General features: G+C 40.8%; 2 protein-coding genes across 2 annotated transcripts; one reads left to right on the top strand and one right to left on the bottom strand.

Annotated features, from left to right (window-relative positions):
- The first annotated feature begins 26,266 nt into the window (after positions 1-26,266).
- On the top strand, positions 26,267-45,798 carry LOC128492870 (disintegrin and metalloproteinase domain-containing protein 10-like). Its single transcript, XM_053465597.1, has 16 exons — positions 26,267-26,401; positions 27,508-27,658; positions 29,624-29,742; positions 30,849-30,998; positions 32,160-32,245; positions 32,895-33,017; positions 33,586-33,678; positions 34,860-35,028; positions 35,349-35,518; positions 36,024-36,198; positions 36,563-36,707; positions 37,028-37,211; positions 37,583-37,682; positions 38,304-38,524; positions 39,852-39,948; positions 45,407-45,798. The coding sequence occupies exons 1-16, from the start codon at positions 26,332-26,334 to the stop codon at positions 45,520-45,522; spliced, it is 2,169 nt and encodes a 722-aa protein (XP_053321572.1). The 5' UTR covers positions 26,267-26,331; the 3' UTR covers positions 45,523-45,798.
- An 8,325-nt stretch (positions 45,799-54,123) lies between these two features.
- Positions 54,124-60,346, bottom strand: LOC128499641 (olfactory receptor 11A1-like). Its single transcript, XM_053468577.1, has 3 exons — positions 60,238-60,346; positions 59,478-59,563; positions 54,124-55,062 (listed from the first exon to the last, which is right to left on the bottom strand). The coding sequence occupies exons 1-3, from the start codon at positions 60,344-60,346 to the stop codon at positions 54,124-54,126; spliced, it is 1,134 nt and encodes a 377-aa protein (XP_053324552.1).
- Between the last annotated feature and the right edge of the window lie 11,743 nt (positions 60,347-72,089).

Raw genomic sequence — 72,089 nt, 5'->3', positions numbered from 1 at the left:
GCTTCTGAGTCCCCGGTGCTTATAGAAGGAAATAAAACCAAAATATTTTTCTCAAGCATAGCTTTTATTGAAAAAAGTGTTTAAATGAATTAACATTTACTGGTAAAACTTTTTTCCTATAGGGTTGTCTTATATTCAGGCTTTTTCTTTTTTTCCTAAATTAATATTAAGATTTGGGGGGTCGTCTTATAATCAGGGTCGTCTTATAATCGAGCAAATACGGTACTTATTATCTACATAACTTTGTAAGTATATACCAGCTAAAAAACATTTGAATGCATATACTTCTAAGTGTTAATGTCTTTGACTTGGTATAAACATCAATTTGGGACATAATATATTTTTGTCATAATTAAAATCACCATATCTCTTGAGACACAATCTCAGTGTATCTAGATATATTCCTATGGGAAAATCTCTGAAGAGGTTTTGTCTAATAATATTGTAAGCAATGTTTGGGAACTTCTTTTTTTAATGAGTCTCAGGCGACTAATAAAACTACATGATGTCATGGATCCATCGGGATGGATGCAAAAAATAAACATCCACTGTAATTATGTCTACTGGGAACTGTCCATCATCTCTTTGTATAATCATTCTGAAAACATTAAATTGAATCCATTACCAGAACTGTTGTAAATGTAAGCCATAAATTAAGTTGCTAAAAAATAAATCTCACTTGTGGAAATGCTCATCCTGTGCTTGATTTTAGTACAGTTTACCAGTGAAGCAATGATATGATGAGAGATCCATTTAGATAATAAAGACCGCAGGACTCTTTACTGAGGACTGCGACATGTTGTATTAGTAAACCAAACATCATAAATCTCATAATATAATAATAATCAGGGGGATCAAAGCTTTAGCTTCATTCAATAGGTGCCTAATCATGCATTGGGGAGAAGTCTCCCCGCCTTCCTTTAGGGAATGGGTAACAAGGGTAGAAGATGCGCAAGCTCTGGAGGAGTTGGTAGGCAATTCTGATCATCTTGGTGAACGGCACCGATGGACTTGGTTCTATTGGTCCCGTCTTTTGTCAGATCTTCCCACTCACCCGCTATCGGTCTAATTGGTATTGATAGGTGATTATTGGTGCTAGACCTCTTCATTGGGGGGTGTTTGACACTGCTATATTGTGGATTCCCCTGCTGCGTCAGGGTCTTGCAATGTACCTTTATGTCCATTTGCTGTCCTCTTTTTTGTTCTTCCTCCCCCTCCCCACTGTTTTCCGTGTTTCTATGTCATTATAAAAACCAATAAAAACTTTGATTTACAAAATTGCCTCAGACCCAGGTGGGCTAACCTGCTCCCTGTTTACCTTCCCAAAGACAGGGGCCAAGGGCAGTGGGTTTGACCCCCCTTGAGCCCACAACCCCCTCTCCCATTTGGCCATAGCTCTCTCTAGCCTGTCCCTTTCTCCTAAACACCATATGTCTGGGCCCATGTCATTCAAATGTGCCCCATTCTTTTTTTTATCTGTTTATTAGCATTCGTTCAAAGATAATGAACAGATACAGAGGAGTACAATGCATGCGTACAAAAGGTGACTGTTAAACAAGCTCTTGACCAGGGTAGTTTGATCGATATAATGTGCTAGGGTCATTAGTGATTTAGTATTTAACATTTTAGAGCCCGAAATCTGGGAGAAATCATGGCACGTGTGGTATAGGTTCGGGAGGGATATCAAGGGTCTGGTCAGCCTAAGCAGGAGATCGTCAGCAAAGAGTCCCAGTTTATATTGCTGATCACCCACGTTGATCCCCATAATATCCGAGTGTGTTCTGATGGCTGCGGCTAGTGGTTCAAGGCATAATGCGAACAAGAGAGGCGATAGCGGGCATCCCTGCTTCATTCCTTTTCGAATTTGGATCAGTTGCGACTCGCACCTCTTCAATGCAATTGAGGCCAACAGATTGCTCTAGAGAGTCCGAACCCCCTGTAGGAAGTTCCCCTTGAAGCCAAGTGTCTCCAGTACTTTCCACATATATTTCCAATCTATTCTATCGAATGCTGTTTCAGCATCTAAGGCCAATAATATACCTTGCTGGTCTGTTAGCTTAGCCATCTCATTTAAGCTGACTGTTCGTCTGACATTGTCAGGGGCTTCTTTTTGGGGAATGAATCCCACTTGATCAGGATTTGTTAGGGAGGAGACATCTCCCAGACGCATTGCCAGGAGTTTAGAGTACAATTTAATGTTCACATTAATTAGGGATATGGAGCTTCCACATTGGGTATAGTATTTTTCCTCCTTATGGATGACTATAATTTTGGCTCTCAACATTTCAGCCTGGGCATCTGTTTAATTTTTATGTAGTATGACCCCGATAGACCATCTGGGCCAGAGGCTTTGGCGTTTTTGAGTGTTTTGATCGTCGCCACAAGTTCTTTCTCAGTAAACGGTTGATTCAGTCTAATTGACCATTTGAAAGTTTCAACATCGACACAGAGGCAAGGAATTGTTGGACATGTTCCAAACCCAGTTAATTTCTAGGGGCTTTGTTGCCATCATAATGGTTTTGATACTATGTAACAAATTGCTCTGCTATGTCAACGGGCTTTACCCAGGACCGTTTGTCATTATCTATAGTTTTGGCTACGTTCTGAGATTTTCTCTGAGCTTGTCTTAGTCATCTTGCCAATAATGTGTCGGTATGTTAGCCTTTTTCGAAGAATTTCTGTCTGGTGAGGTTGAGAGCGTGTAGTATCTCCTTAATGAATAGTAAATTGAGTTCCCCTCTCACTTGAATTATATCATGAAGGGTGTTTATCCAAGGACATCTTATGTTGCGCCTCCAATTTAACTAGCTTGTCAGTGAGTGATGCTTGCGTGCATTAATTTCTGGCTGCAATCCTAAAAATTGAGCCCCTAATGAAGGCTTTATGGGTCGGCCACAACAGATGAGGGTGGGTGTTCTGTTAAATTGGTCTCTGTTGGTTTCTTCCATCACTGCTGGATCTGTCAGTAAGAGTTCATACAGTCGCCACTGCCTTGAGAGAAAGCCTTGTACAAAGAGCTTTATTATGCACTCCACTGTGCCGTGATCTGACCAGGATATGGGACGTATTGTTGCTGAGAGGGCCATGGTGACCATCATTTGACTGAGTAAGATGTAATCAATCCTGGAGTAGGATTAATGTGGATGTGAGAAGAAAGAGCAATCTAGTGGTTTAGGTTGAAGAAGCCTCAAAATATCAGTCAAAGCTGCTGTGTACATCATTTAAAAACAAATGTTTGAATGCCCTTCTAACTCATCATGATGGACCACTGTATCCTTATTTAACCCAAGACTAAGCCCCCCACAAGTACACCCACATGTGGATTTTTTTTATGCCAAATGAGATTGCATATAACTACAAAAGAACATCTGATTCCCACCACCCTATCTGCCTAATAGTTGACTCATTCATATCCCATCGGGCTACTTGTGTGACAGCCCTTTTTATGACTTACCAGTGCTTTCTTATACTTGTCCCCCGTGCTTCAGATTCCTTGGTGTCTAGTGGGGCAACTGGTGGAGGCCTGTATGATGTACGTAGACAACCTCCGCTGCTGCTGCTGTCGCCGGAGCTTATATGAATGAGCACAGGAAGGTCATGTGATACCTGCACTCCGTCATAGAAGCCCCCAGAGGAAGTGCCGGTAGCAGCAGAGCCTACCAGATGGGAGGATCCAGGTCCCCTGCAGCGCTATGGGGAGCTGGATCTTAGTCTTAATGTCAGACCTCTATTTGAGGTCTGATTAGAAGATGACCTTGAATATAAGATGAGGGGTATTTTTCAGAGCATTTGCTCTGGGGAAAAAAAACTTGTCTTATAATCGAGCAAATACGGTATCTCAATTATTTCAGCCAATTGCAGATTTAACTTTGTCCACCTGTTCGACCTGACCAGTTCCCCTATGTGAAATGCCCCAAAAATGCTTCCTTAAATCCTGAAGAGCAAACATTTTATAAAACCCCACATCATTTGGCTAATAGACTAAAAGTAACTTGACCCCTATAGTCCATTGACTTAAACCCTTGCAAAAACCCGCCACAACCTGCCTAAAAACAAACTGATGAGGCTGACACGTTCTGTGAACTTAAAATAAAAGCCTAAGGCTGCCAACTTTCTCTTTATGGATGGAACTGATGTGCCATTTACAAACCATAACAACATGGCTACCTTAGCTTCCACACCAGAAGGATTTCCAGCATAAAACTGAAAAGCCGTAATAGGTCGAGCTGCTGTGAGCTGCAATATTATTAGAATGCCCTGAGACATGAACATGTATGAATGCATACATTTAAAAGCAATAACTGATGCAGTAAGCCCACAACCATAGAGGAAGAAGCAGTAATATTGCCTGCAACACATTCATGTTATTGCACGTTATTGCAAAGATGACCAATAACTGAGCACTGACTGAGTCTCAGTGCTCCGTTTTTGAAAAGCCAGCTAGTAGACACCACGCCCAGGGGCGTGACGCTACATGAGTGTGTTCCCCGCCCACAGTGTCAGGGAACACATAAAGTTGTCTAGTAGACAGGGGATGAACAGTGGAGGCTGAGGAGGAGGGAACGGAGGACATGGCACGGGACCTGGTGTTCGGACCGAGTGGGTATTCAGGTGAGTTACTCCGCTCCGTCACGGGACCCTGACAATACCAGATACTTCCCTTACCACCCAATCCAGAAATAAACTAAACTGCTCAAAAAAGGAACAGGCGGTTGAGCAGCGCATCGGAAGGTGACAATTGACATACAACTTCCCTTCCCAGTAGCACTTGTTCAAAATAGTGATTAGCCAATTTCTACATTATAAACAGTTACTTAAGGTTTATGTGTGAATGTTTATTTATCCATCTGGCTTTACACTGAAAGGTCATTTGCTTTATATAACATATAATGCAAAACAGAAGAAGCTTCACATCAAAGCCTTCAGTTACTATGGGCTTCCTTAGTTTAGTATGCATGAGTAGAAACATGCAAATTGATTTCAAAGCTTTCTCTGTACTTCCCTGAGAGTATAAGGTAATAACTGTTTCCCCCTACCCATCATTATCCTGGAAATGAATTTTGTTTCATATGATGAGGCATTCTGTTTTGAATGTTATTTTTTTTTATCTAAGTATCCACATAGGACAAGAATCCAAGGTCAGAAACGGTAAATCTATCAGCAGGAGGTGTCACGAACCGGGTCCATACAGAAGACCCAGAGCGCACAAAGATTGTGTGCAGGAGTTACGGTGCAGTAGCGGAGTTGGACAGGGCCTGGTGCAGGGCGACAGCACTCTCCCAGTGGGCATCTAGGGTTGTGCAGCCACATACCAGCGCCCTGATATAGCAGCGGATGACGTAAAAAAGAAAAAATGGTTCTGCACTCAACTCCCAGGAAGCTTGACAAAGGCCCTGTTTGGCCGAAACGTTGCTTTTGTTTGCTCTCGCTTACTAAAGTGTCCTAGAGACTGGAAGCTGTTTGGAGTGCTGGGATTCCTTTTCTTTGTTTGTATAGCAGCGGATGACAACAGAACAGAACAGAACTTGGAGGTATCCTGCAGGCACCCTGGAGCAGGCATGAGACATAGCACCAGAATCATGTGCAGGATGCTGCAGGCTGAGAGTATGGAAGCTAAGCAGAGTACAGGAGAAACATAGCAAGCAAGGGTGACAGAGCAAGGAGTATAACCAGACAAGATACGCATAATACAGGGCACAACAGAGAACAAGACAAGGAATACTCAAAATCCCGCTACCGGGGATTCAAGACAGGGCACCCCTCTACGGGGATTCAAGACAGGACACCCCTCTACCGGGGATACAGGACAGGACACCCCACAGGTTACATCACAGACTGACACACATAAATACAGGAACTAGCCTAGGACTATATGATAACTATTGGAGATTCCGTCACATCTTATGGCCATAGTATGCTTAGCCCACCACTACACCAAAGTACTCCAATGACGGTGGGTCCTAACGCTAAAGCCTGTCTATGGAAGTACTAATAAACTGAACATTGAATCTATACACATATCAGAGAGACATACCTGTAGACTGCAGACTGAGACAAACAGAACACACGGGTGGGGAACACCTTATAAAGGAAACAGAGCTAACGCAAAGAGCAAAACTGGAATCAAGGAATCAGAGGTTCAGGATAGAACATACAGAAATCCAGAAATGGACCACAGCAAGACAGGGTAACAAAAGACATGCAGCTCCGCAGCCTGGGTAGAGCATGACAGGAGGATGAATTGGGAAATGGGGTACTCGTGTATGACAATGGATAACACAGGAAAGGCTAGGCGCAGGAACAAACGACCGCTGAGTTGCAGTGGATACACTAGACAACTGAGCATGGAGTGGGTATAAATTAGGCTCTTGCTAAGCTTCAAAAAGTTCCTTCCTAAAAATATGTTACATCCTCTTTAAGAACATGAACCCATCATGCCAGCTGGGCTGCTGAAAGAAGGGACACTCACGGGCTATAGCGGCCAATGCCCTCCTTCACACAACATGGGGGTGGTGAGGGTAATGAAAGTACTTGAGGTATACAGCCGCTTTCTCATGCCCTGGTGAGAGGGGGCTCCAAAATAGTGTTGTGTGTGGGAGAGGCTGCCAGTACTATGCGTGGGTGTAGGAAGCATCAAAAACATAAAGAAAAAAGAATGAATGAGAAGTAAACAAGAGAAACAGAGAGAGGAGATGGGATAAAGAAAGAGAGAGAGAAAGAATGAGAAAGAGATAAACTTGGTGAGAGAGTGAAGAAAGAAAAAAGAAGGGGAAAGAAAGAAGGGGAGAGAGAGACACATAGAGAGAGAGAGAGGAAGAATAAAGAGAGAGGGCAGAGTTGGAGAGGAGAGAGAATTAAAAGAAAGAGAGACAAATAAAAAGAAAGATAGAGTGAAGAAAGAGAAAAAAGAAAGATGGAGGGAATAAGAAAGACAGAGAGAAGAAAGAGTGGAGGAGAAAGAGAAAAGAAAGGGAGAGTATGTGCATAATACATACCATAGTAGTTTAAGATGGTATAGTATTAGTTTGTTTCATATGTGGTGTTTCATATGAAGACACAATGCATCATCTTTCTTCTTAGATATTATGAATAAATAAAGATGCATCTTTTACTGATTATTCTGAAGAGTGTTTCTATATCACCTACATATCCATTTATTCTATCCACTGGATTACACTGTTGTATTTTAGGTAAATGAAAGTTTTTTTTTTTATCATGGAGTACAATAAACATTGAAACAATGGGAAAGAACATAGAATAAAAGGAGCATTATCAAAGAAGACAATAACCCTTAATCAAAAAGGGATTTGAAGGACAAGAGGTGTATGTGCAGAGGTACCTTGCAATGACTGCACCACTCTTCGGAACCAATAAACAGATAATATGAAGCAAAGCGGAGTGGTGAGTCGATATCAACTAACCTCTAAATTGAAGTTGCTGCACGCCCCTGGAGGTTGCGAGAAAACAAAAAGGGACAGACAAACATGAAACACGCATAAGGGAAGGGAGGAGAACATATATGGAAGAAGGAAAAAAAAGGGGGGGAGCAGAGGGAGAGGAGAAGGGAGGAGGCAAGGGAAGGACAGGTAGGAGGGGGTCAGGGAAGAGGAGGAAGGGAGCAAGGAAAGAAAACCGCGCTCAGTGAAATGGTGCGAGATAATAGGAAAGACAGCAAGAGAGGAGTGGGGGAGTGTCAAGGTGTGGGCAAATAGGGAACTGTAAGCTGCCGGCCGAGAATTTACTGCCGCAGCAATGAAGCCAATATAGGGGAAGATTGGAATGACAGCCAGCATGCCCATATCCCAGTGTATGTCTCCATCCTGTCGGAGGCTAGATGGACCAATTCTTCCAAGCCCCGTATATCCACCACTCGGGAAACCCACTGATGCAGAGTAGGAACCTCGGCGCGCCGCCAGTAAAGCGGAATAAGTCTACGAGCTGCGTTGAGAAGAGCAGAAACCTCGGCGCGCCGCCAGTAAAGTGGAATAAGACTACGAGCCGCGTTGAGAAGATGGCGGAGGACCGAGCGTTTCATTTGTCCCAAAGATTTCTCTGAATGAAAAAAGAGACCCATTTCCAGGGGAAGTCGGACCGGCTCCCTGAAACCTCTTCCAAGCAACGGAATACTCCAGCCCAATAGGATTGTAGACGACCACAACCACACCAGATATGCAGGTCGGTACCTCTCTCCACTCCACACCTACAGCAGGTTGGATCACTCCCCGGCTATATTCTGCTGATTGCTACCGGAGTTCTATACCACATCGTCATTAACTTATAAGCGGTCTCCTGGTATCGCGAGGCAATAGAATATTTGTGTGCTAAGATGCAGACCATCTCCCACCGTCGGTCTGAGAGAGTTTCTCCGAGCTTGGATTCCCACCTTCCCATAAACACTGGAGGTATCAAAGAGTCCTTCTCGAGGAGCAGACGGTAGATGATAGAGATTCCCTCCTTAGGGAGGCAGTCTCGTCGAGCAAGCTGTTCGAAAGGAGTTAGGGCTCTAGAAAGATGGTGTTCGGCCCGGGAGCATTACAACATACAGCACCACCTGGGTGTACCGGAAGCGTTGCAGCAAAGTACCTCGAGCCGTGGGTATCGCCCGTTCAAAAGGCAAGAGGGCCGAACCATCCCACATCTGTTAAATGGTGGCATCAGGAGGTAACTCCAAGGAAGCAAGGTAACCCCTCTCCACAGAGCCGGCCCGACAATGGAGCCGAGTGGGGCAACCTCTCCAGGCGGCACTTTTGAAGGGGCCCCAAGCCCATTTTTTTTTTTAAAGCGAAAGGGGCGCCGGGTGGTTTTCGTTTACCAAGCTGTCGGTACCCGCTCTGCGCCTCTCTCTCTCTCCTCTACGGTGAGTCTCCCTGTTCGGTCTCGGTGCCGGCTTGTAATGCTGAGTGCCGGCGCTCATTTCCGGCGCTCAGCATTACAAGCCGGCACCGAGACCGAACAGGGAGACTCGCCGCAGGACTGCTGAAAGGTAAGTACAAGGGGGGGGTGAGGGTAGATAAGAGGGAGGGAGAGGAAAGGTAGATAATGGAGGGGGGTGGCAGGGACGGAGGGAGAGGAAGGGTAGATAAGGGGGGGGCGGCATTTTAAAATTCACCCTAGGCGGCATTTTGCCTTGGGCCGGCCCTGCCTCTCCAGGCCCGGGTCCGGGTTGCCAGCTATAGGGGTTGGCGGCGACGGAAAAGAGAAGAGAGCGCCGCCAATTTGTCTCCTTTGCCAAACCTCCCAGGAGGCCCTCACAAAGGGATTGGAGCTAAGGGTGGACTGGAGAACTTCGGGCCTAAGCCCTAAGCAGCCAGCAAGGGGGAACCAACTATCGGACAGCTCCATTTCAGCCCAGATCTTAGAAGCAGGGCTAAACCTCCACTCAAGTAAGCGCAACAAATGAGTTGCACAGTAATAGCCGAAGAGGTCAGGTAGGGAGAGGCCTCCCCTATCCCGTCGCACCCCTCCCTCCCCACTATGAACCCCGACTGGTCGGGCTGTATCAATGAACCCAACACCCCCTGTAGCTTCAGATCAGCGTTTAAAAGAGATATGGGCCGGTAACTTTGACACAACAGCAGATCTTTGTCGTCCTTCGGCAAGACTGTGATCGTCGCCATCAGGGAATGTGGGTGCAAGAGCTCACCCGTCCGGATAGTATTGAGGAGTGTCGTAAAAAGGGTCTTTAACTGCTCCCAAAAGGTACGATAGTACGGAGCCTTCCCTGCTGCCATTGACTTCACCGCTGCCCACACTTCATCAACCCGACCTCACCCTCCAGTGCTTCCGTCTGTTCAGCAGTCAGTTTACAACTGACATGTTTGTCCAAGTAGGCCTGAATGAGGGTGTTCCGGCTAGTTCCCATGGAAGAACCGGGAAGATTGCAGAGGCGTACCTAGAGTATTTGCCACCTGGGGCGGATCCTGTATGTGGCACCCTCCCAACACTTTAAAAGTGCATAGCTTCTATCTTTATATACTGGCGCAGACATTTGTTATCATTATATACTGAGGCAGACATTGACGGTGGTACAGCATAACACCTGCCACTATATACTGAGGCAGACATTGACGGTGGTACAGCATTACACCTATCACTCTATACTGAGGCAGACATTGATGGGGGTACAGCATAACACCTATCACTATATACTGAGGCAGACATTGACGGTGGTACAGCGTAATCCCTATCACTATACATTGAGCCAGACATTGATAATAGTGCAGCATAACTCCTATCACTATATACTAACCCAAACATTGATGTGGTGTAGGCCTACCACTTCATTGTCTGGCTTAGGGATGCACCGAAACGAAAATTCTGGACTGAAACTAAAAATCCAGTATTTACCTGTCCGAAACCAAATATGATCCCCACCATAAAAAAAATCTCACACTTTTATTTAAAGTAAGTAACACAGCAAAATAGGACAAACAATTCAATAACAATATTAATATATTATATATATATATATATATATATATATATATATATATATATATATATATATATATATATATATATGATTGTTAACAGCAATCACACTCCTATCATGCCCAGGCATACCCAGATTCCAGCATGTACTAGCTGACTTGGCATGATAGGCGTGTGATTGCTGTTAGCAATATATATATATATATATATATATATATATATATATATATATATATATACATATATATATTGTTATTATTATTGTTCACATGTGAACTCAGCACTGGAGGCATAGAATCAGACATACAAATCCCGTATTTGCAGGTACACAATAATAATGTATGTAAACATAGCAAGAGATAAAACTACAGGCATAGATCACAGGTTGCACAACGCAAAGCCAGCTCTGGCGTCCACACTGCCCACATAGAACCTGACCAGCACCCAGATTACACACATATGATTTACCATCTTTGTCCAGCCCAGCATGAGTCAACTTTGTCCCCAAACAGACCGGCCTGTGCCATCTTTGTCCCATAAACACCCTGCCTGTGTCATCTTGGTCCCCAAGGCTCAAAGATCCTACTTGTGCCAACTTTGCCTTTCCACAAATCAATTTTACATCTATCATACACACAAACACTTTAACAGTCACTCACTAATTCACACTTTCATTCACATAAATCACACAATCACTTATTCTCTCTCATTCACACAAATTTACACATTCATTAATGCATTCTCACCACCTCATTAATTATCTCCCTCATTCAGACAATTCATCCACACATTCATTCATTCTCTCACTCATTCTCACTATCTACCTTCCCCCTTTTCTACCCTTTCTCACTATCTACCCCCTCTCCCCCACCTCCTCACTATCTACCCCCTCACTATCGACCCCCTCCCCCACTATCTACCCCCTCCCCACTATCTACCCCTCTCCCTCCCTACTATCTACCCCCTCCCTACTATCTACCCCCTCCCTACTATCTACCCCCTTCTCCCTCCCCACTATCTACCCCCACCCTACTATCTGCCTGTGTCATCTTGGTCCCCAAGGCTCAAAGATCCTCCTTGTGCCATCTTTGCCTTTCCACAACTCAATTTTACATCTATCATACACACAAACACTTTAACAGTCACTCACTAATTCACACTTTCATTCACATAATTCACACAATCACTTATTCTCTCTCATTCACACAAATTTATACAATCATTAATGCATTCTCACCACCTCATTAATTATCTCCCTCATTCAGACAATTCATCCACACATTCATTCATTCTCTCACTCATTCTCACTATCTACCTTTCCCCCTTTTCTACCCCTTCTCACTATCTACCCCCTCACTATCTACCCCCTCCCCCACTATCTACCCCCCCTCCCTCCCATCTACCCCCTCCCTACTATCTACCCCCCTCCCCACTATCTACCCCCTCCCCACTATCTACCCCCTCCCTACTATCTACGGTGATCTGGTGCCACATTGAAATCACCCCCCACTACCAAGTGCCCTCCTTAAAGTCCATTAGCACACGGAGAATAGGAGTCAAAGCAGAACATTGACCCTGGTTGGGGAGGTACACAGACGCAAAGGTAAACATTTGATCCCGCATAGTGCCTTTGGCAAACATGAATCTACCATTACCGGTCAGGTGAAAGGGGGTATGGCGTGAGAACAGGATAGCCGTCCCACGTGATTTAGAGCCTGTGAAATTGCTGGTATAAACCTGCGGGAAAAATCGGTGGCGGAGCCGAGGTGCACCAGCACCACGTAAATGTGTCTCCTGCAGGAGAACAACCGAGGGAGTGGATCTGCAGAGGGTCTGAAAGACCCTCGACCGTTTCTCTGGCAAGTTAAGTCCTCTAAGATTAAGGCTCAAGACCACAAAGTTCGATACGTGGAGGGCAGGGGCTGGGCAGGGCATAATGTGTGATGGAGAGAATGCGTGTAGAGCAGAAGAAATAAGGAGAGAGGGGAACGAGAGAAGAGGAGAGAAAAAAATAAGGAGGGAGGGGAGGGAAGACAACCATGGGAGGGAGGTGGAAAGGGATGTAAGGATAAGGGAAGGAAAAGGCGAAAAACACCACAGGGAGACGAAACACACACCACGCAAACATGTGGAAGTGCGATGAGCGCGTGTCAGCAGAGATTGCTTTGAGGCCAAGCACTCTAACAAGTGGAGACCGATCTGTTAAGGGTGAATGTAAGCACCGCTTTGAGTGGCAGTGAGACAAGATGGAATAAAAATGAAGAAAATGAGTATACTCTGTGTTACTCCACAGCCATAGCTCACATTTTAATATAAAAACCAAAACCATCCTTGAACAAAACATAGTTCACAGTAGCAGTCCAAGAACTCCCCCCCTTAGCCGGGTACAAATAGAAAGTCCGCCTGGACATTGAAACAACTGCTACCCAATAGAATAACCACAGGCATGCTGGAGGCAAAAAGAACATGGGCGTAAAATGGAGGGAAAAAAAAATTCAATAATATTGACAGTACCCCTCCCACAACTATAAATCGGTAGCCCTCTAGGTAGTTTGGCGTAATAAGCCAAACTGGTACACTAATCACCAGGCAGAGGTACAGAATCTCAATCCAAAGAGTAGTCAGGCAGACAAAGGGTCAAAAATAACGAAGATCAGGAGTACAGCAATAAACGAGGTAAAGGACCACAACAGGGTGCAGGAGAAACGGATTTCCGGCTTTTTAAAGCCGGCTCCAATCAGAAACCCCGCCTCCAAGATGACGTCACGGCCGAGCCCTCAGCCGTCCATCACCACCCCGATGCCAGCCACGCGGCTTAGCCGTGCCCCCAGAGTTCCTGCAGTCGATACTTTGACCGCCGGCAACGGGGTTCCGGGGAGGGATCTCGAGCTCCCGGCTACCGCGGACGGCAGTCAGTGTTCCGGTACTGGGAACCGAGGAGTCGAGAACCCGACGTCTGCGAGCGGTGATCCGCCCGCTGGAACCGGGTGCCGGGGTATCGAGCACCCGACATCTGTGAGTGGCAGTCCGCCCGCCAACGCCGGGAGTCGGATCAGTGACACAGTATATCAGTATTGCAGCGTGCACCAGGCGTAGCTTATACCAATTCATGAGATGCAATAACAGGGAGAAAAAAAAAACCCCAATGCACAATGCATCAACCAGGAATATGTACAATTCAAACATGTTATACCATCAGTATGATATGTAAGTCGTAAACCCGAGAGTGTGTTGTAGCGTGCACCAAGGGGGGAAGTGAACAACAATATTGTCACCCCACCTTTACAGCTGAGCAATAACCTGTGGTGGTAGAGCCCGAGCAAAGAGGCCACCCTTCATGGTATGTCAACACATAGTTTCAAACGAAATTAGCTTAAGGGCACTTTGGCAGCATAAAATGTAGTCATTAATTCAAAAGACGCAACAAGGCGAGTCCCAGAAGAGTCAAACCAAGGCAACATGTGCCCGGAAAGGAAAAAATATATATATATATAAACAAAAACCCTCCAGATATATGAGTAAGCTTAACGAAAGAGATCGGAAAACATTTCACTCTTCACGTGTAAGTGGGTGACGTCGTCCTTCATCCATGTCACCTCCGCGTCTTGATCTGGGCCACCTGGGCGTTGGAGCAGGAGCAGAGGCAATCCCCAAGAGGGACCAATCTTCCATCAGCCAAACAGCACAACAATATGAGTACAGTGAAACCATCCATGATTAGGTTTCTTGGGTTGTTTGGGGGCTAATAGGCCACATTTGGGATGTTGACATCTGGCCATCATGCCACTTTGTGTCATTTGGGACATATTTGAAGCTGACCAATTCAATTTACCCAAAATCATATATTTTTGAAAACTAGACAACCCAAGGTATTTCAAATGCTGGTAGCTCTTTCCGTGCACATATTTTACCACTATCCAAAGTTTGCAGTTTTTGTGTGTTTTTTTCATACACATTGTACAGGTTCTTGGCGTTAAATGGCCACATTTGGGACATGAACAAAAAAAATATATATCTGGGTAGATATCCAGAAAATGTAGAAAATGTGGCCTTTTAGCCCCAAATAAACTTGACAAACCTGGGTGGTATCACATCAGGAGATGTTGCTTAACACATATTGTGGTGTTGTTTTGAAGTGACACACACTAGGAGTTGTAAATTCACATCTATTCCATTCCAATGTGTGTGGGGAAAAAACACAAAACAATTAGTACCACAAAGGCTAGTAGTGGAATAGAGTATAGAAAGAGTTACATCTGTAATACCCTGGGAAGTCTAGTCTCCAAAAATATATGGGTTGATGGGATAATTTGATAATTTGATCTTCCCATGTAGGACATAAGCACAGGATGAACAGATTTGAAAAAAATAGCAATAATCCTTTTCTATTTTCACTACCTCTTTCATCTCTTAACCATCCTTCTCTTTCTTTCTTTTTTGCTTTCTTTCTTTCTACTACCAACCATACCTCAATCCAATCACACACCCTACCTATGACACCCAGCCATCACATCTAACACCCATTACACCTAGCCACGACACATCACACTTCGCTCCAATTACACCCCACACCCATCACACCCAGCCATCACACACATGTTAAAGATTGCCATGTGTACAGTTCTCTGGACCTCATCTCCAGAAGGATATTAGTATTTGAGGGAGAGTCCAGAAGAGGGCTACCAAAATGGTTATTGTTTCGTAGGATCAAAATAAACATGAGAGACTAAAGGAGCTCAATATGTATAGCTTGGAGAATAGAAGAAAAAAAGGAGATGTGATAGAAACATTTAAAAATTTGAAGAAATTTAAAGAAAGCACAATAGGGAAGAAATTTTAAAACAAGAGGTGATAGTCCAAAGCTAGTGGGTAGGAAGTTTAGAAAGGCAAGCAAGGAAGTTTTACTTTACTGAGGGGGGTAGAACCTCCTATAAAAAGCTAATACAGTGTGGGAATTTCAACATGCATCTAAGACAAGATCAAGGTTGATTAAAACCTGAGCCTTAGATCAGATAAATGTTTCTGTTGAATAAGGAAGGAAATTTCTAAGATGTATACAATGAATTATACCACCACCATACCAATGCCCACAGTAATTAACAACTGCACAGTCCTTATCAAACACACTGTTGTCTGTTCAGGAGCTATGCCTGGTTTTGCTGGTACCAACAGAAAGACTGTTAAAATAGTGTGAAAATAATCACAACTGTGATAACCCCAGATTACCATTTAATTTCTTGGGAAAGGCCTAGAGTCATTAAGCCATGCTTAAACATTCTCAGGGTATGGAGAGGAACAGTAGTTTTCTTTCTTTCAGGCATTTCAGCCAGTTGTATGTGTGGGCGGAACACAACAAAGGCAAACCCTAGCCTCCATCTTTATTTTATTAGGAAGCAATTTCTAAAGGAAATTAATTTAAAAAAAAGTTTAGGTATTAGGAGGCCACCTGAATGCATTTTAATTCCTAGGCTGTGATGAGTTGGTCTTTATTGACTAAATTAGCCATTGTTATCATTCTTAGCCGTTATTGGTTACTGTGACTTGTGACCTGTGATTCTTCTGGACTTCAGTGGATAAATATTTTCCCATTTTTAAGATACGTAGGAAACATTGATCCAACAAGCATTTTCATGTTGCAATATGGAAGGTTAATGAATATTTCAATGAAGCAGATAAGTTGTCTCAAGAAGAATTATGCTGAGTGTGCAATATAATGTTTTGCAATCTCAAATTACCTTCCAACTCAGATGCACTTTAGTGAAGATACCTATTGAATCTGAATAACATTTACACTTCTAAAATAAAATTCTGGATGGACCACCTCATTTTGCAAATTCAATATGTAACTTTATGGCTAGGGAACACTAATAAACAGTTGTAAAACGTAACACTTAACAAGCTTGGTTATCCCCTGGCACCGCACCATTTATTTAAATAAGCTTCAGATGTGACTGCCTTGTTATGCTCTGCACTAGGAAACCGAAGTGGGTACGCATATGCACACAGGTTAGTACGCATGCACAGGAAACTAATGGGGGCAATGCTCTAAAACATTCAGATCTGAACTGGTTTGAATTTTAGGTCTCGGTGAGGTGTCTTCATAAAATCTGTGAAGGTTACAAAAATATATTTAAGATTTAATTTTTTTCCCTTTTCTCATCTGACTGTCACAGATTATATATTTCAAAGTATTGTCCCACAAAATAACACACAAACATCGAGCAGTAAATTCACAAGTAGAATTTTTCTAGAGATCATTGAGATCATTAGTTTGCATTGCTTAAATTGTCTGTCTAGGATTAAGATGTAAAATGCCACTCTGATATTGCTTTAACATAGTAACCATATTCATAGGGTAAACTGGCATAGATATTGAGATCCTACATAATGTGTGATTCTCAAATAGTAAAAATAATTTATAAATATTTCAAAGCTTTTAAACTAAGAGGTTTCTTGTAAATGAGATGATGAATGTAACCTGAAGCCCCTTCTCAGAAAAAAAGTCAAGGGGTGATACACCCAGGACATGAACATTCTAACAGAAGGGAGACATAAATAGAAAAAGAAACATTTAAGGTATTAAAACAATATTCATCTCAGTGATAGAAAATCTTTTATTCAAAATGTTATATGTTTTTATTTTATATCTTTGAGATACCAAGTTTGCTCCTATTTAAAAGAATCAACAGAACCATTTAAAAATAAATCTGAAACTGTAGAAATTCCTTCCAGTTTCCATGTATTTATATCAAAATGTTCTATATATAGGGGTAGTATATCTAATGTTGTATGGGAACTAATGTAAGGTGATTGTTATTTTTTTAAAGTTGTGTATTTGGGATGTGTGCATTATTCAAATTGGAAATTAGACATGTCGTCATCATTCCCAGTGTGTTAACTGGGACATTGTTGAACCCGGCCAATTTAATTTACCCCATCAAATCATTCATTTTTTTAAAAGGAGACACCCCTTGGGCAATTAACATGCTAATATTTTGACTCTTTCCATATGAGAAAATAAAGCACTAATTTTGGGACTTGCTCATTAAACGTCAATTGTCATAAACCGATTGTTTTCATGTGACATGTGTGGACTGTCAATTGTCATCAAGGGGTTAATTAAGTCTGGGAATCCCAAAAAAAGTTGTTGTTTTTCCTTTTTAATATCAAATTCTTGTTTTTTGTCCCCCTGATATAGGAAGCAAAAATCTGGTCTAACTGTTTTAGAAGCTGTCCTAGAAGACAAAAAGGGAGTAAGTGAAACAAGTAAACTTTGGGATCAGGTACACTTTAACAATATTTATGTGGCCTAGCCGTGAAGTTTCTAGCCCTTTCTTGTTATTTATTTCTTAAGTTCTAACATTTTTTCTTGATGTTAATTAAAATAATTTTATCTAGGTTGTTACAGATGGCTATTCCCAAATATGATATTTCTTTGCCTGTCAAGTCTATCCCTGGAATCCTTTGTAAAGTATGGCTTTGCCCTGAATTTACATAAAACCTCAATATTTGTGTTTTCGATCAATTTTAATTTATTTTACAATTTGAATTTCTAGCAAATTCATCTATTGTATCTAATAATATAGGAACTGATTTATCTGGTGCCAACAAGCTCAAAAAGACATATAGCGTAATTTTCTATTCCTGTTGTCCCTCTATAAGCCATTGAATCTCAGGGGTATTTTGAATTAAAGGTTTGAGCTTCAAATTTAAAATTTTCTGCGTATTCCCAGCCGAGCCAGCTTGATTTGCATGTACTAAATCTAGTATGTTAGTATTTAATCTCTGAGCCAGAATTGTTGATAACATTTTTACGTCAATATTTATCAGTGATGTAGGCCTATAGTTGGTTATAAGAGTAGAATCTGTACCTGGTTTTGGTATAGGGGTGATTGATGTTTGTAACATTTCACTTGCAAATTTTGTTTAGTTCTTTTTTAATTTCAGAAGTAATAATATTTGAAAAATTACTTTATTTCTCTTTTGTAGGTCAGCCAAGGAAATATAGAGGTCGGCCAAGGATATGGCTATTTTCTTTGTAAATTGAGATGTAAGTTTTAATAAGTATCCTCTCAAGAAACAACATAAGTTTATATCTGGTGTTGCTACATTATCATTAGAAATTAAAAATGTTTGTGCTTGCTGAATCGAGTTGGCTTCCATTCTCCGTTGGTCGTAAAATAGCACCATTCATCTTCCAATTGCTTTTTTTAAATGATAATGTGGATTATCTTTAATATCAATAAATACTAGGGCATGATCCGACCATGTTATATTCCCTATTTCTGTTCTAGTACTGCTTCCAGGTGAAGGACCTTTCATAAAACAAAAATTTATCCGAGAATATGTAGATTGTGGATGTGAGAAAAAGGAAAAATATTTTTCTTGTGAGTGAGGGTCCGCTAAACGTCATATAAATGATGTTTAAATAAACAAGAAGATATTGATTTAGCTTTATTTTCTAACCGAGAAGTATATTTCCTATCTAGTCCCGGAGCTAGTATACAGTTAAAATCTCCTCTCAAAATTAGTAAATCCCTTACAAATTTTCTCATAAACAGTATCCAAGTCATTTAAGAACTTCACAGTTGCAGACGAATATCACAAATGGGGCGCTTATTGTCGCATTCATGATGAATGTATTTAAATTTAATACTACTCATTTTTTCTTTCCTATAAAACATGCTAAATATACATAAGGAAATTTACAGGATCTCCTTAAATTCAGATTGGATTGTTTCCAATGTGTTTTGTGCATAAATGCTATATTTAGCGTTTCTTTGATTGATAAACTATATAGATAAGATCTTTTAGAATTCAGTCCCTGTGGTTTATTTGTAAAGCATCTAATTTACATTTTATTAATTTTAAACTTCCACCTTCCATATTTGAAGCCTAGGAACAATCTTATGAGCCATTCTGACATACATTTGGCATGAAGATCATGGAGCACCAGAACAGGACTGATGTCAAGGAATTTGTTCTTGCTGGGTTAACAGAAAGCCCTCATCTGAAAACCTTTCTTTTTGTTCTATTTTTAGCCATTTATACCTTGACCATACTTGAAAATACTGCACTTATTACAGTCATTAGCTACAATGCACAACTTTATACGCCAATGTATATTTTTTTGCGGCAGCTATCCTTCATTGACATATGTTATTCCTCCTCAGTTACAATAAAGATGTTACAGGACTTTGTTTCTCAGAAGAACTGCATCTCATTTGCTGGATGTAGTTTGCAGATGCTCACATATGCTGGCTTTGGGGCTAGTGAGTGTTTTCTTCTGGCTGCCATGTCATATGATAGGTATGTGGCTATCTGCCACCCATTAACATATCTACAAATCATAAATAGGTCAGCAATTACAGCCATGCTTCTGTTGTGTTATATTGGTGGGTTTATCAATGGCTTTGTTCAGACCAGTTTTTCATTTTTCCACCTAAAATTCTGTGGATCTCCTCAACACATTCATCATTTCTACTGTGATGTCATTGCGTTGATTGAGATTTCTTGTGGTGACACAAAACTTAATGAATTAATCCTTTTCTCCTTAGTTGGTTTTATTGAGCTTTCATCTCTTTTTGTGATCCTGGTTTCATATATGTCCATTATCAATGCTGTTTTGAGAATCCGTTCCTCTGAAGGACGCAAGAAAGCCTTCTCTACCTGTGCATCTCACCTAACAGTTGTGTCTTTGTTTTATGGGACCATCATTTTTATGTATCTGAGACCTTCATCTTCTTATAGTCCAGAACAAGACAAAGTCATTGCTGTTTTTTATACAGTAATTATTCCTTTCCTTAACCCGATAATATATAGTTTAAGGAACCGGGAAGTCAAACAGTCAGCGAAGAAAATATTTTTGACTTGTCCTAACTAAACTCTCTCTGTACATGGAAATGTATTGCTGGTCACAGAAAATAAGTAACTAATTAATGTGTTCCAGAGATAAGCCTTTAACCCAATTTATTTTGTTTTTAACTTATATTTACTTTATAATAATACATAATAAAAACAAACCGAGTGAAAAAAGGGTGAGAAGTGGTATCATTTTCTGATAGGTTTACAGAAAAAAGGCATTTCAAGGACAGCAGTGGATTTAACCCCTTAAGGACAATGGGCGGTCCCTAAATCCATTGAAAACAATGCATTTTGAGCCCGTATATGTACGGGCTTTGTCATTAAGGGGTTAAAGGCATAAATGTGGCCAATAGGAATGTTGTCATCTAAAATAAGCAGAAAGTGTTGTTTTGTTCATCAATTTGGCAGAGTTATCAGTGAGTTTAGAATGTTTAGTATAATTATAAGAGGGACTGAATGGTTAGTACTTCCAAAGGTAGATTAATGAGCTTTGGGCCCTGGCGCAATTACGGTATATAGAAAGGGTCCCCTCTCCGTCTTTCTTTCCTTTAGCAAGCTCTTGTTTCCCTTTTTTTGCTTTCAGACTCTTGCTGTTTTTTCTTTTTCTGTTCTGTTCTTTCCACCCTCTTTGGAAATGTGTATATATATATATATATTCATACTGTATACAGACACACACACACATTTATACAGTGTGTATATATATATATATATATATATATATATACATGCATACATACATATACTACCAAGCAAACATATATATATATATATACACGCATACATACATATACTACCAAGCAAATGTTTGGGGTCCTTGTTTTTGTCAATTAAAATAACATAAAATGCATCAGAAATACAATGTAGTTCACATTTCAACAAAACAGAAATGACTGGACTTGAAACAGAATTGAAATACAATGTAGACATTGATAAAGTTGTAAATTACTATTGTAGCTGGAAACGTTTTGATGGAATATAGGTGTACCCAGGCCCTTTATCAGCAACCATCACTCCCTCGCCCCACAAAAAAGAAAAGAAAAAATCTTGTAACAATTAGTTTTAATTAAAGATTATTTATGTGCAAGTGCAAACAAGTACAATATTATATAACTGCAAACACAGGCAAGAATATTGTATATTACATTAAATATAGGGAAAAGACAGCAGTGCAATCTTTGTAACAAAAACATATTTTTAAATATTAAAAAATTTTTACCCGAGGCAAGCATTTTCTTGGGGACCCCTCCACGGTCCCTAGCATGCAATCACTCCTTCCCCTCCCACACCAAAAAAACGACTCTGCAGATTAGGGGAAGACTGTGAGAGTGAGTTCAGTCCTCCCTCCTTCTAACCCTACCGTGACATTGAGAGGTCCTCTCCCCTGTAATGATCCCTGGAGTCTCTTTGTCCCCTCATTCACTAAGCCACACCTCTCTTTTACTTACTCCCTGTAGTTCAGATATCGTTCAAATAAACAACACTTGCATGTATAGATCAACAAAATAAGACATACAAACCCTATAGTTGCAGGTATACATCAACAATGTATGGGAATATAGCATAGCAGGTATAGCTCAAAAGAATAACACACAAACCCAGCTTTGCATGTATGGATCAATTGAAATTCACGTGTGGACTCAGCATTGAAAATATAGATCAAATAAACAGAATAAGACATACAAACCCAGTATTTGTAGGTATACATAAAAATGTATGGAAACATAGCAGATATAGATCAACAGAATAACACAAAAACCCAGCATTGCATGTATAGATCGAATGGAATTTGCACAAAAGGAAACAATTTGCATTAAAAGATTAAAAAAAATCCCCCTAAACTACCGGCATAGATCACAGAGTAAACACCCCAAAGGCCAGCCCTTGCATCCACATTGTCCACATAGAGCCTGACCAGCACCCGAATTACACACATAGGATTTGCCATGTTTGTCCCGAAACAGCCATGCGTGAACCACCTTTGTCCCCAAACAGCCCGGCCTGTGCCATCTTTGTTCCATAAATACCCTGCCTGCGATATCTTGGTCCCCGATGCTCAAACACCCTGATTGTGCCATCTTTGCCTTTCCACAAATCATGATACACACATTCACTTACTTATTCACGCTATCATTCACACCATTTTATATTATCTCACTCATTCACAAAAATCATTTATACATACTCATTAATGGATTCTCACACATCATTCACACAATACATCCACACATTAATTCTTTCATTCTTTCACTGCTTCACACAATTTATCCACACATGAATTCTTTCATTCTCTCATTCATTCACACAATTCATCCGCACATTAATTCATTCATTCTCTCACTCATTCACATAATGCATCCACACATTAATTTATTCATACTCTCACACATTCTCACATTATTTATTTCAATATTCTTACTACCCACCCTTTCTCACTAGCTACCTCTCCTCCCTTTTTTCCCTATCTCCCCCCTCTCCCCCACTTCTCACTACCTACCCTTCCCCCTTTGTAGTTCACTTACCCTGCTGAAGTCCTGTGGTGGGAGTGCGAATGCCTCTGTCTTGCAGTTCTGCTGTGGTCTGCGTGGCTTCACTGCTGAGCACCAAGATATGATGTCATATTCTGGCACTCAGCATCAAGCACCAGCACCGTGAGCAAGACACAGGCCTCACGAAGCAGACTGAGGTGCGCAAGCGGATGCTGAAACCTTATTCTTGCGCAACTGCTTGGCACTCCTCTCTCTCTCCTCCATTTCCTGTTGCGCACCCGCCTCAGCTGGAAGCTGCAGGAGCGTTGAGAGATAAGTGGGGCGGGAATGTTTGTATGTATGATTGTCGCATAGATGTGTAATTGTGTGTGTGTGAGCATGGATGTCGAATTGTTTGTGTGTGAGTATGGATGTATAATTGTTTGTGTGCGAGCATGGATGTCTGATTATGTGTGTGTGTGTGTGAGAGCATGGATGTGTAACAGTGTTTGTGTGTGAGCATTGATGTGTGTGTGTGTAAGAGAGAGCATGGATGTCTAATTGTGTGTGTGTGAGTGAGTGAGAGCATGGATGTCGCTGTGTGTGAGAGCATGGATGTGTAATTGTGTGTGAATGTATGTGTTAGTGAGTATGAGTAAGTGTGTGTAATTTGTGTAAGCGTGTATGTTACGTAATTATTACGTAATTAAGGGAATGAATGTGTATCTGTGAATGAATGAGCATATGAATGAGTGAATGAATGTTTGTGAATGAGTAAATGAATGTGATAGCATAGATGTATAAGTGGGGGGATAGCATGGCATAGGGAGACTGTAATCACACTCCTATCATGCCCAGGTTCCAGTGTGATTGCAAACAATTATATATATATATATGTATATATATATATATATATATATATATATATATATGTATATATATATATATATATATATATATATATATATATATATATGATATTGTTATTGATTTTTGGTCCAATCTTGGTGTTAACCACACTTTTATTAAAAGTAAAAATATATATATATGATTGTTAACAGCAATCACACTCCTTTCATGCCCTGGCAACCAGTAAATGCTATTAATTATATATATATATATATATATATATATATATTGTGACAGAAAGCAGGGGATGATAATGGAAGGAGTGTATATACCCCCTTATATTTTGCAGGGTGGTTACCCTCAATAGTTTTTACCAGCCCCAGGGAGATGTGTTGTTAATAATGGAATTGTTGGATGTCTGTTATTTGTGTATTTTGGGTCCCTGGGGTGGAGCACTTGGAGAGTAGGGTGGGCTAGTGCTCCACTCCACATTTTGTGAGCAGCCGAAGACCAGCAGGTGAGAATCCAGTCCGGAGATTCACAGATACTCTCCTAGTACTCACCTGTTTCCACTAATTAAGTACTGCCATTATTGCATACAATTTGTTATTTTGTTTGTTGGAACGGATGAGCTGCCCAACTGCAGTTAGGTTGGAGAACACTGTATTAGTTAGTGCTCACAAGAGCAAGGCTTTTTGTTTTGATTTATTTATTTTTTTGTAATGCCTGTGGTGACAAAATAAAAACAGGCCTAGCCTTTTATTTTACCCCCCTCGTGTCTGAGCCGTCTCTGCAGCCTGGTAGACTGTGTGTGAGTAAAGATTCCCAGACAGAGTACCAAAGTGAAGGGGTATTGTGTCACAATATATATATATATATATATATATATATATATATATATATATATATATATATATATGTGTGTCCAAAATTGGACAAAAAAATGCAATACCAATATTAATATATATATATATAAATTCCAAAGATAGTTCTGGCACTCATGGGACTTGTTTTAAATGATTTCACGAAACTCTGTTTTTCTGGTCAACGTTTCAGTCTTTTTATTTATAGACTTTCATCATAACTGCATGTCCCAGGCGTCGAGCGTTAGACCCCGAATATAGGCCTTAAAGACTTGAAGCGAGGGGAAAAAGTGCGACCTATATTCGGGCAAATACGGTATATATATATATATATACCGTATATATTGGTACTGCATTTTTTTGTCCAATTTTGGTATGCTACTTACTTTTAATAAAAGTGTGTATTTTTGTTTGTTTTTTCGGTTTCGGTCCAGAATTTTCATTTGGGTGCATCCCTACTACTGACCACTGCAGACTGGGAACATCCCACAAGGGATGCAGTTTTGGACATGCTCTGACCCAGTAGTCTAGCAATCACAATTTGGCCCACGTCAAAGTTTATCAGATCCTTACGCTTGCCCATTTTTCCTGCTTCTAACATATCAACTTGGGAAACAAAATGTTCACTTGCTGCCTAATATATCCCACCCACTGACAGTTTCCATAACAACAAGATAATCAATGTTATTCAGTTCACCTTTCAGTGGCCATACTGTTATGGCTGATCAATGTATAATAGATGAAATATCGGGCAAACAACAGCTGCTGCAGAATGTGTATATGAAATAGTTTCCCATTTTTCCCATCAGGTAACTGTTAGAGACCTTAAAACATCTGCTAGAAAGCAAAACACATAAAACACTGACAAATACAAATTGATTGCTCAGTCCATTCCCTTAAACATAAACTAGCTTTATAATATGCCATGCCAAGGTGCTGCATATATACCGGTATATTCGATTAATACATTCTAGTCTTGTCATACCTTTCACATGTATGTACTGTAAAGTATGTTTAAATTGTTGGTGCCCTATAAACAAAAGATGATAAATTGAGATGTTATATATTATGACAGAAAGTACGTCATATGAAATGTCTTGCTGTGACATGAATATTGAAAAGGCTTGTTTGTGCCTCGCCTTGTGTGCTGAAGTGTCTGCGAGCTGTGAGTTGTTCCTGTAAGTTGTGTTCTTGTGTAAAGTATGTTATTGCGTGTATGAGTTGAGTACCTCCGGTTTTTTTTTTGTTTGTTTTTTACTTTTTCCCTTTTTTGACACTATACTTGTTTTTCTGTGAGTGCTGGGAGTTTTACAATACCTTACTTGTAAATACTACAAGTTGTGTTCCTTTGCAAGTGGATGTCTGTCAGCTGTGTAGGTGGGGTATAAAGTATTTGGCTTGTCACAGATTTTTGTTTACTGACGATGAAAGCTTCTTTGGTGTGCCTTCACACTTTTTCACATTGCATCTTTTCTTTCTCTTTAAATACCTAGTATGAAATTGAGACTATTACGGTATGTATAAAACTTTTTTTGCACTGACAAGAAAAATGAAAAGCATGTTTGTGCGGTTAACATTCCAGATAAACTACATTATGCACCTGACATACAAGAATACAAGTAACTAAACTGTAAAATAAATGTATAAAACATTAATGCAAACAATATGAAATGTTTTACTGAAGTAAAGGCAGTTTAAATAAACCTAGCTCTGTGCATGATATTTAAACAAGCTGGTATGTCACAGAAGCATGTCTATGCATGTAGACTAATGGGCATGGCAATTCACTTCCTTGTTCCCTGCAGTCATACATATTTTTCACATCACACGCTGAGAAAGATCAGTATTCTAGTACAATGCACTCGCTCCAGTATTTTCCTGTTTTCCTTATAACTGAAATCCTGATTGTGAAAGCTGAGGGCCCAGGTAAGAGTAACTTTAGTAATATGGAACAGGCCAAGAAAGTTTGATACCCAGGTAAATGCTATTGCGGTATGTCAGTTGGTTTCATTATGGAGTATGGCCTATGATATGATGAGGTTTAATAGAAAGAATAACAATAAATGTAAAGGACTGTAGTGCAATTGTACCATATAATACTTATATGCAAGTAGCTTATATGATTGAGGTCCCTAAATATACCACAGGCCTATCGTGCATGGCTAAGTTAATTTACATATGCTCAGAGACATTTCCCTTTTCCTCAAATGGTTATATTTGTTTATATGCATACAGTATTTTGAGGTGGTTAGATATGTTTGTGCAAATAGTTGTAAAATATTGTTATATACATTTATCACAACAATTGCATGGTATTTGCATAGGTGCCTGAGTCCCTGTTTAGAAAGTGTTTTGCCATCTTTTATCATGTTTACCAGGGTGTAATACACAGGCTGAGTATGATGCAGAGGATATTTAAATTATAGAGCAGGGATGCGTTGTTACAATGTGGTTGCCACTAATGCGTGTTCCACTTATATGATACATGGTGTGAGGCAGTACTTTCTTTTTTCTATTTTTTAATAACCACAACCTCCAGGCATTCAATTCTTCTTTCAGGGAGTATTCAATAAATGTTATGTTATGTATTCAATTAATGTTATCTTTTTAGTAAGAGGTTAGGATTCAATTCCTTGTTAACTTTACATTTGCCTAATTCCTTCTGATTAAACTATGACTATAAGTATGGCTTTCTATACAGACAATTCCAAAGTCGTGCATAATAAGATCCTGGGGAAAGGTGGATTTGATTAGACAATTCTTTGATTCACAAGAAAAGATTTGTACATAGATGAGGGGAAACAAGGTCAAAATAAACATAGACTGGCATAAAGGGGGAAAATGCTATGGAAAAATAAGGAAGGAAATAGTGGGTAAGGTCTGGGGTTGCCTGAGACATGAAAGAAAAGGCTGAGAATGAGAAGTGAGTGTTAACTAGGACTAAAGACATGCAGTGGAACCCTATGAACATAGTGTAGATAAAATGTTTTAATAACTAAAGATGTTGGATTTATATTTATGATCCTTTCTAGTGGTTACCTTTGAAAAGAAAAGACCGTTTCTGAAATACTATGAGCGAATATCATATGACACTGATGCCCTACTTCAGAATCATCAAAGATCAAAAAGAGCTACCAAAGAAGAGGAACATGTATTACAATTGAAACTTTTTGCATACGAAAGGTACATGTGATCAATTTGTGTCTTTTGGCATTACTTTAGCTACTGGATATACACTACCGTTCAAAAGTTTGGGTTTGCTTATAAATGTTCTTGGTTTTGAAAGAAAAGCAAATTCTGTCTCTTAAAATGGAACAGAAATACAGTGTAGACATTGTCAATGTTATAAATGACTATTGTATCTGGAATTGGCTGCTTTTTAATGTAATGTCTTCATAGACGTACAGAGGCCCCATCAGCAACCATCTCTTCTGTGTTCCAATTAGACGCTGTGTAGGTTATACATAGGGCATATTATGGGGCAGAGTGGCATATAGGGAGGTATAAGGCATTTCAGGAGGCAGAGTGGCATATAGAGGGTTAAACGGCATTTCTGGAGGCAGAGTGGCATTAAGGGGGTTAAAAGGCATTTCACAGAGCACTCTGCCTACAGAAATGCCTTATGCCCCCCATTTAACACTCCCTCCCCCTCCCTCCTCCAAACTTACCGGAGCTTCTGAGTCCCCGGTGCATAGTCCGGGCAGCGTGTAGAACTCTACACGATTCGCGTAGACAACTTCCGCTGCAGCCGGGAGGAGGTGCGGTTAGCAGCGTGGATTGTCTGTATCCATCGCGCAGACCTTCCCGAGCTGTCAGAGATCACGGGGAACTCTGATAGCCGGGGAAGGTCTGCGCGATGGACGCAGACAACCCCCGCTGCTAACCGCACCTCCTCCCGGCTGCAGCAAATGTATTTTTTTCCAAGACAGACAGGCCTTTTTTTATACCATTTTTGTACGTACAATCCATTATTTAATATAGGTAATATGTTGAAAAATAGAAAATATTTATGTTGAGCAACATCATCACAGTATATTACTCCATATGCATATGGTTTTTACATTTTATAAAAGAGTAACATGTTCCTTTACAAAGTACACTATTTTTCTTTAACTTTTGTGTGGGGAGGTGACAGGGAATGCTATTTTAACTTAATATTCTAGTTGTATGAGCTACTAGGTGTTTTTTGCACCTATTTTTAAATTTGTTTTAACCGTATGCAGATACTATTAACAGTAACAATGTTTTAATGGTTTTTGTAAAGAATCCAAATTACAATCTCTTAGTATGGGAGCAATGTGTTGCACTAGGAGCACTGTAGCTGTGGAAGATACCAAATCTTACTAAGCTTGTTTCTTATTCTCTCTGAAAATGACCTAAAAACTTTAGAATTCATAGAAAAAGTCTTGTCCCCTATAGACAGAGCCTAATTCACTAGGCACTAGTGATTCCATGTAGGCTATACCTGAATCTGCCCAACTGTCTTATGCCCACATTCTACCAAATGTACACCCCCATTTAAGATATTGTCATTGATTGGAACACAGCTAAAGAATCCTGGCTTACTAATATCCCCATAGTACATACATTCCATTTGACCAATCTTCAAAGTTCCCTTTTTAAGTTAGTAATTTCAGACAGTGGTTCTTAAGCCAACACTCATGGACCACCATTGGCCCTTGGTTTAATGATTATCCTGTTCTATTTTCACGGAGTTCTAATACAATTCAGTTAGGGTAAAAAAAAGTGCAATTGACTGTAATTTCCTAGAAACCTATCCATTTACCTTAACATTAGAGCAAAATAACCTGAGCATTATCTGTTAGCATTTGTAACATGTAAGAATGGTTAAATCATTCTTTTTTGTCATAACTAATCACTGATTTTAACAAATTAGGTTGAAGAATTGTCTGTATAATCTATAAAGCTCTTAATCATTGCAACCCGTAAGAATTTGTACAAATTATGCATCTCTAACTACAGCAAAGTGTAAATTTGGGTCTATATAATGACTGCAATGTATATTTGTATGTATTTATTTTTTTTATATAAGAAATATCAATAAAATATTTATGAATATAAAAACAAAATGTGATAACATAAAAACCAGCCAATTAACAATAATTGACTTAATTGTTCATGTTCTAGAAAATTTGAGCTGGTGCTGAAAAAAGATTCAACAGTTTTTGCTGATGATTTTGAAATTGTGTCCAATGAAAAAACAGTGCCAGTAGACGTCTCTTTTATATACACGGGTGCACTCACAGGTATGTCATAAAAGCTTGGTTCCAAGTACCATTTGTTTGCTATTTTTATAATAAAAAAAGACAATTGAGGCTATTCACCCATGAATTAGGCTTTCTCAAAATAGGTCATTTCTCTATTAATCTAGTAATTCCCTTCAGGTGTTCCATTTAAGACCTTGGGCTAAAATGAAAAACTAAGCTAGGTGGAACAAGCCAAGTTAGACCCAGGCTTTGCAAGCCAAGTTGTACTTGCTGCCAAGATAAGTTTCTTACATTTCTGTATTCCATTACTGTGAAAGTTCAATTTTATAGGTATAATTTATAATTTATTCTCATCTGTTCATTTTTTGTAATTGGCCAACACTTGAATTCTGCTTGGAATTGTGACCATCCAAAAACACCAAAAAGCCAATCAGGATTTGGCTTTCATTACAGTGTTTGCTTCCTGCTAGAGTAACTTGATGAAAAAAAACAAGCAGAGGGCTGGGTTGTATAGCTAGAGACATTAGTAGCAAGAAGGGGGAGGTGGTTATATCGATTTACAGAACTCTGGTAAGACCTTAAAGAACTCTAGTCCTTATCAGGACTATATAGTATTGTGTCCGGTTCTGGAGACCCCTTCTCCAAAAGGTATTGATATTCCAGAGGGAGTTCAGAGGAGGGCTAGTAAAATGATAAATCTCAATATGTAGCTTGCAGGTGACAATGCAATAGAAAGATTTTAATACATAAACAGATTTCAAAAAGTAAAAGAGGAAGGTTCATTCAAAGGTTGAGAAATGTTAGTATACAGCGACATAATAGAGGCAATATAAGAAAGTTTTACTTTACTGGGAGGGAGGAGGGCCAGCTGAGGAAATCAGAATTTTCCCTTGTAACTGGTGTGAATACAATATTGTACACTGTGCGTTCCTAGTGACCTTCCTGGTAAACAAAGACTGAGGAGGTAAGTGGTAGGGGTTGGCTGGGGCACTGCCCTGGGTTATGCCAAAGGCATTACCCAGCCAAGATACATCTCTGAGGCTAATGATAAAAAATAATTTGATATTTTTGCATCTGGTTTGTTCTGCTTGTGTCTCTCTAAGATGTTATCAAACCCCACCTAAATATTTTACTACCTGAAACAGATGAAAAGCAATCATTCTGTCATGGGGCTATCATCGAAGGTCATTTTGAAGGATTTATTGAAACAAGAAATGGTACTTTCTATGTAGAATATGAGAAGAATCACAATAATGCCACAGTGGATTCATACATGTACCACGAATCAGATATCGGTAAGTGGATCATTATCCTCCTATATGTTTTATTATCTATCTTTGCAAAGTTTACTTAACTTTCATGTCTTAAGTACAAATGAGATTATTAATTAACAACGCACACTGGTGCACAGAGTCTTGTCAACTGATAAATATATATATATATATATATATATATATTGAATATATTCTGTATATGTTTGATAACTGTCAACCTTTTCTTTAAACTGTTCCATGCAATTTTTTTAAAAATAACAATATGTTGATCTAATATATTTTGTTTACTCTATCTGCCTTCTTCCCTAAATAAATGTAACCCCTACTCTCTTGATAAAAAAGAGGGCTGCAACCAATATACATTTCACAGAACTTCACAGTAAACTGCATGAAGGTGCAAGTTTGTCTTTGCAAACACTCTCTTAACATACAGACTAGGCAATTAGATACAACAAAAAACTTTTATGGAGCAAATACATTTTTTACACATTTGTCTACACATTTGTATAGTACTTTGGTACTGAACACTGTTTACATGACAGCTGAATATATTGGTGACAAGCCTGGGGAGGCCACAGCTTGCAGAAGAGGAAATGAGTAAAAGTGTCAAAAAATGGGATTTCAAGGGGCAAAACAACATCCAGTGGTGTATTTACCCCTAACCCAGAGCAGCATCACCAGCCATAGCCTCTGCTCCACTGTCCTTACTGCTGAGCTACACCTTTTAACCCCTTAATGACAAAGCCCGTACATGTACGGGCTCAAAATGCATTGTTTTCAATGGGTTTAGGGACCGCCCATTGTCATTAAGGGGTTAAGGATGTGCGCCACCAGGCAGAATTAAACTAAGACTCAACACAGTTCTTCATAGTGATATGGCCACCTCCCTAGACCTCGCACCCTAGGTTCTAGTCCACCAAGACCAGAATACATCACTTAAAACATCCCCATATGGAGATCAGATTACTTCTCCAGAGTCCGAGGAATCAGATACAGACAAGGATAAATTCACTAAAGTTTTTTGGGAAAAATGTTCTTGATAATGTAATTAATGTTATGTATTAAAGCCACAATAATGTAGCACAGTACTCTGTATTGTTCATATATATGTTAGGGGAGAAGAGGCTAATCTATCTAATCCTATATATAAATGTGTGTTCAATATTTTATATTTTTTTCCAGACTACTCTCTAATGAAAGATGCAGAATCTTTTGATTTGGCTTTACAAAAATATCAGCTGTTGGAAAAAATGACAAGGAAAGCAAAGGTGTGTTTCTGCTCCTTGACTTAACTACACTTTGTGAACAGCCAACACAAGTGAGCTTCTGCAACAAGAAGATGTATAATGTATAATTTATAAAATCATCTAAGTATCGTTATAGATTCAATTATGTATTATAGTAGATTGTTTCAGCCCTTCTTGCTTGGGAAACTTGCTAGTTGATTCTTCATAATGAACAGCGAGGTGAGCGAGTCAAAGTGCAGCTCATCATTCCAACTCTCTCTTTAGTGTAAATCCCATAATGTCTGAAAGAAAGAAAACATTGTTCTGTTCAGCCTGTTGTTTGTTTTCCATGCAAAGTGTATCTACTGGGCTAGTTCGAGGTTAACCCTGTTTTTTTCCCAATTGGTATGAATACATTAGAAAAGGAGGTTCCTGCGTCATAGAGCTTACAATATACGGAGCTAATGCCTTACATGCACATACTTGTCAGGCTTTGAGGACATTGCAGACCAAAATCCAAAACATGTCCACTGCTGTTTTATGTTTTCACTCCTGTTTTGCTGACCTCAAGCAGTTCAAGGCAAAATTCCAATAAAATACAGCTATTAAACATCATATTGCAAATAATGATATGATCATGAACATTTTATAAACATATATATATATTTATAATGTTTTGTTTTTAATTAAGGTAGAATCTCCTATCAGGACCAAGAGAAGTTTGGATCTAACACTTACAACATGTCTACTTCATATAAAGGCAGATTTCTTTTTCTACAACAGATTTAAAAGTATAGAGAAAGTGATTTCACAGGTAAGAAATTAAGAAATGTAATTTGTAAGCTTTAAGTGACAAAATTAGCAATGCTGGGTATATTTTGGAAAAGAATCTGCTATAACTACTGATCAAAATAGATGTTTAGGATGATATATTTATAAATCATAGAAAGGGACTACCTCTTAAACTATTACGAAAAACGTCATACCAAAATGATGGCATCAGTAACACTGCCAGCGGGCAGACCCATAGTGGCTTGTATTGGTTCTGTTAGGCTCCCAATGTTGCAAATCTGTATGTAGCGTAAAATAAGGCGTCTGGGATCTATACCTCCAGAAATCCCTTTTTGTCTTGGATTTCTGGTTGGCATAGATTTATAGATAATGTCATATTCTTTTGGAGAGGCAAAGTAGACCAATTAACATATTGATGTAAAGATGTTAATTGGTCTACTTTGCCTCTCCAAAAGAATATGACATCATCTATAATTTTTTTTAAACATAGCTGTATATAAACCCACTTATGCTTTAGTTACATGTTTATATAGGAAGCCTATGGTAGTTAATTCACTACTTCGTTTTAATTCTTTTTGAATTTTTTACAGATTGCAGCATTTATCGTGTCAGTAAATACAATTTATGACAGTGTAAACTTTGATGGTATCAAACATGTCAACTTTAAAGTGAAGATGTTAAATGTAAGTATAATACATTAATTTAATGATACAATACTTCAATACTTGCATAAAATCATATCAAACTTTCCATATAAAATTACAAACATGTTTGTCCATCTTAAAACTGAGTTTATATTTAGAAAGGATTATATATATATATATATATATATATATATAATCCTTCTAAATATAAACTCAGTTTATAATAGCCCTGCACTCCTACCTAAACATAAATAAGGTGACAAATGCTAGATTCGTAGTTCAAAAAACATGGTGCCGGGTGCTTGGCTAATAGCAAAGTAACAATAATCTGAAATAGTCTTCAATAGTGCTTCGTTTTTATTTGCAAGACGCTAAAATCTCTTTCTCCTCATTTAAAGTCCATGCGATCTGACTATTTAATCCCATCTCCCTACGCGTTGCTGTTATATACCGTCCCCCGGGCCCAGCTAACATCTTTCTTGACCACTTCTTCTCATGGCTTCCTCTCTTTGTCTTTTCTGATGTTCCTTCTGTCATCCTTGGGGATTTCAACAACCCAGTTGACACCCCTTTCACTCCCATGGCTTCAAAGTTTCTTTCTATTACCTCTTTTGATCACAACATGTTACATGATACACAACATGTTAACTCGCCTACTCACAATGATGGTCACACCCTGGACCTTATTTTTTCTAGCATGTGCTCTCTCATTAACATCTCTAATTCCCCTCACCCTCTCTGACCCCCACCTTCTATCCTGCTCTCTAACCTTGCCTCCTACTCACTCCGTTACACCCCAACCCATCCTAACCCACCTCACCTCTATTAACCTTCAGAAATTCTCAACTGATTTACTCCCTCTCCTCTCTCCTATCTCAAACATGTTGTGCCCCAACAACGCTACCTCTCTCTATAACTTCACCCTCACAACTGCTCATTGCTACGTTCCTACTACTCTGCTCTTAACCTTGCTAAGGAAACCTACTTCACCCACTTCATCTCCCTGTCTCATAACCCTAAACAACTCTTTAGTACGTTTAATTCACTTCTTCCAGGTTACAAATTGATAGGAATAAACTAAGATAACTTAGGCAGTGTTTGGGTTCATCTATTTAAGGAATTAATACTGTATCTGGTATATTACAATTATTACAAGGACCATACAACGCTTCTCATATTTATTCTGATATTTTTATTTGATTTTACCATCACATTGTTAGGTAATCCAAGACAAAGACCCCTCTGGTAATATGGATTCTGCTTTTATTGGGCCAGAGAAGCTTCTAATGCTACACTCAGAATCTAACTGGAACAATTACTGCCTCTCATACCTATTAACAAACAGAGATTACAATGGGGTCCTTGGACTTGCTTGGAATGGAAGACCAGGTAAAGCAGGTCTTTAGAACTGCTGTTATGTAATTATATATATATATATATATATATATATATAAGAATGTATGTAACATAATGGCATCAATTAGAATCATATAATATAAAGTTGCCTTGATTAAATTTAAAATGGACCTTTTATGCACAAATGTATAAATGATAACAATACCATGCGTTAAAAATTGTTTGGCGCTTACAGATATCCCATATAGCCTAACACGCTTTAATCAGAAAGCCTGAAACGTGGTTTTTATTTAAATAGGAAAGAACATAGTTTCGCAAAAAAAAAAACAACCTAACATTCTATTACATTTCAGGTAATTCTGGTGGAGTATGTTCAAAATTTGACAAGTTTCAAGATGACCTACAAACACAGTACTCATTAAACACTGGGGTGGTAACAATCCAGAAGTATGGACAATATTTACCACCCAGGCTTATCCATATTACACTCGCACATGAGTTTGGCCACAGTTTGGGATCTCCGGTAAGGGTCTCTATAAAATTTGTGAATGTAAGGGGTGGTTAGTGGAAGAATGCCCCAATATTCTTTTATGGTTTTATGGCATAGAATGTGTTTAAAGACCTCAGAAAGCTCCACACTTTTTGGTCAGGTCTTATAGTAAAGATAGCTTTATGTTTATCCCATGCCTGTATAAATTCCCTCACTGTACTAGCCTCCATGACTTCTGCTGGGAGACTATTTTGCCTTGTTTTCATGGAGGTATGGCTTAGTTTTTGGAGATTTGTACGAATTGACAAAATAAGCAATTTTTGTTAAATTAGCAATTCGTATGAACTTGAATGCGCATGTCTACCATTTACCCAAGTTCACAAGATATTCATAATATTGACACTCAGGACAATTGATTGCAATATTGGGAGTTGGGCTTGTGAACTTTCTAGTGTTAATGTTTTATCCATAACATTTTTTGGCAGGAAAGCATTATTTGCATAGCATTTTTTTAAAATATGTGTCTTATTCTTTTCAGCATGATGGAAGTGAAGAATGTGCAAAGTTCCCAATCACTCCTGATAATAAAGGAAATTATTTAATGTTTCCTTACGCCATGGATGGAATTCAGTACAATAATGATAAATTTTCCCCTTGTTCAATAAACTATATTTCAAATCTTCTGCATGTAAAAATGGATCAATGTTTTGTTGGTAAGCAAGATTATTTTTGATGGATAAGTGATGGATTAGTGCTACATGGTTGGGAATTTACTATGTTAAAATAAATACTGGATTTATTGGGAGTCTCTTTAAACGAGATCTCTCACAAACTCTAAATAATGATATACATAGTAAAAGTTATACAAACCTTTCCTTCTAAGTTAAACTTTGAAAGAAGGAAAACTTTCCCACTCCGCAGCCACTTGAGTTGTTCTTTCTCACTTATGCTAATTAAACTTCCCAAAAAGTTATATCCTTGAATGCTGTTGGCTTGAATGGTGACATCTGGCTTGAATATATTAAGTAATTGGGAACATGCGTTTGCTATTCACCTGTTCTCCTCTTTTACCTTTAGAGAGCGGTTGTCCAAGCTGCGGCAATCAGATTGTTGAAGATGGGGAACAATGTGATGTAGGTTTTAAGGATAATGACCCCTGCTGTTATGGTGCCAAGCTCGGAGATCCACTTCAGTGCACATTAAGACCTGGCAAACAGTGCAGGTAAAGTTATTTATATTTTAAAATACAAAATGTGGAAGCACACTTATATGTACAGATTTTGGGGTGCTGCTGATGTGACCAATGTGTACATAAAACAAAGCAAGAAACCCTTGCACAACCAGCAAATGCTCCATATAATATATGTCCAAATCATTTTTAATCCATTTGTACAAGTCTACCAAATTCCGAAACCTGTTTTAGAAATTTGTCCAATAGGACCTTATATTTTATGCAAATATACAGTATTTTTATATATTTTTGTTTAGTCTGATTGTGTTTCAAGATGGCTGACTACAACCTTTATTTATTCTGCCTTGAAGTTTTAGCCAAGGACTGTGCTGCAATCATGCGTGTTCTTACAAATCAAAAGGAGAACTGTGTCAAGATGAAGCTGAATGTACATTTGAATCTTATTGCACTGGCGTATCTGCTAAATGTCCAAAACCATCCCCAAAAAGGAACTACACACTGTGCAACTTTGGAACAAGAATTTGCCAAAATGGGGTAAAATAAAACATTTAATAGACATCAGCAGAGATACAAAACATAAGAAAACTATCATAAAAAAATTCTGTTAGTCAATGTTGTCAAACCTTCCTAGTCTTAACCACTTGTGTTTAATTGTGTAGTGAAGCAAAGCACAGTGTTATCAATAAGCATTGTGTTTAGTATTAACCTGAAACTGGATTTGCTAAAAACAGCACTGTGCAACAAACTAGAGGCACACAATCCATTGAGTCTGTATTTGGCGACATCTCCATTCTGCCAACACCCCTTGATTTTGGAGGAAACCATAATACACTAAAAACATTATATATCTATACGTGGCTACAAAATGTTATTTTAAACAATGCATACCTTATGTTTTCCCACAGATATGCCGCCAGTCTGTGTGTCTCAAATATGGACTAGAGCAGTGTGACTGTAATAGTGACGCAATGCATGAGAAGTGTCAGCTATGCTGTCAATACCCAGGTAATCCAAAAAGTTCAGGAGGATCTTTTCTTCACTTTCTGAATGCCTCACTGCCATACTTCTCTTCCTAGATATTCTGATGGATATATTTGGTGAATCAATTAAAACCAAACTTCCTGCAGTGTTTGCAAGCATCCACAACACATTACAGTGTTAGATTAAAACTCAAGAAAAAAAAATTCCATCCCTGTTACAATATCCCAGATAAAAATTGCACCATCTTTTGAGTGGATCCATTGCCCCACTGAATGCATTATGGCATGGTTTTATTGTCTAAATGTTTTAACTTGTGTAGTCGCCATATTCATTAAGTAAGGACTAGCAGTTAAAGTGCCCTGTATGCTAACCTTTTTAAATTTTTAAGCAGTCGTTTTAATGTGTTTAAGGAAACAGTGACACTGCAAAAACAATCATTATGATTTATGACATCTTTAATGTTTTAATGACATTTTTGTCAGCATACACCTGACTGGTGCGGAATTTGGGAAATTTGGATTAGATGGTTGCAGCATAATGAACACTATGTCCAGTAGGTCTTAATCACAGTATATTGGGCAATTATTTAATGAAAATGAACAGTTTTGTATTCATATAATTAAAACAGCAATGTCATTGAACCAGGCAATCCATATTCCTGCAAGAACACAAAATCAGTGGAACTTGAGAATTTATTCAACAGAACTCTTATCCAGCTACCTCCAGGTACCGCGTGTGGACACAGGAAAGGCTACTGTGACAAGTTTCACATTTGTCGATATGTTGATGCAGACGGGCCTATTGCAAGACTGAGAAAATCCTTCCTAAACTTAATTGAGCTGGAAGATACTGCATCATGGATGAAGGTAACTACAGTAAATACTTACATACTATGTTGGTCTCATCATTTTACTGAGAGGAGGAAAAGAAAAAACGTCCAGACTCTATATAGGTAAACATTACACTGGGATGAGGGAGAACATTAATACGAATCATTTAAATAAAGGTTATAAAGACAACCTAATTCTTCAGACAAACTTAACCTCTTACCCGAGGCAACTACTGTATACCAACAATCAACTTCTGTATACCAACAAGATGGGGCCTGGCCACAATCTAAACTGAAACTGTTTTCTCTGCAGCAACACTAGAGACAGAAATGCATTTTGCTCTTATTTGAGAATTGCATTTTCAGTGTTTGAATTGTGTTTCAGAATTTGATCTTCAGGTGAGAGAACCTGCAATGATTTGATACTTTACATATAGTCTCAAAAGTCTTTCATGAAGGTCTTCGTGTTATATAATTTGAATACCTTGCAATCAGAACCTTACAATCTCGGGAAGACTTTAGATCGATGTTTAAGAGGTTCCATCTTCAAACATCCACACCTTTGGTTCCAGACATCAAGACCCAGAACCTCATAACATGACCGTTACAGCTATGCAATGACAAAGATGCAGTTTTTAGATTCTTGTTATGGAGACAGATTTTTCCAGATGGTGGCTGCAGAAGGAGAGACTTGTCAGGGTTCCACCCTGCCTGCTAGGACTCTGCCTATATTACTCTAGTAGTGATGTCTATTTTCAGCTTCTAGTGGATTCCCTTTCCAGTACTAGCACCTCCTGCCCTGCCTGGATAGGTGGATCTATCTCCTACTACATGTTACTAGGAAATAACGAGCAGCTCAGACAACAGTTACATAGGAAGAGACATACAGCTCAAGTTATGACAATGAAAATTCTCATGTAAGAATTTTTGCATCCGCAAAATCTATACTTATATTAAGTACAGTATTCCACCATATACATGGGTGTTGGATGGCAAAAGTATTCCTCTACAAAACAGTGTTTTAGGTTGGTGTGCAGGTTTTTTCATTTTTGGTAAATTTAAATCAGGCTGTCAGTACAGAGAATGTTATCTAATGTATTGGCAATGAGCTCTCTTTGCAGATGTGAAAAATACAGGACAAACTGTCATATGTTTGTAACTTTTGTTTCACTGACAAAAGAAACCTGATTTCCACTTATTCAGATTTACAGACATTTCTATGAATGTTAGGCTAAAGTGTATATATTGGGAATCCCTCTCTATTCACTATCTTGTACAATAGTAGATTGCACAGATTTACTAATAAATACAATTAAATATTCATGTTACCTAGGTAATGCCTGTTACGTTTTTGTATTATTTAGGCACGTTGGTGGGCCATACTACTAATTATTTTAACGCTGGCTGCCTTGATGGCTGGAACTGTGTTCATTTTTGGAAGAACTCTGGACACTGGAAAAGGTAATTATAAAGTTCATTATTCACAGTATTCACAGGGGCGAACCTAGAGCATTTGGCACCTGGGGCGTATCCTGTATGTGGCACCCCCATCCCCACAAACACTTTAAAACTGCATAGCTGCTATTGATATATACTGGCGCAGACATTGAAGGTGGTAGAGCATTACTGTTATCATTATATACTGAGGCAGACATTGATGGGAGTACAGCATAACACCTATCACTATATACTGAGGCCGACATTGACGGGGGTACAGCATAACACCTAACACTATATACTGAGGCAGACATTGACGGTGGTACAGCGTAATCCCTTTCACTATACATTGAGCCAGACACTGATAATAGTGCAGCATAACTCCTATCACTACTACTATATACTAAGCCAAACATTGATGTGGTGTAGGCCTACCACTTCATTGTCTGGCTTAGGGATGCACCGAAACGAATATTCTGGACTGAAATGGAAAATCCAGCATTTACCTGTCCGAAACCAAATATGACCCCCCACCATAAAAAAAATCTCACACTTTTATTTAAAGTAAGTAACATAACAAAATAGGACAAAAAAATTAAATAACAATATTAATATATTATATATATATATATATATATATATATATAAATATGATAGTTAACAGCAATCACACTCCTATCATGCTCATGCATACCCAGATTCCCACATGTACTAGCTGACTTGGCATGATAGGAGTGTGATTGCTGTTAGTATATATATATATATATATATATATATATATATTGTTATTATTATTGTTCACATGTGAACTCAGCACTGGAAGCATAGAATCAGACATACAATTCCCGTATTTGCAGGTATACAATAATAATGTATGGAAACATAGCAAGAGATAAAAGTACAGGCATAGATGATGCATTCTCACAAACTCATTAATTATCTCCCTCATTCAGACAATTCATCCACACATTCATTCATTCTCTCACTTATTCTCACTATCTACCTCCCCCCTCCCTTCTCACTATCTACCCCCTCTCCCTCCCTTCTCACTATATACTCCCCTCCCTTCTCACTATCTACCCTCTCCCTTCCTTCTCACTATCTACCCCCTCCCTTCCTTCTCACTATCTACCCCCCTCCCTTCCTCCCATTCTCACTATCTACCCTCTCCTCCTTTGTAGTTAAAGGTTTTGGACTTAACATCCAGAAGTCCTGCGGTGGGAGCACGATGCCTCCGTCTTCCTGCTCTGCCGCTGCTTCCTGCTCTGCCGCTGCGCTGCTGAGCGCCGAAATATGACGTCATATTTCGGCAATCAGCATGACATGCCGGCACCGCAACGGAGTTAGAGGCCTCGCGAAAGAGACTGAGGGGCGGCGAGCGGTTGCTAGGCCCCCTCTCTCTCTCCTCCGTGGAAAAAAAAAATAAAGTGACGAGGCTGCCGGGGATCCGGGACATGTGGTCGCACAGGGTTGCACAAATCCGGTCCTGAAGGGCTGCAGACAGAGCTCCAGACAGAGCATGAATTCTCTGTACCCTTACTTAAAACTGAGTAATTTATTGAATTTTTCATTGAGATGTTTGTGCTCAAGATTGCATATCTAAAAAGTGTGACAATCCTTAAATGATTGACTTATCTAATCTCTTACAAGACAATTTCATATGAACCGGAAAAAACACTTCTCTTCAGTGGGAAAAAATTATAAATAAAGATATACACAAACTCAATCAATGTACTATTTTTTTATTATTTTATTATTTATGGAACCTATCTTGCTTATCAAGTAAACATACCAAACCCCACATTTTTGACATTCTTTAATGGAATGTGATGCTTACATCATAGAGCACATAACTACACAATATATATCTAGGTGTGAGTCATAGTAAAGATATAGTTAAACAAACTTTTTGTAGCTTGGATTACCATTTGATTGATTGCTAGAAGTTGTGTCAATTGCACAAACCAGCTCTGAATGACTGACTATATAAACAAAACATTAGTGTAACAGAATGCAAGGTCAGGAAGGGAAACACTGTAAAATCAATAACCACACAGCACAAGATCAGGATGAGGATTAAGAGCATCATGGGCCTGGTACTGAAGATTGTGGTGGGCCTTTTTTTGCAAATTAAGTAAATAGACTCATCGGCATCCATCTGTACTGGATAAAGATGACATCAGTGCTAGGCAGATAATGTAGGCTAGAATATTATGTGATAGGATTGGAAGCACATCAGTACACTAATAAAAGGCATCCTGCATGGGAGGGCTGAAGTCATAATTTAGTGCTTTTTAATAAAATATGCAGATTGAAATAGAGTAAATAATACAATTAGGGCTGCAACTAACGATTATTTTAATAATCGATTAGTTGGCCGATTATTTTTTCGATTAATCGATTAATCGGATAAAAAAATGCAATTTTTTAAAATTTAAAATAATGTAATAAAAAACGTACAATTTACACTTTCATCTCTTTATTGCAATGGCCTCTCTCTATTCACCTTCTTATTTTACTGACATAATAATAAAAGCTACAAGAACCCAAACACAGTGTTTCTCAAACTAGGTTTTAATACAAAGTTATTAGTAAATATTAATTCATATGTTAACTATTTTTCATATTTAATAAAAACTATGAGAAAAAAAGCCTTGTTTAAATTTTTTTTATTTACCAAACTGCCCCCGGTTATGCACATCAGACCCCCAGCTTGCCACTCTGCCCCCATATATGCCTTATACCTCTTATATGCCAGATTCCACTGTGCCCCCTGATATGCCACTGTGCCCCTGATATGCCTTATACTCCTTATATGCCAGTGATATGCAACTGAGCCCCCTGATATACCTTTTACCCCCATATGTTTTATGACCCCCTGATATGCCTAATATCGATATGCCTTATACCCTAAATATGCCCTGAAATTCATAATACCCCCCATACACCACTATAACTCACCCATACACAACTTTGGCTCCTCCCCCTCCCATACACCACTCTGGCTCCTCCCCCTCCCATACACCACTCTGGCTCCTCCCCCCATACTCCACTCTGCCTCCTCCCCCTCCCATATACCACTCTGGCTCCTCCCCCTCCCATACTCCACTCTGCCTCATCCCCCTCCCATACACCACTCTGGCTCCTCCCCCTCCCATACACCACTCTGCCTCCTCCCCCTCCCATACTCCACTCTGCCTCCTCCCCCTCCCATACTCCACTCTGCCTCCTCCCCTCCCATACTCCACTCTGCCTCCTCCCCCTCCCATACTCCACTCTGCCTCCTCCCCCTCCCATACACCACTCTGCCTCCCCCATACATCACTTTGGCACCTCCCCCTGCCATATATCACTTTGCCTCCTCCCCCTCCCATACACCACTTTGCCTCCTCCCCCTCCCATACTTCACTCTGCCTCCTCCCATACTCCACTCTGCCTCCTCCCCCCTCCCATACACCACTCTGGCTCCTCCCCTCTCCCATACAACTCTGACCCCTCCCCCTCCCATACTCCACTCTTGCTCCTCCCCTCCTATACTCCACTCTGCCTCCTCCCCCTCCCATACTCCACTTTGCCTCCTCCCCCCTCCCATACTCCACTCTGCCTCCTGTCAGCAACGGATCTTCACTAGACACCAGGGAGCCGGGTAGAGAGGCAGAGTGGCGTATGGGAGGGGGAGGAGTCACAGTGGTGTATGGGAGGGTGGCTCCCATACACCCTTCTGACTCTTCCCCCCTCCCATACACCGCTCTGCCTCTCTACCCGGCTCCGTTACTGACAGTAACGGAGGCTGTCTGTGCGATGCAGACCCCCACCAGCTGACAGAGAGGATGATTCTCTGTCAGCTTGTGAGTGTCTGCATCGCACAGACAGCCTCCGTTACTGCACTTCACTTACACTGTGGCTTCTATGCAGCTGCAGTGAAAGTCCTTGTCAGTAACGGAGCCGGGAGAGAGGCAGAGTGACGTATGGGAGGGGGAGGAGTCAGAGGGGTGTATAGGACGGGGGAGAGAGACGGAAGTGAGAGACCGGCCGACAGTGAGGGGAATCCAGGTCTCCTGCAGCGTTGCGGGGGATCTGGATTCTAGTGTTATAATCCGATCTCTGTTTGAGATCGGATTATTATAAGGAGAGGAGTTTTTCAGAGCATTTGCTCTGAAAAAAACCTCTTTTTATAATCGATAAAAATCGATTCGATTAATCGATGATGAAATTCGTTGCCAACGATTTTCATAATCGATTATTATCGATTTTATTGATAAGTTGTTTCAGCCCTACATACAATACCTTTATTTTTCCTATGATTTCTGGGCCTAAAAAGTTGTGTCCTCTGAAGTGACTACAAATTCAGGAGGGTGTTTTATCTCTGGATAAGTAAAAATTAAATAGTTCAATTTATTTCTACAGTAAGTAAAGTGCCAGGAAACAGATGACCAAATACACACCAGGACAGGCTCTGCCACACCCACTCCCAAACACACAGACCAGGACAGGCTCTGCCACACAGACACCTAGACACACACCAGGATAGGCTCTGCCACATCAACACCCAGACACACACACCAGGACAAGCTCTGCCACACAGACACCTAGACACACACACCAGGATAGGCCCTGCCACCCCCACACCAGTACAGGCTCTGCCACACCGACACCCACATCTGGATGGGCTAAGCTATAACAATAATAATAATAATTAAAAAAAAGTATTTTCCACACTGCTTTGTCGTTGACACCCCTTTTGTGTTTTTGCCTGGCACCCAGATTGCATTCACAAGACCTGCCCAACACCCAGATTGGTATCATAGGACATTCCGTCTTTGGCATCCTAGCTTCAAACAGCCTCTCTGTGCCACTACACATCCATGCTATCACACACATATTCATTCATTTACTCATTCACAAACATTCATTCACTCATTCATATACTCATTTTAAAGTACTCATTCATTCATAGACATTTATTAATTCATTCACATATACTCATTCATTCACAGATACTCATTCATTCTCAGGTACTCGTTTTCTCATTCACAGATACTCATTCATTCCCTCAATCACCCATACTTGTTCATACACCCCCTTACCTGAACTGCAGATCTCTCAGTGCTGCTCACAAACTTCAGCAGGGGCCACTGCTTCCCTCTGTGTGCAAGCAACTTCTCTTCTACTGCCCAGGAAAAGCAGGATTAGAGCAGTCATGTGCTGTAATTTCCCGGTGGGCCAGTCTGGTCCTGACAGGGCCTATATTAAGGTAGGGGCCTGGAGCGGCAGCTCCATCAGCCCCCAAATTAATCTGGCCCTGCACAATATATGCACAGTAGTCAGTTCTTTACATTGCAAAGTTTTTTTATTGCACAGATTACAAAATGTGGGATCCATATAAAATACAGCTGGTATTTGTGCAGAGTTTGTGCATAAGCTTTACAATCAAATCCTTTCTAATAAAAAAAATATTATTATACTATTATTTTTTTTCCAGGAAATAAACTCAAAAAGCAATCAAGGAAAGTCAGCTCGCTTCAGAGAAACCAGGCAGCATGCTATGAAAAAGAATTTGTTGCATCAGCCTATGTACAATATGAGACTAGAATGTAAAAAAAAACACTTTTCCACTTCTGTTACATTTTAATGACAGCTCTGCCAATGTGGACAGATGAAATCTTAAACATTTACTAAGTCTTTGTCACACTGAAAGTGAATTTGTGATGCAAACTGGAAAACAGCTATAAATTTATTATCATAGGCATGTTTGCTATGCTCATATATGTGTCCTTCAGACAACTGTAATTGTATAATAATTATAATATCCTTTGACCCATGATGTATTATATTCATTTGTAGAAAAATAAACTTGGTGCTTTCAATACACAAGTTCATGTTACCAAAAAATCTACTATCAAAGTAGGAACTTGTATGAAAAAATACAAAGATCAAAATGAATCTGAATTAGTAGATGACAATGTGATGGAGAACAGTAATCCAACTGAGTAGCTCCACCATAGAGATCTTCCTTGCCGCTGAAAGCTCAAGGGAATAATCTTTTTAATCACCCATGCACTTGTCGAGACTTAGTGTAGGGTCCAAACAGAACTAGGTTTACTGAAAACAACATGGATATTTATACACAAACATCATCAGACAAGCAGTATAACTCCTATCAACTACCAGACAGCCCGGTGCCCCCATACAGTTTTATAGCTAACAATGCCCATCCTCACTAGTTTGGGGCGATCCAGAGGGAATGGAGGCAATGCCGGGGTACCAATAGAGAGCTCAGGGTCCAAGGATGTTATGCTCCAATAAGCGACTTGATCCATCGTTGGAACCTTGAGTGACAGAACAGGAATAGTCAGAGTTCCAGAGTCGCTGCTGGGTAAACCCTGGTTCTAAAGATGGCTAATAAAACCAGGTTTCCCAAATGAGCTCCCTCTCTGTAACCACCTCCGGTTGTGGCCCACCATGAGCACAGTATAACCCCAAAAGAGTGACATGGTGGGACAGTTAGAACCCGGTCAGGTGCTAGGCAGGAACGTGTTACTACTTCACTTAGAGGAGGTGATTTGGAAATGCACCTTAATTGAGACAGAAGGTGTTTTGGATCTTTAAATTGAGTACTAAGCATAAGTGTCAATTGTTCCCTTCCTAGATTATTCATTTTGCCCCCCCCACCGAATTTAGAAACCCCAGCTGCAGGACCAAATGGCACAGTGCCTTCTAAACTTATGGGCATACTGGGAAGTTGGTCAAGGGCCTGCATTCTGGGGGCCCCATGGTGAATCACATTGCTGCCAGCAATGTGATTCACCACAAAGCGCCTAAAAAAGTAGCGTATCTATAGGGGATGGGGCAAGCGGAGAGGTCGCCTTCATTGAGCCGGTCTTAAAGGGTAGGAGACGTCTGATGACCAGGGCTGGTTGGGGCGATCACAATCTCCCTCTAACCTGCACAACATTAGGGACGTCTTATCCTGGCGCTCTGCATCAATAGCCGGTGCATAGTGGTTAGGGAGCACTATAGCAGAGGTCCGAAATGACAGACCTCATGGTATCACAACAGGATGGAAGATGAGAAAGGTAAGAGATGGGGAGAAAGGAGTCTAAGGGCAGTGTATGTGTAAATATGAGTGTGTTTGTAAGCTGGTGTGTGTAAGGGCAGTGTATGTGTGTTTTTAAGCTGGTGTGTGTAAAGGCAGGTGTGTGTAAAGGCAGTGTGTATGGGCAGTCATATGAAAAGGCAGTGTATTTGTATATGTATGTTTATGGACAGGTGTGTGTAAAGGCAATGTTTAAGGGCAGTTTATGTGTATATGTGTGTTTATGGGCGCATGTGTGTAAATGCAGTGTGTTTGGGCAGTCGTGTGTAATGGCAGTGTTTATGTGTGTTTATTGGCTGGTGTTTGTAAAAAGCAGTGTGTATGGGCAGTGTATGTGTATATGTGTGTTTAAGGGCAGGTATGTGTAAAGACAGTCTTGTGTAAGGGTGCAAAAGTTGTTAGCTACAGCTCTGCTCACAACAACCAGTCTCTGCATTTATTTGTAAAAAGCTTTCCATAGTTTTCTTCTTTTTCTTAGCTCTGAAGCAATACCTGAGGAAAAGAGGAGAACTTTTGAAAGCTTGTCTTTTAAGTATTATGTTAATCCAATAGAAAAGGTATCATTGCATACTGCAATACTCTGATATTTTGGCATCTTATTTATATATATTGTGACAGAAAGGCTGGTACAGTAGTGGATGGGCGGTATATACGCCCTACTCTGGCCAATTTTGTGTGTCCTTATGTGTAAAATTAAAGTCCCAGGGAAAGATGTTGTTTGACTACAAACTGCATTACTGGCAGTTTGCAAAACATGGTAAGGGTCCCTGGGGTGGAGCATCTGGAAGAGCAGGGTGGGCCAGTGCTCCAACAGCACTAATTGCTGTATTGATCCAATCCAGAGTCTGCATTCTGGACAGGAGCGCCACAGGTATGGACTAAGTAGCAACTCACCTGTGGTTGATTAATTAGCAGGAAGAGGGTAAAAGGAACTGAGCCTGATTCAGAGGGGAAGGCCATTGTTATTCCAGCTGGGAGAGCTGAGGAACTGAGGAGTGGTTTCTCTCAGAAAAGCCATTTTGATGGAAACTTGTGACTTGTTGGAAGGTGAATGTTTGGAGCTGTTTTGTACTAAGTCAGTGCTCAAGCAAAGACTGTTATCCTGTGCTGCTTATAACTGCTGCTGTTTCTTCCTGTAAAATAAACATTGAAACTGAGCTGGATGTATCCTGGGCTTCATTTACCCTAGAAGACTGTGGTAACAACCAAGATCCTTGACAAAAATCCCAAGGAAAAGGGAGGCCTGTCGCAATATATATTTTTTTCTTCAGTGGCATGATTAAGTGGTGGAACTTATTAGTGCCCCCCAGTTTTGACAGTGTTATCTTATGTGCCCCCTGTATATTGTTCCTAGAGTCGCCACTGGTACAGAGAAACCTTTAGGTTTAAATTCACGCTTTTTGTAATCAGTGAATTATTCATTAGCCAGTGTATTCAGAGGACATCTGATTGAAATGTATTATTAGTATACCATTATTAGTAATGAACTTCAGAATAACAGCAAAACAATCCAGAATAATGCATTTCAAATAAATTATAAATTGATTTGTATTCAACTCACTTTAAAGTATTTGATCCCCTATCAATCGGCAAGATGTCTGGCTCCCAGGTGTATTTTATCACTTGAAATTTTATTGGTTTTTCATAACAAACAAAAGAAAATGCATGGACAAAAACAAAAGATAAGACGGTACCGAGATCAGCAAACATCAGACCAATACAGTACAACGTACCACCGAGCGGAGAAACAGAACCTGGCCAGGTAGCTAGGAAAACGTAGCGCAATACAAATACATAGTCGATGATCAAAGGAGCAACAGAAAATGCAATAAACATCAAAGCAGCCATATACACGGAAGGAGTATACAGTCAGTGGCAAGCTGCATCGGAATAAGGACCTCGTATGACCTGTCCATGAAAGGGAGGGACAGGGGAAAACAGGAAAGAAGGGAAGGGAGGGAGTAGAAAGGAAAAAGAAAAGAGAGAGAAGAGCCTAAAACGAACGAACAGCCTTCAAGCTCCATGGAGTACGCATGTCGTGGAGCAGAAAACCAGGAGGGGTACCACGAAAAGAGGTAAGATAGAAATCATCCCACCTATCCCAAGTAGCCTGGAAAACATGAGAGGTACCCATGGCCGAGTGGGCCATACATTCGTACGTACGGGTAGTGGCTACAGAGTAGAGTACCTCACGTATGGATGGAGGCGTAGGGTTCTTCCACTTCCTAGCAATACAACTCTTAGCAGCCAGGAGGAGATGCATGAGGAGTTTACGACATGGTGAATCTAGGTCAGAAGGGAGCATGTCTAGGAGGGCGACTGAGACGGAGGAGACAATAGAAACTGGGAGCAAATGATTAATGAGTGCGAAAACCTCAGACCAAAAAGTAGACAACTGAGGACAGTCCCACCATATATGAGTCATCGTCCCCCTGTGGCCACACAATCTCCAGCACAAAGGGGAGGTAGACGGAAAAATCTTGGGGAGCTTGGCAGGGACATAATACCAGCGAAATATGACTTTACGATCTGTTTCAAAATGGGTAGCATTTCTGGACACACCACGAATCTGATCCAAGACCGTATACCAATCCTGAACATCAAAGGAACATTGAAGCTCTTTTTCCCAAGCCTCCATATACGGAAGCTTACTATCGGGCGCACAGTCCAGCAAAGCAGCATAGCAGACGGAGATGGCATGCGGGACAACGGGAGCCTGAAGGCAAAGCTTAACAACAGGAGGCATGGAGGCCGTAGATAGGGTGGGTTTCCAGTATTTCTGAATGACGTGACGGAATTGTAGAAACTGCAGGAAATCTTTATTGGTGAGGGAATAGGCCGCCTTTAATTCCTGGAAAGAGCAGACATGACCTCGCGAAAGAAAATGGTTAATGGTCAGGACACCAGCCTGCAGCCATGAGTCAACGGAGACATGAGGCAGTAGGGAGCGTAAAACCGTAATGGGCGCATATGCAGATAAGGTAGATGGAAACCCAAGAGTGGTACGGTATTTGTCCCACAAGGACAGCGACAATTTTGAGGTCGGTAAAAGATGTGGCAGCGGTGGACGAACAGACTTCGGAAGCCAAAGTAAGTCCCTCAGGGCCCACGGTCGAGCGAAAGCATTTTCAAGGTCAACCCACGCCACACGCGCCGCAGCAGAGAACAGCTGGAGAGTCTGTGTGAGGGCAGCAGCCAGATAATAGTTCTTAACATCTGGGACTCCCAGGCCTCCTAGCATTTTAGGTCATTGAAGGAGACGAATGGAGAGCCGGGCTTTCTTGTCGGCCCAGATGAACGCGGAAACAGTTGACTGAATTTCACGGAGGAGGGTAGGCGATATAGGAACCGGCAACGTCCGGAACAGGTAGAGTAACTTCGGTAAAGAGTTCATCTTGAAGGAGACAATCCTACCGGTCCATGATAGTTCAAATTTGGACCAGCGAAGGAGATCGTCCTTAATCGCTCGCCAGATATGTTGGTAATTCACTTTAGCCAAAGTATGGACAGATTTAGTGAGACGAATCCCCAGGTAAGTAAGGTAATCGGATCTCCAGTCATCGATATTTGGCCAATCACCGCCGCAGGGAAACCAAGATTCAGAGCCTGGGACTTGCCCCAATTGATTTAATAATAGGAAACGGTGCCAAACTCCTCGAGGAGAGAATGCAGAGCCGGCAGAGAGCGCAGCGGATCTGTGATGGTTAGCAGGACCTCGTCAGCATACAAGGCAAGCTTCGTTTCGACAGAATGGCACGAAAAACCCTTGACATCCGGAGACGATCGCACCGCAATAGCCAGAGGCTCCATGGCTAGCGCAAAAAGTAACGGCGAGAGGGGACAGCCTTGTCTAGTTCCATTCGAGATGTCAAAAGGTCGGGAGAGGAAGCCGGCAACACGAACACTCGCATGAGGACGAACATATAAACGGTCAATCGCTGCGATGAAGGCCTCCGGGAGATGAAACGCACGTAGAGTGGCCATGAGGTAGCCCCAGTGGAGCCTATCAAAGGCCTTCTCCGCATCCAGGTGTATTTTATACAGGTAACGAGCTGAGATCAGGAGCACTCTCTTAAAGGGAGTGCTCCTAATCTCAGTTTGTTACCTGTATAAAAGACACCTGTCCACAGAAGCAATCAATCAATCAGATTCCAAACACTCCACCATGGCCAAGACCAAAGAGCTGTCCAAGGATGTCAGGGACAAGATTGTAGCCCTACACAAGGCTGGAATTGGCTACAAGACCATCGCCAGGCAGCTTGGTGAGAAGGTGACAATAATGACTTGGAGAGATCTGCAAATAGGAGTGGGACAAATCCCTCCTGAGATATGTGCAAACCTGGTGGCCAACTAGAAGAAACGTCTGACCTCTGTGATTGCCAACAAGGGTTTTGCCACCAAGTCATGTTTTGCAAAGGGGTCAAATACTTATTTCACTGAGTAAAATCAAATTGATAACTTATTTGAAATGCATTATTCTGGATTGTTTTGTTGTTATTCTGTCTCTCGCTGTTCAAATAAACCTACCATTAACATTATAGACTGATCATGTCTTTGTCAGTGGACAAATGTATAAAATCAGCAGGGGATCAAATAATTTTTTCCTTCACTGTATATGTATGCAAAGAGTGGGCTATCATTTGTAAGGCTGCTTTTGAGAAAGCACAAGGTGTGAAACGCGTGAAGCATAAACCTATCGAGGATTTTATGTTGGCATAGCCCTCATTACAAATGCTTTTTATGACAGTGGACTAAGGATCAAAATAAAAGGAACATATTCTTTACCAGTCATGTATGAGGTTTCGAATAATTGTTTGGATTCCCTTGAAATGTAGTGCTGGTTTATATATTACAGAGTAAAAGTGGCATCTAATAAGCCAAAGTATTTGTATAAATAATAAGTATATATAATAGTATAAATTAAACACACACACTAGCACTTACTTAATATCTACAAAATTAAAAAATCACAATTTGATATTGCAAGCTATTAATTTTCTTCTGCAAGAATATTTTTTTGCTTGTTAACTACTGTTTATAGTTATGTGATTATCATTCAACAGAATTTTTAGTTTCTTCTTTGGTCCGTCCGTTTTAGGGCAATGAATTTGGTTTCATGAACTTTCAGTTTAGACAAAATTCAGAGGGCTTTTTTAATTCGGAAAATAAATTTGTTGTCACTCTCGCTCACGCTCTCAATGTCTCCCTATCCTCTCCAATAATCGCTCCCCTTCTTGTTCTTCTGTTTCTTCTTCTCCCGGCTCTCGGCTACTCCTGGCCACTTCTTTAATAGGGAGGAGTCTCAGCACACAACCTCTCCTCTGATTGAAGAAATGAGGGAGAGGCTGTCCGCTGAGGCTCCACCCTATTGTCGAACAAATACACCAGGCCGGGATAACCTCCTTGTTTCTAGACATTCTTACAAATTGATGATGCACGAGTCTAGTAGCAACAAAAAGATACCACAGCCTCCATTAAAAGTAGCCCAAAAAAGAGGGATGGTTGATGGTTATGGCTGTGAATGATGGTCCAACAATCTGCAAAATTTTCATTACTTTTTCACTCAAGCCAATCAGCATTTAAAAGGGGAAGGGTGCTTACCCCATTTTAAGTAACAGCAGTTACAGACCTATGAGAGTTGGAATGTGAGTCAGATTGAGGCTTTTTAGTGGCCCACAAATAGCTACCCCTTATAATGTACATGTTAGTAAAGACTAGACATATAAGGTATTTAGCTAGGTGTGTGTTTACATACTTGCATTTGAAATGTTTACCTGGAGACACTCATGGCAAACAAGTACAGTTTGGCTACACCTAAAGTGGCCTCTCAAAATTCTAGGTAGGTGGTTAACATTTTCATGTATGTTTAATAAAATCACCCAACATACTGGAGTTAGAGAGGTTATGGCTCAAAATACCAATGAGGAAGTCTTTTCTGCTTTCTTAACTATTGTATTACACACCTGAGACTGGAGACCTTCTTGGGATAATAGGTCTTGGATTAACTTATATTTTGTAGAATGTTTTGATGTATTAGCAGGGATAGATTTCCTAACTGGTAGGCTAGACACTTGCATAAAGGTTAATTTTGTACACATATTGAGAAATAAATATTTAAGGTTATGGGAGGGGTGAGGTCGTTTTTATGCCTAATGATGCAAGGGATAACAGCCTATGCCAGAATATTACATGTACACATAACAGCTTTTCAAATGTTGGTTTGGAAAGGTTCCATAGGTATGCATTGGATGTGACATATAGCCCTGTGAGTAACAATATTAAATGATGTACTTAGAGGGGTAGTGCATAGGCATAACAGATGCACTTCCTACACAATACTCTGATATATAGTGGCACTTCTCCAGTCACTCTTTGCTACAGTGTGTTTTACTTACCTCTCAATCTAAGTCTCACCACTTCTTTGCCTTCACCAGCAAAGTCATCTTTATCAGTGCCGACATGTACGGTTTAGCATCATAAGACATGAGATCTCTAGAATGGCTGCGGTTTGAAGTATGATTAGGAATAACAAAGTAAATCAATATGGTGAAAAGTGTCAACTGTCTCATAAACTGATCAGGGTTCTGTCTGTGTTCATGAAGGGAGTGCCATGCAATTTTTTTTATTATTATTTAGGTTGAAACATACAAGCATTTATAAAGAGACCTTAACTGCTGAAGAAGCTGGGACAAACATCACGAGGTTCAGTATGCAGTACCAGTACAGAATATATATATTATATATATATTCTTTTTTAATAGAGGATATACAAACATGGGTTTGTTCACAGAATGGTCATATATGATGTTCCACTATTATATTCTTCCCAGCAACTGCTGGGATCACCAGCATGTTCTGCTGGATTTAAGACAACTATCCTTAATACCAATATTTGAACAGTTTTTGGGGAACATTATGAGATAGTGTGGTAATTTTAAGGTGGTATACTGTCCTAAGACCCTTTTACCTGGTTGTCTACCAAATCAGTGGTCATAAACCTTTCAACCAGTCTCTCCCAATAAAACCATTTAGGTTCACTACCTGGCTGTGCAGTGTAATTAGAAAAAACACAAAACCAGTCATCATGCAAAGTAAAAGTGTATTTATTTTTTAAACGTTTTTTTAAACATTTTTTCAGCAGCTTCAGCAAAATCTTTATTTTTTAGCGAATATATAACAGGATTAAGTAAAGGTGTGACAATAGTGTACAAGAGTGAAAGTAGTTTGTTGATTTCTAGCGAATGCTTTTGTGAAGGAACCCCATACAGAATGAATAAAGTTCCATAGTACATGAAAACCACAGTAAGATGAGAGCTACATGTGGAAAAGGCTTTCTGTCGTCCTTTCTCCGACTGCATCCTGACAATTGTGTATATTATAAAAGCATAAGATGTTAGAATAATAAAAAATGGGAAGACTGTAACAAGAAAAGACAAAATAAAGGATACAAATTTTACTAATGTGATGTCTGAGCATGCAAGTTCCAGGAATGGGGCAAGGTCACAAAAGAAATGATCAATAGAGTTAAGGTTACAGAACAGCAACTTTGATAGACAAATAGCAACTGGTAGAGTGGGAGTAAATCCAAGTAGCCAAGAAAAAACTATAAGATAACGACAATGAGGAATGGTCATGATCGAAGAATAACGTAATGGGCTGCATATGGCCAAGTAGCGATCATAAGACATCACCGTTAGTAATAAACACTCTGTAGCTGTGAGAGAACCAAAAATGTAGAATTGCACTATGCAGTCAGTGATTGGCATGGAACCTTCTTCTGTCCAGATTATGTGTAGCATGTTGGGTATGAGATTTGTTGTTATCAAAATATCTGATAAGGAAAGGTTACCCAGAAAGAAGTACATGGGAGTATGGAGGTGGGTAAAAAATGGCACCAAAGTAACAATAAAGAAATTCCCAATGAAAATCGCAATGTAGGTAAGAAGCAGGAAAATAAACAGTAATGTTCTGACCTGATGAAGGTTCTTAAAACCAATGATGATAAATTCTGTCACTATAGTCTTATTGTAATTGCTCATTGTCTGTGAGGAGAGAGTGAAAAAAAGGAGATAATTTTAATGAAAAATCAATTTCAATTTACATATCTTGATAAAATAAAAAGTACACAAGAATATTTGTCCCAAATTCTTTAAAACAGCTTAAGTGTCGTATTAGCTCTTCATTCAGGATAATTTATGTTTTAGTTAGAGCTTAAACATTTTAGGAATAAAACACAAAAAATAAGGAATCTTACAAAGCACTCATGTCACATTATGAACTACAGAGAATGTGATAACTGATCCTTTTTCTAAATATTGCTAAACTATGATTTACACAGTTTTTAAATGTAATTTTAATTCCTCTTTCTCTTTAATAGTCAATATAATGTCCTTCTGGGCCCCTTATGTATAAACAGCTGCCTTAAACCATGTCATCAAATTTTCTGAGTGGACAATGAAAACCCTGGAAGTCTGTAGACTGGGTTATCATACAACCTAGATGAGTAGGGTCCTGGCATCTGTAGCTGTGACCTCTCCAAGCACACTTTCAACACAGCGAAAGCCTTTCACCCACCAGAGTCCAAATTTTAGCCCACACTTTAAACTCTGAAATTAAGAAATGCAACAAAAAATAATTATTTACTATTAAAGAATACCTTACTCCACACATCATAAGGCAAAACATGCAGTTTTAAATAAACTATTAAAAATCAATATACCGTATTTGCTCGATTATAAGACGACCCTGATTATAAGACGACCCCCCAAAATCTGAATATTAACTTAGGAAAAAAGAAAAAGCCTGAATATAAGACGACCCCAAAGGAAAAAAGTTTTACCGGTAAATGTTAATTCATGTAAACTATTTTTTTTAATAAAAACTATGATTGAGAAAAAGATTTTTTTTTGTTTTTATTTCTTGTATTTTCCAACCTGTCCCCCAGTTACGCACATCTGCCCCCAGGCTTGCCACTCCAATATGGCACTGTGGCCCATGATATGCCTTTTAACCCTCTATATGCCACTGTGCCCCATGGTATGCCTTTTTTCACCCCCTATGTGCCACTCTGCCTCCAGAAATGCCTTATACCCCTATATCCCATTCTGGCATTTAGGGGGTTAAAATGCATATTATGGGGCAGAGTGGCATATAGGGAGGTATAAGGCATTTCAGGAGGCAGAGTGGCATTAAGGGAGTTAAAAGGCATTGTATAGAGCACTCTGCCTCCAGAAATGCCTTATACCCTTATATGCCACTCTGCCATTTAGGGGGTTAAAAGGCATATTATGGGGCAGAGTGGCATATAGGGAGGTATAAGGCATTTCAGGAGGCAGAGTGCTCTATTAAATGCCCCCTTAACGCCACTCCAGAAATGCCCTATGCCCCCATTTAACACACACACACACCCTATACCCCCATTTAACTAACACACACACACACACACACACACACTCTCCCCCCCTATCCCCCCCCTCTATTTGAGGTCTGATTAGAAGAAGACCCCGATTAGAAGACGAGGGGTATTTTTCAGAGCATTTGCTCTGAAAAAAACCTCGTCTTATAATCGAGCAAATACGGTAATTACTAGACATGAAAACTTAGTGTGAATAAATGTTTTGATTACTAAATGAGAATGTATAAGCCACTACATTGTCCCACTGACATAATTTCCCATTGCAATACCATGTGCTTTGCAGTTCTTCATTACATTATTTATACAGGTGTTTGAGTAAAAATAGTAGTATAAGAAATTCACCTTACTTACATTTTTTTCCAGCAAATGCATTTATCTCACCTTGGAATATGAATATAGTAATAATAAAACACGTTGTTAAAGCATAAAATTCCTTTTTAAAATAAGTTGCATGGGTTGTGGAACATACACCAATGATGGAAAATGTAGGTTTCAGCTATTAAAGAATTTGAATTTAGACAGCCTTTAAACAGAATATGTATATGAAAGTGATACTTTGTTTCATTTTCTTCACTAATATTGCTTCTCACAGTTTCCCGGTGGTACTATGCTATTTGCACCCAAGCTCTCTTGGGTTTAATTAGAAGACTACAATCTGTGTCACCTCAGAAAGCCGATGGTCTCTATGGCCCCATTTAATTACCCATACGTAACAGTCTTATTTAAATTGTATTACTCATTTGTTATTATCCAATTTTCTAGGAATTTACCAGAAAATACATTGTATCTACAGACTTCTGATTTCCATACACATTATGACCACTGACAGGGGAAGTAAAAAACACTGATAATCTTTATTAGGCAAGCAATTGTCATCCTCAAAAATTGATGCGTTAGGAGCAGGAAAATGGGATCTGAGCAACTTTTTTGAGGGCCAAAATAATGATGGTTAGACGTTTGGGTGGGAACACCACCAAAACTACAGCTCTTGTGGGGTTTTCCCGGTCTGTATGATCAAGAGCTATCAAAAGTGGTCCAAGGAAGAAAAAGCAGTAAACCAGCAACTAGGTCATGGGTGACAAAAGCTCATTGATGCACGTGGGGGGCGAAGGTTGGTCTGTGTGATCAAATCCAATACATAAGTTCCTTACACCGTCTCGCTCTAACTGAAACCTGGCTAACCTCTTCTAACACCGCCTCTCTCGCTGCTCTCTTATGGTGGCCTATACCACACTCCCAGACCTGATGACAGGAAGGGTGAAGGAGTAGGCTTCCTACTCTCCCCTACTTGTACTTTTCAACCTTTTGTCTCTGCCCCATCACTCTCTTTCTCCTCAATTGAAGTCCATGCTATCCAACTATTTCATCCCATCTCCATACGCATTGCTGTTATATATCGCCCCCCTGGCCCAGCTAACATCTTTCTTGATCACTTCTCCCCATGGCTTCCTCTCTTCCTCTCCTCTGATGTTCCTTCTGTTGTCCTTGGGGATTTCAACATCCCAGTTAACCTATCTATTAACCTTCAGAACTTCTCAATCAATTTACTCTCTCTTCTCTCTCCAATCTCAAACATGTTGTGCCCTAACAATGCTACCTCTGTCTATAACTCTACTCTCACATCTGCTCTTGAGCATGTAGCAGCAGTTACTACTCGCTCCTCACGACGTTCACGTTTCCAACCCTGGCACACGACTGTAACTCGTCTATCTATCTCCTTCAATGTTAATGGTGCCATCATCTCCTTGTCTACTCATGCACGCTGTCTTGGTGTCACCCTTGACTCAGACCTTTCGTTCACACCCCATGTTCAGCCTGTCTCTAACAACTGTCATCTCCATCTTAAAACATTGCCCGCATCCGTCCCTTCCTAACACAGCATACCACTAAGGCTCTTCTCCATGCCCTGATTATCTCCCATCTTAATTACTGTAACTCTGTCTTAGCTGGTCTCCCTCTTAACCGTCTCACCCCTCTACAATCCACCATGAATGCTGCTGCCAGACTTATCTTTCTCTCACATCGTTTTACTAACGTCTCTCCCCTCTGTCAGTCTCTTCACTGGCTGCCTGTGCTCTTCAGGATTCATTTCAAAATCCTCAAAGCCCTTCACAGCGGCTCCCCTCCCTACATCTCCTCACTCATCTCTAAATACACTCCTAACCGGTCTCTCCGCCCATCCAATGATCTCCTTCTATTCTCTCTTCTGATTTCTAGCTCTCCTGCACGCTTACAAGATTTCTCAAGGGCTGCCCCTATACTCTGGAATGCCCTCCCCGGCCTATCCGTTTTTCTCCGTGCCTTTATTCGTTCCAAAAATCCCTCAAGACCCACTTCTTTAAGGACGCTTACAACATAGCACATTAATCCCCTCCCATATTCCTTTAGCTCACCTTTCCTAGTCCCTCTCCTGCAATACTTTTACTAGTATGACTGGTCTATCCCTAACAACGACACTTTTACCTATTGTGTAATACACCCTAAATCCCTCTAGATTGTAAGCTCGTTTGAGCAGGGCCCTCCTCACCTGTTGTCTCTGTTAGTCAATTTGTTATGTTACACACTAGTTGTTATGTCCTGTCCACCCATTGTACAGCGCTACAGAATTTGATGGCGCTATATAAAACAATAAATAATAAATAATAATAAGCTACTGTAGCTCAAATTGCTGAAAAAGTTAATGCTGGTTCTAAAAGAAAGGTGTCAGAACACACAGTGTATCCCAGTTTGTTGCGTATGGGCGACCAGCCGGGGTGCCCATGCTGACCACTGCTGAAAGCCTACAATGGGCACATGAGCATAAGAACTAGACCACGGAGCAATGGAAGCTGGTGGCCTGGTCTGATGAATCATGTTTTCTTTCACATAACATGGATAGCCGGTTGCGTGTGCGCCACTTACACAGAAAAAGACATGGCAACAGGATGCACTACGGGAAGAAGACAAGCCGGTGGAGGCAGCGTGATGCATTGGGCAATGTTCTGCTGGGAAACCTTGTGTGTTGCCTTTCACGTGGATGTTACTTTGACACTTACCACCTACCTTAGCATTGTTGCAGATCATGTACACCATTTCATGGACACGGTATTTCCTGTTGCCGTTGTCCTCTTTCACACTGTTTTGGATGTCTTTCAAATAAAGCTTTCTTCAGTTGTTGAACTGCTCCAAATTATATGATTATAAGTGTACATGCACGGAGAGAGAAATAAGACTCACAACACAGTCTGGGTCTGGTCCAAAATCACTCTGCTTTATTACGATCAGGATATAGGTTATAAAGTGTCCAACAAAGGAGGACGTCTTAACACATAAAACATCTTAATTGGTTAATTCCTTAAAACTATGCGGATATAGACAGAAAAACCGTTACAAACAAACATCAGGCGATACTTGGGTAATTTCCTGGTATCTAGAACAAAATGCCAGCCGGATATCTTGCGGTTAGTAAAATATAGAGTACGTGTTTATGTAACTTGTACTAAACGTCCTAAACTATTGCTACTTGCGTCTCTCGCATACTTGCGTGAGGTTTGACCCTTTATACTGGTCAGAGCCAGCTTATATTCATTACAGTTTATAAGCGTTTCTTGCTGAGATATATAAACATAACTTGGTTCCATAACAGTCCTCCCTTGAATATATGATGGCTGACTGTCCCTAAACCTGTCAGATCCTACCGGACATAATCCCGCATCCTCTTCACCTGCAGTGGCGACAAATTATCCCTATTGGATAAAATCCCGGTTTCAGGTCTTGGACATGTCCCTCGGATCTATATGTCCCTAAATGGGATGGGGATTACCGTTGGGGGTGACCTTCGGGTTCATTGCTTCATAGAAAGGCGTAGAACTGCTTGGCTCGCTATCATCGTATATAAGCATCAGTGGAGTTGTTTCGTTTACAGCAAACATCTTATCACACAGACGCCGAAAACATGGAACCACACATAAAAGAATAAAAGCAACAATAATCACAATAATTATTAAAATAATTGCCAGCTGGACCAGGCCCTGTTTCCATCCTTTAAGCTATCTGAACCATTCAGCCCATGGATGGTCGATTCCCGAATTACGCTTCAATTCATCTCCTAGAGCAGTTAACTTTTTAATTGCCACAGTGACTTTCCCGTCAGGACCGGTATTATCTGGGATGAAGGTACAGCAAGTTTCTCCGATTATTTTACAGACCCCGCCCTTTTCCGCTAGGATCATGTCTAATGCCATACGATTCTGGAAAGTCATCTGGGTTGCTGCCTCCAATTGTTTCGATAGTCCTTGGAGTGCGTCTCGGGTGTAATTGACAAATCTCTGCTGATTATAATAGATAAAGTTAATCCAATCAACATTTTTATTTATTGTAACCATTGGAAAAATAGACTCAAAACCAGCGGCTACTTAATCTCGGGCTTTATATTCATCTGGGACCCCCCTAGGGACTCCTATCGCATCTATATACACATGGGGGTCAAAGCTCCCCTCAGGGGTTTTTGAGTTACTGCGCTTTTTACGGAACTGGGTGGACTGAACCTTAATTGGGATTTCTGGCTCTTCTGACATTATAAGACATGGCAACAGGATGCACTACGGGAAGAAGACAAGCCGGTGGAGGCAGCGTGATGCATTGGGCAATGTTCTGCTGGGAAACCTTGTGTGTTGCCTTTCACGTGGATGTTACTTTGACACTTACCACCTACCTTAGCATTGTTGCAGATCATGTATTTTGATATCACAAAATCCGGGGTCGAAATTATCAGTGACATCCCCGTCCTGTGTCATTACACCGGTGTATTCATTGACATAGCGTTTAGAGACACAGTCTATAATGTGACAATGTTGGAATGAGTATGTGGCTACTGTGGTACTACTGGAGTTATACCAAAAGGTGGGTGGACCTGATTGCTTTGCATCTCTTGTAATGGCTACTCGACCCCCCTTATGACTGGAAGCTTGGGCTGGTTTTCCCCGTGTGTGTTAGAAAATGAATAATAAAAACAATAGTGGAATGCCCACTCTCTTGCAAAGGATATACATTCTAGGCACTGCCGGCTGGAGGATCGTATCCTTTGACTCTCTTGCAATGCGAGACGTGTATCCAGGTGGGCTTCCCTTCGACCTTTATTGAGGTAGGAGTTGAAAAGGGCCCTCGAATCTCGGTTCAAGAGTAGATCGGACGTGTTTCTTCACGACCACCCACTCTCCAGGCAATAGAGAATGAGTACCTTCGAGGGTGTTGGGATCTGGAATAGAAGAGAAAACTTGGGCATGTATGTTAGACAATTGAGTAGTCAGAGCAATAACATATTTTGCCATAGTTTCATAATTCATTTGCAACTGTTGTGGGAAGTACTGTCCTAGCCTAGGGCTACTTCCAAAAAGTATCTCATGTGGGGTAAGTTTATGTGACGCCTTTGGCGTATGTCTGATAGCAAAAAGTACGATGGGTAGGCATTGTACCCAATTTAGACCAGTCTCTTGTGTCATTTTCAACATCTTTGATTTGATTATGCCGTTTTGTCTTTCCACTTTCCCACTACTCTGGGGTCGGTAGGCAGTATGGAAAGCAAGATGTGAGCCTATAATTTTCCACACTACTTGGGTGATATTGGCAGTAAAAGCAGGTCCCTGGTCACTTTCTATGACCTCAGGGACCCCAAAACGACAAATGAGTTCTTGAATCAGTTTCTTTGCGGTAGTGGGTGCGGTTTGGTTCCGAACTGGATAGGCCTCTGGCCAGCCGGAAAACACATCTACCACTACCAGTACGTACTGAAATGTCTGACACATTGGCATTTGAATATGATCAATTTGAATCCGTTGAAAAGGGTATTGGGCAATCGGCAAACATTTAGATGGAGTAGGTTCTGTTCTTCCGATATTGCACTGTGCACAAATTAAACATGATTCGGTGGTTCGTGCTAGTATCGGGGTGATTCCTGGTGCGATCCAGATTTTATCGATAATCTCCTTCATGATAGTTTTGGACTGATGTGTTGGTCCATGAGCTAGAGATGGGGATATAGAGTTCGGGGTAAACAAAGACATTGGCCTTTGATCCAGGCTTCCCGTTCATCCTTAGATACTCCTTCTTGTATCCATTGACTCTGTTCCTTAATTGAAGCTTGTTGTTGCAATTGGATTAGAATATCCCAGTCTAATTCCATTTGTGCTTCCTTGGTCATCGTGATTAGAGGGACCGTTGAGTCTTCATTGAGGGCTGCTTGTTTGGCTGCACTATCTGCTAAGGCGTTTCCTTTTGCCTCCATAGTGTCAGCCCGTGAATGTGCCTTGATTTTGATCACCGCAACTTGTTTCGGGAGTAGGGCCGCAGTCATCAAGGCTTCAACTGCTTTCCCGTTCTTGATTGGAGTTCCTGCTGCGGTGATATAATCTCTTGCCTTCCAGATGACTCCAAAATCATGCACAACTCCGAAGGCGTACCTGGAATCCGTATAAATATTTGCGGTGGAGTCTTTAGCCATAATGCAGGCCTCGGTAAGGGCAGCTAGTTCAGCCTCCTGAGCCGACTGATCCGGTCGTAGAGCTTTTGCACAAAGTACAGTGGTGTCAGTCGTAACCGCCATTCCCGTATGGAAGCGACCCTTGTCATCGGCATATCTGGAGCCGTCCACAAACAGGGTCCATTCTGGGTTAGAGAGTGGGGTATCCTGTATATTTGGAGGCGAACCGATTTCCGCTTGCATCATGGTCAGACAATCATGTGGATCGTCCTCGGGTGGTACATCTAGAAAATCGACATTTGATGACTGTGTATGCCACAATATCTGTTCCTGAAGATCTTCTTCTGTGGCTAGATCAATAAAATCCGTAGACGGAATATCAGTATACTCCCCCCTTGGAAGTGGAAGGAGGGCAGCCGGATTGAGAACATTGCATCGTTGGATGGTGACATTGTCGGGTAACAACAGACTCCCTTGGAGACGAAGGTGACGCTGAGCCGTGAGATGTCTGGGTTGAGTCTGTTGTAAAATAGCTGAGATGTCATGTGGAGCTAGAATAGTCAGCGAGTGCCCAAGAATAATGTCTGAGGTGACGTCTAGAAGACAGCTGGCAGCATGTATGGCCCGTACACAGGAGGGTGCTGCGCGAGCAACTGGATCCAAACGTTTGGAGTAGAAACCGAGAGGACGATGTCGGCCACCGTGCGTCTGAGTGAGAACACCTGTGGCATGGTCTTGCCGTTCCATGACATAGAGACGGAACGGGAGAGAATAGTTCGGAATTCCCAAAGCTGGAGATGAAGCAATCATTTGCTGTAATACATCGAACGAGTCCAGTGCCTCTGGCGTGAGATAGAAAATTGCCGGTAGTTCTCGAGGAATACAGTCATATAGTGGCTGCATCAAAACAGAAGCATCAGGAATCCATGATCGACAGTATGAGATGAGATCTAGAAAGGTCTGTAGTTGATGTGGAGTTTTTGGCGGAGTCAACTCCAGAATGGCCTTTTTCCGTGTTATAGTAAGATGTTTACGGCCTTTTGTAATACAATGTTCCAGAAAAATCATTTTTTGAAAACATAACTGAAGTTTTGATTTGGAGACCTTGCATCCAGCTGTAGCTAGAAAATAGAGAAGATCCAGGGTAGTCTCTTGACACGTAGATGGGTCTGGAGCACAGAGAAATAGGTCATCCACATATTGCAGGAGTTCAACTTCCGGATGATCATCCTGCCATGAAGAGAGCACAGAAGACATAGCTTTGCTGAAGCTGGATGGGCTGTTCTGAGCTCCTTGCGGCATCACCGTCCAAGTGTATTGCCGACCAGCATGAGTGAATGCAAATAAATATTGACACGAAAGGTGTAATAGAATAGAGAAAAAGGCATTTGCAAAATCAATTACAGTGAACCAGGATGCTGTAGGCGGGATACGGGACAGAAGAGTATGTGGGTTTGGCACAATAGGGGTGTCCAGAACCGTGGCTTCATTGACAGCACGTAAATCTTGTACCATTCTGTACACTGGAGGTTGTCCTTTGATCTGTTTCTTTTTAACTGGATACAACGGCGTATTGCAAGGAGAGGAGGTAGGTATTATTGCACCTGATTCCAAGAGTGCAGCTACCTGAAGAGATATTGCATCTAGTTGAGCCACTGACAAAGGATATTGGGCCTTGTACGGAAGAACATTAGGATCCTTAAACACAACTTGCACTGGTGGGACTTTGAGACGTCCGATGTTCATGGGTCCGGAGGCCCATAGGGTAGCTGGAAGATGGTCAAGCAGACTATCCAGAGAGTTAGATAGATTATTCCAGGTATCGGCATCATGATCATGGACTACGGCCATAAGCATGCAGGCTTCTTCAGGGGCAAGAGCAGTGCTTAGAGTGACAGTGCCATTTTCGGTGAAAGAAATATTAGCTTGGATCTTGCTGAGAAAATCTGCTCCCAAAAGATTAAAAGGACAGGTAGCACTGACTACGAATTGTGCTAGAGTATATGATGGCAGATGTAGCGAAGAGCTAGTGACAGGCAAAGGGCGTGTGAGTGGATTGTGTTGAACCACGCCCTCTAACCCTTTACAAGGAAGCTGTATATCGGACAGCCAAGATGGTAATGCATCTGACTCACAGAGTACACTGCGAGCAGCGCCAGTGTCTACAAGAAATGAGCAGGGTTTTCCGGCTACATCGAGAGTGGTCTTAGGGGAAGGGCCGGAAGGAGGGGCAGAGACGGCCATACAAATAGAGTCCCCCTCCTCCATTTGCTCGCCAATTTCCTATGGTTGAGGAGAAGGAGGTGGAGGAGGAAGCGCATTCTGGTTCTAATTTCCTTGGTTCTGATTTTGGGCCTGGTAGGCAGCCCACAGATGGCGACTGCGACACGCCCTTTTAACGTGTCCGACCTTTCCACATCCGTAGCATTTACGAGGTGGTCGCTGTCCATCATTCGCGGCATCAGCTCCTGTTATTACTGCCACGGTGGTGGGCTTCTTCTTGCCGCTACCTGCGTCCAAGCCTCTGGCAACTTGTATCAGACCATCGAAATCCATTGTTTTCCATTTTGGACGACAGACGGTGAAGGCTCTATTGATATCGGCATGGAGTCCGTCCACAAACGCACGACCTAGCATACGAATGTGTGCCTTTTCTTGGAAAAAAAAAACCTAAATCACGAAAATATTGTTTGAGTCTGAAAACGAATTTCTCTACGGACTCTCCTTTTCCCTGGGTTATATCTTGCAGTGATATCGTCTATTCAGACAGTCGATTTTTTGCCCAGATTTTCAGTAGTTTGATAAACTGTTGACCTGAGTCGTGGATCTGGGATCGTCAGGTACATAAGATGAGTCTAGAATAATTTGGTTAAGAATGAGATCAGCATAATCACCTGTTTTGGCTTGGATAATACTGACGAGGTCAGACCAGGTATATCCATAGGTAGTCCAAGCTTGGGAAATTTGCCGATAAAATGTCATTGGGTGAGTATCAGGGTCGGGAAGACCTTTTATAATGGTAAACAATTGTTGTGGATTGAATGCTACATACTTAGAACGCGGTTCTGTAGAAACGAGACCATCTCGTACCATATTATTTTCGGTGGCGTGTCGATTGGTTTGAACTATGGCTGCCATATCAGACATCAACTCAGAAAATTGTGCAATAACAGGGTTACTGGGATTGGTATCTCCCACTGACGGAGGTGGGGCTGGCGTGCTTATAGGCTGCGCAGTGCTAGAGTGTCGAGCATGTCTCGTATGGTGCTGGCCAGCAGGCCGACCAAAGGGTAAGAACTGGTAATCAACTTGGGATTCTTCTTCTTGCTCTGAGTCCTCTTTCTTGGATAAACTTTCATAAGTACCTATTTCTTCCGTAGTGAAAATAGGTTGGTACGGAGGCCTAATTCCCCTCTCCTCAGCGAGGGGAACAGGCGGGTCGAAACCCACCAAGGGGGACTGCGTGACTTTGGGCCTAGGTCGGGGCTGCGTGTGTTTGGGCCTAGTACCTTTCGACCCAGGCAACCTTTTCCCCGTTTTAAATACTATACCGATGTCTGCATCGGATTGGGTCGGGGCGGCTGTCGCACCTTCGGTAACGTCGTCTGGGCTCATCATCATGATCGGGGCAGTGGCACTGGGTGTAGGCTCCGGGATAGATGGAAGTGGTGCGATTGCAGGCCTCTCCACCATATTAACCTGATCACGGAACGGGGTTATCTGGACATTGCCCCAGACATTAAAAATTGTGTTCCCCTTTCCAGATAGTTCCCCGGCGCTATCTCCCACAACCATAATCGGAGCCACAGAGCTGGGAATCACTGCCGAATCAGGTAACACGTATGTACCATCTGGGTTAATTACTGGGTACAGTGATGTCGTGGGAATAGTCGTAGGGGATGATGGGGTTGGGGATAGGCCTGAACCCGGAACGGAGGCCGGAGGTAGGCCTGAGCTTTGGGCGTTGTCTGGTTCTAAAAATGGCGTCGACGTCTGCGTCGGATGTTGTGTGGTAGGCGGGGTAGGTGTACGTGCACGGAGAGAGAAATAAGACACACAACACAGTCTGGGTCTGGTCCAAAATCACTCTGCTTTATTACGATCAGGATATAGGTTATATAGTGTCCAACAAAGGAGGACGTCTTAACACATAAAACATCTTAATTGGTTAATTCCTTAAAACTATGCGGATATAGGCAGAAAAACCGTTACAAACAAACATCAGGCGATACTTGGGTAATTTCCTGGTATCTAGAACAAAATGCCAGCCGGATATCTTGCGGTTAGTAAAATATAGAGTACGTGTTTATGTAACTTGTACTAAACGTCCTAAACTATTGCTACTTGCGTCTCTCGCATACTTGGGTGAGGTTTGACCCTTTATACTGGTCAGAGCCAGCTTATATTCATTACAGCTTATAAGCGTTTCTTGCTGACATATATAAACATAACTTGGTTCCATAACAAATGCACCCTGCCACAAAGCAAAAGTGGTTCAGGAATGGTTTGAGGAACACAAGTTCACTTGGCCTCCAAATTCCCCAGTTCTCAATCAAATCAAGCATCGGTGGCATGTGCTGGACAAACAAGTCGATCCATGGAGGCATCACCTTGCAACTTACAGGATCTGCTGCTAACTTCTTGGTGCTAGATATCACAGCACACCTTCAGAGGTCTAGTGGAGACCATGCCTCTACAGGCTGATCGGTGTAAAATCTTCTGTAAATTCTACCACCTAGCCAAAATTGGGAAGGATTCTCACATTATCTTGAAAGACAAACACTCAAGAACAATGACATTGACCATCTTTTATAGTGATGTCAACTTTTTGTATATGGACGAATAACATCAGAAAAAAGACTTGGGGTGTATTCCTAAAACTTACTTATTTAATGAAGTAGACCCTATATTTCCTTTTCTGAGGTTAGGGGTATTAAAAAAACAGTGGTCTTGAGATTAAGTGATATATATATATATATATATATATATATATCTAACGATGTAAAAAAATCAGAGTATTGCAGAGTATTGCAGAGTATACGGTGATATCTTTTTTTATTGGATTAACATAATATAATAATATAATAAAAGACAGGCTTTCAAGAGTTATCCTCTCTTCATCAGGTGTGAAGCAATACTGATCAACATGATAGAGGTTACAACATAAAACAAGTGATGGTATAAGGGAAGGGGAGGCTGGGGTTGAATGGGGTGTAATAAATAATTGGTCTGGAGGTGAAGAATGCAGAGAGGTAGAGAGCGATAACTAAAGGACAGAACAAATAAACATAGGGAAACCAATAAACACATTAACACATCAGAGACAATAACAGCAATTAGACACATGTTGGACATTAAGATGAATGTTTATATGAAGTTCTGGTAGTGTGTCAGGAAACCAGAATCCCATTAAGTCCCTCTTTAATGGTGTTGAAATATGTTAACATTTTCTTCTCAAATGTTTTCCTTTCCTGAGAGTCTTTGAAATTGTCCCAGAGACAATCCTTATGCCAGAATCTTCGACAAGTTGCACCTGAAGCTAAAAAATTGGAAACACAATTGGAATATTTCTACAGAAACAATCAAAAAAAGTAGAAACTGGTAAACCTTGCACAGAACAAAGACATCCCTAAAAAATCTACCTTTTTCACCACTGATAAAAATCTAATATGCTCTGAAACTGTCAATGTCCCTATCCAAGCTAAGATGGTTAACCACCATAACAGCAACACAGACAATAATGAAATTGTTAACCTCTCGAATCATCATCTATCAATACCTGAGAAAATAGTCCTATCCAAGGGGCTTACATTTTGGTAACAAGGTGCAGCTGAACATGGTAATCAGGTCTGGGTACTTCAGAGTGAGAAGGGCGGCCACTAGTGGTTGCTGAGGGAAAAGAGCAGCACAGAGGCTTAAGTATTCCAGGCTGCGGAGGGTGGAACATGACATGCCTTGCATAATCTAATTAATAATAAAAACATCATCATCAAAGCCAGCTGACAAGGGCGGATCAGTAGTCATCATGAATACCTAGGACTACATTGCAGAAGGAAACAGAGAGTTGTCTGATTAATTCTACTACAAAAAATTGAACCAGGACCCCACCAGGGAATATACAGTTATTAAACTAATCAGATCCTTCTCAAAACATATGCAAGAAGAATTAGAAAACCTTGTGCCTTCCAATCCTCAAATAGGGACTTTCTACATCAGGGGCATTTGACACCTGGGGCGGATCCTGTATGTGGCGCCCCCCCCCCACACACACACTTTAAAACTGCATAGCTTCTATCGTTATATACTGGCGCAGACATTAAAGGTGGTACAGCATTACTGTTATCATTATATACTGAGGCAGACATTGATGGTGGTACAGCATAACACCTATCACTACTGTATATACTAAGGCAGACAATGACAGTGGTACAGCATAACACTTATCACTATATACTGAGGCAGACATTGACAGGTGTAAGGCATAATACCTATCACTATATATTGAAGCAGACAATGACGGTGGTACAGCATAACACCTATCACTATATACTGAGGCAGACATTGACGGGGTACAGCATTACACCTATCACCATATACTGAGGCAGACATTGACGGTGGTACAGCGTAATCCCTATCACTATACATTGAGCCAGACATTGACAGTAGTGCAGCATAACCCCTATCACTATATACTAAGCCAAACATTGATGTGGTGTAGGCCTACCACTTCAGTGCCTGCAGGGCTGGCCCAAGACAAAATGCCGCCTGGGCCGAAGTTTAAAATGCCGCCCCCCCTATTATCTACCCTTCCTCTCCCTCCGTCCCTACCGCCCCCCATTATCTACCCTTCCTCTCCCTCCCTATTATCTACCCTACCCCCCCTTGTACTTACCTTTCAGCACTCCTGCGGCGAGTCTCCCTGTTCGGTCTCGGTGCCAAACAGGGAGACTCGCCACAGAGGAGAGAGAGAGGGGCGCCGAGCGGGTACTGACAACTTGGTAAGCGAAAACCACTCGGCGCCCCTCTCTATCTCTTCCGCTTTAAAAAAAAAAAGGGCTTGGGGCGGCAAAGTGCCGCCCCTTCAAAAGTACCGCCTGGAGCAGCTGCCCCACTCGGCTCCATTGTCAGGCCGGCCCTGAGTCTCTGGCTTAGGGATGCACCAAAATGAAAATTCTGGACCGAAACCCGAAAATTCATTTACTTGGCCGAAACCGACCCACCAACATTAAAAAAATCTCACACTTTTATTAAAAGTAAGTAACACACCAAAATTGGACAAAAATTCAATAACAATATTAATATATATATATCATTGTTAACAGCAATCACACTCTTATCATGCCCAGGCATACCCAGGTTCTAGCACAGGGGCATCCAACCAACAGCCCTCCAGCTGTTGCAGGACTACATCTCCCATCCTCCTCAGCCAGCCCCTTAGCTGAAAGAGCATTATGGGAGATGTAGTCCTGCAGCAGCTGGAGGGCCGCAGGTTGGACGCCCCTGTTCTAGCATTTACTGGTTGCCTGGTCATGATAGGAGTGTGATTGCTGTTAGCAATCATATATATATATATATATATATATATATTTTATATATATATATATATATATTAATATTGTTATTCACATGTGAACTTAGCACTGAAGGCATAGAATCAGAAATAGAAATCCCATATTTGCAGGTATACAATAATAATGTATGGGAACATAGCATTGCAGTTATAGATCAACTGGAAATCACATAAAAACTCAGCAATAAAGGTATAGATAAAGGTATAGATACAGCCAGTACTCTCAGAGGACCCCATACTGAAAAAAATATTCCCTCAGCCCCCGATACTGGCATTTAAGCAACCACCTAACCTGAGGAAAATATTAGTGCGCAGGAAACTGGCCCAAGAACAGGAGAATACACAGAATGGCACTGTACGATGCAACAAATCCCGCTGCAAACTTTGCCAACATATATGTGACACAGCCAGTCACAACGACAAAACATACATCATCAAGGATTCATACTCATGTATATCTGCAAACGTGGTGTACATGATACAATATTCAGCATGTGACAAAGGGTGACAAATTGGAGAAACGGGACTTAAGCTGCACCTCAGAATGAACCTACACAGAAGTTCCATCAAAAACCACGAGGAAGAGAAATATTGCACCCCAGGAGGGCATCATTTTACACAGAATAATCACTCCATCCAAAACTTGAAAATTAAAGTACTTAAAGGGAATTTTAAAGACTCTCAGGAAAGAAAAACATTTAAAATGAAAATGATAACGTATTTCAGCACCATTAAAGAGGGACTTAATGTGGATTCTGGTTTCCTGGTGCACTACCGGAACTTCATATGAACATTCATCTTAATGTCCAACATGTGTCTAATTGCTGTGAGTGTTAATGTGTTTATTGGTTTCCCTGTGTTTATTTGTTCTGTCCTTTCGTTATCTCTCGTTACCTCTCTGCATTCCTTACCTCCAGGCCAATTATTTATGACATTCCATTGTTAATCCCTTTACTGCCCCTGTTGTCTCTGGGATGCAGATTAAGGGGGCGGTTTGCATCCCAATATCTTCTTTTATGTTAATGTGTGTTTTGCTGGATATAGCCAGCCGTCTGTGTCTAAAATAAATCCGTTCTCCTCTTGTTGTACCTAAAGACTAGTCTTGCCTGGTTATTTGGGTACTGGATAGCGATATCCCTTTACTTCGCTTGGGGATATTGCCTACAAATTGCGGGGAATTATTGTCCTGAAGGGAGAAGTCGCTCTTGGCGGAGAGGGACAACCTGAGGTCCCTGGTTGGTCCGTCACAACTGGTGGCAGAAGTGGGATCTGACTTCTCCAAGACTGACATTGGGATTGCTTCCTAGTCTGAGGGACATTCCACACCAGGATAAATCTTCAGGAAACAGAATGGGGGTGAGCTATGCAGAGATGATGGACCCATCTGGACCCCGACAGCGTTTGTCTCTGTACAGCACCAAACCTCCAGTGGAGGTGATCCTCGCAGTTATTAGAGAGTTGGATCGGCTCCGGATTAAAGTATATGAATGGCGTGGACAAGGGCTGTTTGAGCTTGAAAAACAGCCTATTCCAGAGTATGTGGCAGTGGATGGGACTGCTGTCTCCACTGGCACCAGCCCAGCAGAAGAGCTGGCATCTGAGCAGGAGCGCCAGGGAGGGGATGCAG

Source organism: Spea bombifrons, chromosome 1 (genome assembly GCF_027358695.1).
Source record: "Spea bombifrons isolate aSpeBom1 chromosome 1, aSpeBom1.2.pri, whole genome shotgun sequence".
NCBI classification, from domain to species: Eukaryota; Metazoa; Chordata; class Amphibia; order Anura; family Pelobatidae; genus Spea; species Spea bombifrons.
The sequence above is the reverse complement of the archived record's forward strand: the minus strand, read 5'-3'. Positions and strand labels throughout refer to the sequence as shown.

What these genes read in the sequence shown, in the direction of transcription:
- LOC128499641 (XM_053468577.1), bottom strand. Translation starts at nt 60,346, where the DNA reads ATGTTTGCTGTAAACGAAACAACTCCACTGATGCTTATATACGATGAT. An exon ending in CCCGAAGGTCACCCCCAACG is followed by an intron (nt 59,564 to 60,237) that starts GTAATCCCCATC and finishes TTTATTTGAAAG; the next exon opens with ACATCCAAAACAGTGTGAAA. An exon ending in TGATCTGCAACAATGCTAAG is followed by an intron (nt 55,063 to 59,477) that starts GTAGGTGGTAAG and finishes CTCTCCTCACAG; the next exon opens with ACAATGAGCAATTACAATAA.
- LOC128492870 (XM_053465597.1), top strand. Translation starts at nt 26,332, where the DNA reads ATGCACTCGCTCCAGTATTTTCCTGTTTTCCTTATAACTGAAATCCTG. An exon ending in CAAGAATTTGCCAAAATGGG is followed by an intron (nt 37,212 to 37,582) that starts GTAAAATAAAAC and finishes GTTTTCCCACAG; the next exon opens with ATATGCCGCCAGTCTGTGTG. An exon ending in AACTCTGGACACTGGAAAAG is followed by an intron (nt 39,949 to 45,406) that starts GTAATTATAAAG and finishes TTTTTTTTCCAG; the next exon opens with GAAATAAACTCAAAAAGCAA.